Below are 72089 nucleotides of genomic sequence, written 5' to 3'. Positions count from 1 at the left end.
TTATGAGAACCTTTTAAAGCATGATTGTGTGTGAGAAGCATGAAAAATTGTGTTTGGATGATTGAAGAAGAAACCCTAAACTCGAAATCTTGAAACCTGAAATCTGTGGTGTTCGGACAGTGATTTCCAACGTGTGTTTGAATGACCAAAAGACCTTATGTTGATGTGAAAATTTTACTGACTAATTTCAAGGTGTTTTCTGTGTCTCGTGTGAATTTCAGCCCTTTTTGTCGAAAAATGGATTTTTAATAAATGTTTGAAGTTGACTGCGCAATTCTGCCAGAAACTTGTGTTCTCGCCCAGAAAGTTTCATATTCTGTTTGACCAACCAAATGACCTCCGTTTGATGTGATTCTTGAACTAAATGAACATTTAAAGTGTCTTCTGAGTCGTGTAAATATTTCAGCCTCATTAAACGTTGGATGAATTTATGGTGAAATTTTCAAATGAACTGCGCAATACTGCCAGAATTTTTATGTCCCGACCAGAGAGTTTAATTATTGATTTGACTGACTAAACGACGTGATTTCAGTGTGAAAATTTGTCTGGATGAACTTGAATGTGTCTTCCGTGTTGTGACCAAAATTTAGCTTAATATGAGGTCGGGTGAACTTTTAGTGTTTTTTACAACAATGTCGCGCAGTTCTGCCAGTTTTCTGCCTTGATAAAATGACACTTATTTCCAAGTTTAAAAGTATTATATGATGCATGTAAGTCCAAGAAACGTTTTTAACGATGTGATCACGTGTGGTACGTTGAATTATATTATGGTGTTTTTTTCCACCTTTGGATGAATGTTGGGTTGGGTAAATTGAGAATAACGATGAGAGAGAAACGATAGGACATGCATAGTAATATGATTTTGTGGAAGGCTAACTTGTGTTGTCGTTGACAAGGGTGATTGTGTTTTCGTGAACTTGAGGAACGAGAGTTACCATAAGTTGTGTTGTGAATTGTTAAGCGAACGAGGTGGGCTTTCTTTTTCAAACCTCTTTATTTTCCGAAAATAGTATGTGGTGTTATAAGGGTGGTTTAACTGTTATGTCATGCCATGTTTTTGTTTGTGAGAATGTTGCCTGATGCCTAGTTCATCTGAGCTTGCTCCGTTAGGCTATAGGGCTGTGTTGTGAAACGAATTCGGGTCTGAGTAGGGCCGTAAACCCTATCAGGCTGTGTACACAGGTGGGATCGTGAGTCGTCCTTGCTAGTCGGCCGGTCTCGTGGGCGAATAGTGTGGCCACACTTTCGTCGCACTGTGACATGATGATTGTGATTGATGGAATGATGTGAAAAGTGGGGAGATAAATTGTCTGGCCAGACATGAAATGTTTTTGTGCTCTCAAGATATTTCTTTACATATAAAACTCGAGATCACTGGTATGGATGACATAACTAATATAAACTGTTTTCGGCATAAGCCCATTGAGTACAACAAGTACTCAGCCCTGCATATTATTTTTCTTATGTGCAGGTTGAGCAGGATGTTGCGGAGGATGTTGAGTTGGCCTAAGAACCTAGGATGCGTTGTGTCTTCATACATAGGCGTTATCCTTGACTCTCTTTAAACCTTTTTCTGCTGCTATATTATTAACTATGTCTCAAGACTTTAAATCATTTTCGTATTGTGTTTGAACATGTATAGTTTTGTTAGGTTTTAACCAAGTAATTACGTTGTCTTTGAAAATGGTGTTTTCCGTGAATTAAATTAAATATTTTACTTTAGAAGTTAATTGGGTTTCTTAAAGTTTATTTTCTCCGCTGCTTCTTTTAAAAGTATTTATCATGAGTCATTTCTAATTAATAGTGCAATATTAACCTTAATTTTTTTTAAACAAAAATGTTTTTTTTTTCTGCCTTTAAGTTAATTAAGTTTTCTTTCAAAAACATTGTCCATGCATGTTGGTCATGATCGCCGCGTTTGTAGTAACCCTAGTATGGGCGGTCGTGACAGAGTGGTATCAGAGCTTCGTTCTCTCGCTCTGGTCCGAGAGTCTTCTTTTACTTTAAGTCTAACTAGTTATGAAGGCTCAACATCCACAGCATCACGCTCAACCAAGGAAAGTGAGGTATGTTTTAAGTTATTGATGAAATGAGGGAACGATGAATAAAGTTGAGAATGATATGATGAGGATGTTTTGGGCAAAAGTATGCATGAGCATGTAACTACGTGATGATGTGACGTTATTATCATGTTGAAATTTGAGTATAAATGATGTGAGGACATAAATAAGTTAAATATGAGCATGATTGCCATGATAACTTAAGCATGTAGTATGTGCATAAATACGATGTTGTAATAGCATGATTGCGTGGAATACGAGTATGACTGGCGTGATAATTAAGACATGTGTTGTATATACGAAAGTGATATTGATATAGTATGATTACGTGTGAGCATGAATTTTGTGATGTTGTGAATGTGTATCACGTGCGAAAATACTACGACGTTAGCATGTGAATGTATGAAGCCTTAAGATAATATTAAACTTGAAAATACGTGACGAGCTTAGGAACCATCACAAACAGCAATGAGATAAAAGATGTTTTGAGAAAATTTTGAGAATGAAAGAGGAGAAAAATGTTTATACGAGCAATGAAGTAAAATCTTTCCATGAGGGATTGTTTTCAAATTGAGAAGTATTTTCTGATGTTTGTAAAGTGAGCAAGTTGTGAAGAGGAATGATAGAGTGTTTTACATGAAAGATGAAAAATTGATGAGGTGCTTGAGATGTAGAAAATTTTTGAGAGAAAAAGGATGGGTCATCTGAAAATGATTGTTTCAAACATAGATGTGAAGTGCATGGTGTCTGAGTATGTGGGAAAAAAAACTTTGAGGTTGATGTTTTACAATGGTAAGGACTAGTTGTTCATAGTGGAATTTCATTGACAAAACTATAACATGTTATGGAAAATTGTTGAAAAATTCGGAAAATCTTTGAACCTTGAACGAAAGCAAGTTAGTTCGTTTCTTTTGGGAAAATTTAGTTCTGGAAGTGAATGAGTAATATGACGTAGTTATGCATGGTGATATACGTTTATGCATGTTGAATCTTTTGGTATGTGAATCATGTTTTAAGTGATGAATTATGAACGTAAAAGTGTGAGGTACTTTATGAAAGTGTTGATAGAAGAAAGTATGATGCTCTGAACTTTGTTGCAAACATAGAATGCCCAAGATGTCTGTTTGATCGAACGATATCGAACTTAGTTGTTACAACTACAATATCACTTTTCTGAGGGATAAGATAAATGGAAATATGTAGTGCGAATTCAAACTCCATTAGATAATTACAAATTCACCATCGTTTTCATGAACGATAAGAATAAAGAGAATACGAAGAGACATTACGTACAAAAAGAACTTCAATAGGAGATGCTAAATGATTTAATCCTACAACGGGTAGAGCTCATACTTGTGATCTAATATGTAAACTCATTCTTGCGTCAAAAGTGGTGATGCGACGAGGACGACTGTTATAGCATATTGGGAGCGCGAGTATAATTACGATGTTTTAAGAGAATGGTTTTTATGAGGTGCAAAGAATATTATGAAGATATGGATTCCGACTATAATTATTAATGGCAATGATACGAAGAATCTCAGCGTGGAATCCACAGTTCCTAGAACGATGTTACCAATTTTGGCTCGCGAAGGATGAATGAGGAGGTGGGACTTTAATAGCTAGAACAAACTATTCTAATCAACAGCTCTTACTTGGATTCTAAGAAGTTATCTTAATCAATATAATCACGTTTCACAGACATATTTTCTATGGGATATTCTTCTTTGAACTTTTGTTCAGCTTTTCATTTTGTCACCCTGTCTGTGTCATTCTTTCTTACAGAGTGATATTCTTTTTTATTCAGTTCCACTATATGTATCCTTTCCATAATAGAACCTTTCTTTCTACAAAACGAAGTTAAGGCCTATATTTTGTACCTTGCCTTAACAAACTTAATCCACTTGATTTTTTTTTTGTTCAAAAGCCCCTTTGACTTTGGTTACCTTTCACAAACCTATGAACCCACTGATGTGATTCTATCATTCCATATTATGATTTTTGTTGAACCATGATCAGTACCGCTTTGTGACAACTGCCTACATTCCTCAATCCTCATGCAACTGACCATTTTTTTTCCTCAACTCTTTAAGTCATTATCCATTGATGTGTTGACCTTTCAAATTTGGTCAAACAACTGAATTATCTTGTTTGGTAGCCTACTATGAGAATTGACATTAATTCGATTCCATCCCATATTCATGACTTATCTTATGTTCTTTCAAGCTCCATGGGGATGATCATAGCCAATTGTTACAATTCGAAATCGGTTCATATCCAAGTTAAGACTGTTTGATTAAAGTTTGCGTTCTTGATACATATTCTGAGTTCTTGATGCAACATTGCAAGGAGAGGCAAATTTTTTCTTTTCGAGCCTCTAGCAAAGAGTCGAGTAGCTTGTATGGGATTTCCATGAACCGAGGAACCTCCATAATCTCTGCTGTACAAGCAACCACGATGATAAGAAAAGGGTGTCTGGCGTATCTTGTGTACTTGAACGGAGAGGAAAAGAAGGACTTGAAAGTGGAAGACGTGGCAGTAGTACGAGACTTTCCCGATGTGTTCCCTGAAACTTTGCTTGGACCGCCGCCCGACAGACAAGTGGAGTTTACAATCGATTCGGAACCAGGGTCTGCGCCAGTATCGAAGGCGCCATACCGAATGGCCCCTAAAGAGTTGGCAGAGTTGAAGATTCAGTTGCAAGAACTGTTAGACTTGGGTTTTATTCGGCCTAGTGTGTCACCGTGGGGAGCGCATGTATTATTCGTAAAGAAAAAGGATGGAACGATGAGGATGTGCATCGACTATCGTGAGCTCAACAAGATGACCTTGAAGAATAAGTACCCACTGCCGAGGATTGATGATTTGTTTGACCAACTTCGAGGAGCGGGCGTATTTTCGAAAATGGACTTGAGGTCGGGATATCATCAACTAAAGGTCCGACGAGAGGATGTGCCTAAGACTGCTTTTCGCACTCGTTATGGCCATTATGAATTCGTCGTGATGCCATTTGGGCTGACCAACGCCCCGACTGTCTTCATGGACTTGATGAACCGAGTCTTCCACGAGTATCTCGACAAGTTTGTGTTGGTCTTCATCGACGATGTTTATACTCGAAGAATGAGGAGGAACATGGATGGCATCTACAAACAGTGTTGGAAACGTTGCGAAAGGAGAAGCTTTATGCCAAGTTTAGTAAGTGCGAGTTTTGGTTTACTCGAGTGAACTTTCTTGGTCATACAGTGACGGCAAATGGAATTCAAGTAGACCCAGCAAAGGTCGAGGCCGTGCAGAATTGGAAATCGTCGAAAATGCCGAGTGAAATTCACCGTTTCTTGGGATTGGCAGGATACTATCGACGTTTCATTGAAGGATTCTCTAAAAATTGCGAGACCCATGACACAACTGCTAAAGAAGGGAATCAAAGTGGTTTGGACGCCGGAGTGCGAGGCGAGTTTCTAACTGTTGAAGGAGAAGTTGACGACAACACCGGTTCTAGCCGTGCCGGCAACCGACAAAGACTTCGCCGTCTATACTGATGCATCAAAAGTAGGACTTGGATGCGTGTTGATGCAAGATGGGAAAGTGATAGCATACGCTTCCCGACAGTTGAGACCGAATGAATTGAATTTTCCGACTCATGATTTGGAGTTAGCAGCAGTGGTGCATGCACTGAATATTTGGAGACACCATCTCTATGGAGTGAGATGTGAGATATATACGGATCACAAGAGTCTCAAATACTTCTTCGAGCAGAAGGAGCTAAACATGCGACAGCGACGTTGGTTAGAGATCGTGAAAGATTATGACTGTGGCATTCACTATCATCCGGGCAAGGCGAACGTAGTAGCCGATGCTTTGAGTAGGAAGAACCAACCGCAATTGGCTTATGTCCTAACGCAAGAGGAAGCTTTGATTCACAAATTTGACAGAATGAGATTGGAAATAGTGAAAGCACCCGAGACGGTAGAAGCAAGATTGGCGACACTAGTGATTGAGCCTGATTTGAGAACCAAGCTCATAGAAGCCCAGCGACGTGATGAGAAGTTGGAAGAATTACGTGCGAAGGTGAGAGCCGAGAAGCTTGATCATTTCTGTGAGGAGGCGGAAAATGCCTTGACGTACGATGGATGTTTGTGTGTGCCGAGCGATGAGACGCTAAAGGATGGGATTTTGAGTGAAGCGCACGATACGCCTTACACTGCACACCCCGGAAGCACGAAGATGTATCGGGATTTGAAGCAACGTTTTTGGTGGAATGGAATGAAGGGGGACGTAGCGTCATATGTGGAACGATGTCTAGCATGCCAACAAGTGAAGGCCTTACACCAACGGCCATATGGGAAGTTGCAACCACTCAAAATTCCCGAATGGAAGTGGGAGCATCTAGCTATGGATTTCATGACAGGTTTGCCAAAGTCACAGAAAGGCAACACTGCGATTTGGGTGATCATCGATCGACTAACTAAAAGCGCGCACTTTTTACCAATTCGAATTACTTATGGCGCGGACAAATTAGCAAAACTCTACGTGAATGAGATTGTGCATTGGCATGGGGTGCCAAAGACCATTGTGTCCGACCGCGATACGAAGTTCACATCAAAGTTTTGAATGAGTTTGCAACGAGAATTGGGCACGCAATTGAACTTCAGCATTGCTTATCACCCGTAATCGGACGGGCAGTCAGAGAGGACGATTCAAACTCTTGAGGATGTGCTTCGAGACGTTGTCTTAGATCGAGAGGAAAGTTGGGAAACTGTTGTACCGTTGGTTGAGTTCGCCTATAACAATAGCTACCAAGTGACGATCGATATGGCTCCGTATGAAGCCTTGTATGGCAGGAAGTGTCAATCCCCACTTTATTGGGATGAAACTGGCAAGAGGAAGATGTTAGGACCCGACGCTATAAAGGAAATGACCGAAATTGTGCATCAAATCCGCGCAAGGATCAATGAAGCTCAAGATAGGCAGAAGTCGTATGCTGATGTGCGCCGAAAGGAGATCAAATTCGATGTTGGTGACAAAGTGTTCTTGAAAGTATCCCCGACTATAGGAGTTGTGAGGTTTGGAGTGAAGGGTAAGCTGAAACCGCGTTTTGTAGGACCGTACGAGATTATCGATGAAGTAGGTCCTGTAGCGTATCGTTTGGCGTTACCTCCCAGTTTTGGGAACGTGCACAACGTGTTCCATGTGTCGTAGTTGCGCAAGTACGTGTTCGACCCCAAGCATGTGATTCATCAAGAGGAAGTAGGTGACTAGGCCTACAGATATGAAATGTGACAGTTGAAAAGTAAAGAAAAGTAAAAGACAAAAGCAAAAGTAGCTAAAAAGTAAAAGTGATCCCAAATTTGGATGTGGACATTGTCTTCTCCAAATCAAACAACTCAGATTCCATGAACGAGAAATGCAGAATAACAACTTCACAAGAACATATCTAATAATTAAAACTCCAAATCAAAAGATTAGACTAACGAAACTGAAATTACGCTTACTGGTTGACATGCAAGGTGGCAGAAATCACGTAAACTAGTCTTTCACACTTAACCGTTTCAGATCTAAAATCTAGCAACTATCTAGACTTGCAAACTCAGACAGATTAACTACAGAAATGAAACCATGCGACTGGAAATTACCGTAACTACTGGATTTAAGCTATCTAGGCAGAAAAGAACGAGATCAACAAGAACCGATGCACAAAAACAACTTCATATCATAAAAACATTTGGATCACAACTAAGACTGCAAAGTAAGCAAATATTGAAAGTGCAACAAACCTAACGTAAGAAAACAAAGTGCGATTAACTAAGAAAGTAAATAAAGATTGTTTGCCACTCCGGACGATGAAACTGTTAACACTACGAAACACGCTGACTGGAACGAAAGAATGTGGAACTCCGGCGAACTGATGAGCTTCAGGTGACCATGGCTGTCGGCGAGGAACGAGAATATGAATGATAATGCTGAAGGATTGATCTACCGAAGAGAGATTGCTAACTAAGTGTAGGAGTGGATGAACTAATTGATCATGATTCTCTCTCCAAGTGGCTTCTTTTTATAGGGAGGCCTCCCTTGCTTTTTAGGGTAGACTTCAAACATGAAATGACTCTTTTCCCCCCTTGCTTGCGGCTGATCTTCCCAGCTATCCTCCTTCTCCATCTCGAGCCTTTTTGGCATGCATACTGGTCAGGATAGCAACATCCTGACGCCCTTCTCACCTGAATTCTCCTAACATTCCCATACTAGCTAGAACACTTCCCTGCACACTTTAGCAACTGTTTTGCAGATATATTCCAATTATGCACATTATACTGACCAGTAACCAAGGCCTAAAATACGACTTATCATGGGTTAATAACATCGATAGCATGCAAATTTTTTACATCAAGAGGCTTCTTCATTGCTTCATCGATGCTAAAGGTATATTTTTCCCCATTTAGTCAAGGCATATAGTTCCATCAAAAACATCAATTATGGTCTTAGCGGTACAGAGAAAAGGTCTTCCTAAGATGTAACATCCCAAATTTTTGCGACTTTTATTTTAATATGTCGATTGGAAATTTCATTTATGGAATTAAATTGTTGCTACGGGTTTGAGTTTGATTATGTGGAATAAATTGTCATGGATGAATTGGAATGAAGTACTAATTTTTTTTTAATGTGGGGAATCAATTTAAATAAAATCATGCATCTTGTTCTAGCCAAATAAAGTGGCTACTGTCGGCCACTCCAATTATTGGAAATTATATTCTTTTCTTGGATTTGATAAATTGTTTTGGGATATTTATCCAAATTTAGTCCAAAACGAACTATTCCAAAATTGTGCTTCATGAAAATTCGAACTCTTGCCTATAAATTTTTATGAGTTTCGGATATCTCCTATTTTAATTAGGAGGATGAATTGGTTCTTTGATTTAATTGGCACCTTGTTGGTTCCATTGAGCTATTTTAAGTCCAATTAAATCTTGCCACTTTTTATTTCTCATCCTAAATAAATGGAGAGTTGAATTATTTTCCTTGTGGCTAATTAAGCCAATTTTCGCCCCCCTCCCTAATTGTAGAGGAGAATATATTGTTTCTTATTTTGTGGAATTCCTTTTGTTCAATACCAAATTAATACCTAAGTTAAATCAATTGGAGATGTGAATATTTCCTTGTGTTGCACGCCCCTTTTTGGTTAATTTCCTTGTGGAAATTTATCTAATTGTTGCCTATTTTATGGGAGTCTTTTCCTATAAAGAAATTACCAAACTTAAATCCTATTCTATTTAATTGAGGATTTAAATAATCTCCTTATGCATTTCCTATGGAAATTTTCGGCCCTCTCTCTTATTTTCCTACTTGGAGATTTAATCTATTTGTTCTCTTGTTCATGGAATATTCATTGTTTTGTTTCCTAAGTTATGAATATATTCTCTCGAAGTAGATACCAAATAAATTCCTTGTTAATCCTACATGGAATTTTCGAAAGTTCTTTCCTCCCCTATTTTATTCTTTTAATTGTGGGATTTATTCAATTTTATTTTTCCCCACAATTAATTAATTAATTAATTAATTTCTAAACCTAACCCTAACCTTATTTAAACACCTAAACTAAACCCTAGCCTCCATTCTCCCTCAAAAAAATCGGCCCCCTCCTCTCCTCCCTCAACCTCACGCCTCTCCCTCTCCCTCCCTCTCCATCCTCTCCAAAAACATCTCCCACCATTGTTTCTTGCATCAATTGGAGTGGATTTTCAAGAGTTCCCGACAAATCATGCCAACGCTTGTTTCTACCATTCGTTTTTCTTGATTCAAGAAGGTATAACTAAGATTTTCTCCTCATCTCCTTCATTGAAACCTTATTCTTGATCCATTCATGCATATAGTGAGTGTAGGAATTATAGATCGCGAATTTAATCAGTGAGAATTTGTGTTTTGTATGAGATGAGTTATGAATATGCGTTTGTGAATGAATATGTGTAAAGTTGAATAATTGGTTGGTGAATGATGTGTGATATTATGAGAACATGTTTATGAGAACCTTTTAAAGCATGATTGTGTGTGAGAAGCATGAAAAATTGTGTATGGATGATTGAAGAAGAAACCCTAAACTCGAAATCTTGAAACCTGAAATCTGTGGTGTTCGGACAATGATTTCCAACGTGTGTTTGAATGATCAAACGACCTTATGTTGATGTGAAACTTTTACTGAGTAAATTTCAAGGTGTTTTCTCTGTCTCGTGTGAATTTCAGCTCTTTTTGTCGAAAAATGGATTTTTAATAAATGTTTGAAGTTGACTGCGCAATTCTAGTAGAACTTGTGTTCTCGCCCAGAAAGTTTCGTATTCTGTTTGACCGACCAAATGACCTCCGTTTGATGTGATTCTTGAACTAAATGAACATTTAAAGTGTCTTCTGAGTCTTGTAAATATTTGAGCATCATTGGACATCGGATGAATTTATGGTGAATTTTTCAAATGAACTGCACAATACTACCAGAATTTTTATGTCCCGACCAGAGAGTTTAATTATTGATTTGACTGACTAAACGACGTGATTTCAGTGTGAAAATTTGTCTGGATGAACTTGAATGTGTCTTCCGTGTTGTGACCAAAATTTAGCTTCATATGAGGTCGGGTGAGCTTTTAGTGTTTTTTACAACAATGTCGCGCAGTTCTGCCAGTTTTCTGCCTTGATAAAATGACACTTATTTCCAAGTTTAAAAGTATTATATGATGCATGTAAGTCCAAGGAACGTGTTTAACGATGTGATCACGTGTGATACGTTGAATTATATTATCGTGTTTTTTTCCAGCTTTGGACGAATGTTGGGTTGGGTAAATTGAGAATAACGATGAGAGAGAAACGATAGGACATGCATAGTAATATGATTTTGTGGAAGGCTAACTTGTGTTGTCGTTAACAAGGGTGATTGTGTTTTCGTGAACTCGGGGAACGAGAGTTGCCATAAGTTGGGTTGTGAATTGTTAAGCGAACGAGGTGGGCTTTCTTTTTCAAACCTCTTTATTTTCCAAAAATACTATGTGGTGTTATAAGGGTGGTTTAACTGTTATGTCATGCCATGTTTTTATTTGTGAGAATGTTGCCTGATGCCTAGTTCGTCTAAGATTGCTCTGTTAGGCTATAGGGCTGTGTTGTGAAACGAATTCAGGTCTGAGTAGGGCTGCAAACCCTATCAGGCTGTGTACACAGGTGGGATCATGAGCCGTCCTTGCTAGTCGGCCGGTCTCGTGGGCGAATAGTGTGGCCAATTGAATTACCACTTTTGTATCGACCATCCCTACTCCTACCAGCTTCTTGTAAATGGAAAGCGGTAAAACATTTATCGATGTCCCTAAATCACACATGGCATGCTCAATTCTGACATCACCGATTGAAATAGGCAAGGTAAACATACCCGGGTCAGTGCATTTTGATGGCATCCTTCGCTTCTGAATCACTGCTGATACATTTTCTCCAATCAGAATCTTCCCGTTGGGCCTCGTCTTTCCAGCTATAAACTCCTTAATGAATTAGCTGAAGACCGGCAACTTCAAGGCTTGTAGAAACGGTAAATTAATCTCCAACTTCCCGAAAATGTCCATGAAGTCTACCGGTTCTTCGTTCTTTTTCTTAGCTTCCCCTCGACTCGGGAATGGTTTCAGTAGTTTCCCTGCTCCAGTAGATCCTCCAGCTGAGGGCTCACCAGTTCCTTTTCTTACCTCCTCATTCTTTACTTCCGGCTCTGGATCTATGAAAAATGGCTCAGCTTCTTTAGGTAATGGCTTCTCCAAATCTCCTGCCCTAAGGTCATCTGGTCTAACGGGACTGCTTCCCTTTAAGTTCCTAGGTCTAGAGGTTGTACCCTTTTCGTCCCTGCTTCCTGTGGGGTTTGTCTCCTCATTCGTCCTCATCTCTGGACCTTCATACCTCTTTCCGGATCTTAAAGTGATCAGACTGATGTTAGCTCTATCTGGCAACCTTACTGAGGCAGGGATCTTCCTTTCGTTCCCTCGCATTTCGCTCAAGGAAGTTGCTATCTGAGACAGTTGCTTCGCCAACATATCCATTGCCGCCTTTTGCTCCTGCTGAGCATCCTGAAGCTTGTGGACTACGTCATTGTTCGATTGCAAGTTTTTCTGCATATGCTGTTGAGAACTGACGAGGTCATGCGCCATTTCATTCAGATTCCTTGGTGTTTTTGAATTTGGCTGACTGGGCCCTGGGCCTGCACTTGGATTCGAACCACTCGCTTGATTCTGGCGAAGGTTTCCTTGACCTCCTGAACTATTGTTGTACTGATTTCCTGGCCCTTGGTAGTTGGTTTGGAAATTCCTTTGGTACGGTGGTACATAAGAGTTCCCTTGATGGTTTTGGTTCCTGTTCCCCCAATTCGGATGATCTCCCTGGTTTCAATTATTCCAGTTGCCCTGCCCCTCTTGACTCCTTCCAGACCAGTTACCCTGCCTCTCGGGCTGAGGTGCAAACTGGATACTCTGTTGTGGTACTGGCTGGCTCTGTTCGTTGTCCGACCATCTAAAATTGGGATGGTTCCTCCAGGGTGCGTCTCTTTGTCTCCCTGGATTCCAACTTCCATCGGGATTCCAACTTCCCATCGCATTAGCTTGGGCCTGGTACTCTCCTTCCTGAGGTCCATAATATTGCTGAAGTTGACTATCTCCTAGACCCGGAGGTTTTTCCTTCGCTTGTGAGGTTGGTAGTTTGGTCTTCTCGATTGCGTTCAACAGTGCTTTCTCAAGCCTGTCGATCCTTGCCTCTACCTTCTCATCATCTTGCTCCCTCATCGCATTCACTGATCCTCTCTTCACAAAATTCCTTGGGTTATCGTATGCCTTCTTGGCATCTATCAATTTCCCCTGGATCTCTCTTGCTTCACTTCCCTTCTTCCTTGTAAAATTTCCCCCGCTCGAGGAGTTCATTAAATCCTTTGACTCAGGGTTTGCTCCTTCATAGAATAGATAATAGGTCTCTGCCACTATCATCCTATGATTTGGGCACGCATCCAACAACCCTTTGAACCTCGACCAATATTGACTCAACGACCCGTCGTAGTCCTGCTTGCACTCCACTATTTCTTTCTTCAGAGCATTTGTTTTGTTGGAAGGAAAAAAAGTAATCAAGGAACTCCAGTTTGAAATCCATCCATGTGCGGATAGAATCAGGGGGTAACCTTAATAACCACGTGTTGGCTTCCTCCTTCAAGTCAAAAGGAACCGCACGCAGGCGATAGTTCTCCTCTGTTGAATGATTTAGCGTCTTCTGAATGCTACATAATTTGCTGAATTCATTCAAGAACTCGTACGGGCACTCATTCCTACGTCCAGAGAATGTGGGTAGTATACCGAGCACGTTCGTCTTGATCTCAATGGACCTCTGTCGCGGATTCATCACTATGGCTTGAGCTGGCTCTCCATCTAGATGAGCAGTGAGCGAACCGATCTCTGGATCTAGATCGATTATGTTCGCCATGTCCCCTATTTCTTCCTCCTCTGTACTTGTTTCCGAAGACGATATAGGATCCTCCATTCCTGACGAGTTCCAATCCTCTTCACATTCCGAACCAAACGGAAATGGATCTCCCGTAGATAATCCCGATCTGGTGGTGACCGTAGATGCTGTGTCCTTGACCTGCCAAATAAACTGATCATTCCTCCACTCAGATGAGTCACCACAGTGTCCAAACCGCGAGCCTCTGCTCATAAACTGAAAAATTAAGAAAAAAGAAAGAGAAATTAATACTATGTATGCCAAAATCCTCTAAACAGAATCACAAATTACGCCATCCATCCCCGACAACGGCGCCATTTGAAACGGGTGCTTGTCGTGTGAGTGTATGTGTAATAAACTTTTAGGTCGAGCTACCAAGTCCAATGAATCCACTAAACACTAGGTCTAGGAACCCAAGGTGACACGGAAGACTCTGTCTATGGACACACAAACTCTTGTTTTTCAAAGATCCCCAACCCGTTATACTATAGATTAGTATAGAGAAGCAGGGGTCGATCCCACGAAGATGGACGCGTAAGAAAGCATCTAGAGACTTTGGTTTAGAAAGCAATTGCTGCCACGCAAATTTGGGTTGAGGTATAACTACGGCTAGACCTAGGCACAAAATCGAGCACTAGACCTAGGAAACTGTAAACGTCATGCTGAGATCGAACATCCTTAGAACTATGTAATTTTAAACTAACTTCCTAGACAGAGCAACAATTACCAACTATAGCTAAACAGAACGCAAATAAAAGTGGGGACCAACTTCTAGAAATATCAAGTACGGAAGAAAAGCTGCAACTAACAAACTAAGAATTTAACTAACAATGACATGTATAACTTCAACTTAATCAAACACGAAGATGAAGAAAACAAAGCACATACCGAGATTCAAACAAAATGTAAAAATTTGGACGACGGAAACTCGCAACCAACCGAAAATAAAACAGATCTACGTATACTAGACGGAATGAAATGAAAACACGAAAACTAGGCATAAATCCTGATCACTCTGTCGCAGATCTAAACGTCGGAAGCTTCATCCACTCCGGATCCAAGCAATCCGAACCCAACAACAACCAAACTCAACTCCATAACTTCTGATTCAACAAATCTACTCTGATCAACACCAGATCCCAACGATTATACTCTAATAAACAACCAGCACGGAAACCAAACATCCAATTCAGTAACCAACAAGCTCAAAGTAAACGACATCCATAATCAAAACTCAACAGCAGCTCAAATACGGAAAACAGAGATTTCATAAACTACGAACGCTTCAAACGAGAATAGGGCCGAGCTTCAAGCAGCGAAGCTCGGTGAAATCAACAACAGTAACTAAAATAAAAGCAAGTAATTGTTTCTTCGTCCTCTGCAAGGACGGTGTTACACCACAATTTTTTGGAAATCAGAAAACAACCGTGGACCCGAATGTGCCCCCTTTCAAAACAGAAAAATCCCTAAGTGTGCAGAAGTGTGTGAGCTAAGAACCAGAGGCCTCCGTGCCAAAAAAAGTCCGTCCCCGAGCATTGCATGCTCTCTTCCTTATATAGATACGGTAGGATCTTCTAGAAACCTTCGCAGAAATCTCCATTCTGCCCTTCAGCTTCACGATCCCTCCGCCTAGTCATTTTCCTCCGAATTTGCTCACTTATTCGCCTCAATTGCATGGTCCTTGTAATTCACCTTCTTTGTTCCTCGACCTGGCGAATTCTTCTGCACACCTGACTTAAGACATGTGTTAGACCCTATAATTGTATGAATTCAACCCCTAGACCTATGCATGAAATTAGCCTTATCAGTTAGTTACAACTAATTTGTTGTAAATTGACCTTAATACCCTTATTGGCGTTTTTTGTTGATCGTATTGACGTTTTTTGTTGCTGATGATTTAATCCCTTGATTTGAATATCCAAGGACTATAATTTAATTATAGTTAGCAATTAAGTATTGAGTTAGCAATATAACACTCCCCTATACATACATATATATATATATATATATATATATATATATATATATATATAGTTTTGATCATATGATAACCCCCAATTTATGTGATAACCATATAACCAAATCTGGACCACACATATTTTCTAATCTTGTGGCTGAGATTCAAACTTAGATTTACTTCATAAAAAAGGCGCAGAGGGTAAATATGTCATTTCCCTCATTTAATTTCTAAATTTTGCTCCATTCTTTCACTCTCTCTCATTTCGATTCTCTGAGTTGATAAAATGATAGTTTTGCCGGATAGAATGATACTCTGAGTTGATAAAATAATAGTTTTGCCGGATAGAATGATACTCTGAGTTGATATAATGATAGTTTTATTGATTTGTAGGTATGTACATTTCTGCATACAATAATAGTTTTGCCGGATAGAATGATACTCTGAGTTGATAAAATGATAGTTTTGCCGGATAGAATGATACTCTGAGTTGATAAAATGATAGTTTTGCCGGATAGAATGATACTCTGAGTTGATAAAATGATATCCCTAGTATCATTTTATCATTTGAAACTATCATTTTATCCTCTGAAACTATCATTTTATCAACTCAGAGTATCATTCTATCCGGCAAAACTATCATTTTATCATTTGAATGCAGCGTTTGATTCACGTTTTCTTCTTACCCGCCCAATTTTATAATGAAATGACAATTTTGCCCTTAATATATCCGAAATATGATAGTTTTATTTGATAAAATGATAGTTTTGTTAGATTAAATCCAGACCACATATTTTAAAAATGTGTGGTGGAGATTTAGTTATAGGGTTATCACACAAATTGGAGTTATCATTATAACGCGCCCATATATATATATATATATATATAGGAAAATGATCAATACAAAACTTGATCTCAATACAAAATCCAGACCAAATCCTGGCCATGAGATTTGACAATCCAATGGTCAATAATTAAACAAAAACAAGGAGGGTCATTGTAAAGCAGTTTTAGTTCATATTATAAACTTTGGGTTTGAGGTCATGTTAAGATCATTTCATGTCATCCTTACTATAATGACGTAAAAATAAGCTTACAACGACCTAAAAATGACTTTTGTATGCTTGGTTCTGCATTTTTGTATTAAGAATGGTTTTGCATGGATCAAAACCCTATATATATATATATATATATATATGGAGAACATTAAGGTCCTATTGCCCCCTAAGGGTTAAGTTCCTACTTAATTTCAACCATTAGATTGATGGAATGGACGGACTAGATTAAGAGGGGATATGTGATCCCGTGTTGCATTATTAGTTCAATTTTGTACATTATAAGGGTATAACTGTAAACAAACAGAGGATTCCACACATTTCAAAATGGAAGACGCGATAATTCAGCGAGATATTCATTGAAACTGATTGACCTTCCATCCAATCACTCTCTCTCTCACACACAATACGTCTCTCATCCCTGAACCCACGATTAAAACCCTTTCACTCCCATTTCTAAACCCTAGCCGCTGCAAAATCGGAGAAACTTCACTGAAAAAGTCGATTTCTGCTGGATTAACGCCCTTCGTTCGACGCAACAACGTTTTAATCGGTGGAAGATTTGCAATCGACAACAAGGTAAGGTTTCAAAGTTTCAATTTTCGGTAATAGAGCAGTCCCGGAGTCGATTTTAGCCGTAAAAATACCATAAAGTTGATGATTCAGAGGTTTCTACTAAACGTGGTCACTATTTTGGCAAACATTTGGTCAATTTGATTGGTAAATCATAACAGCTTGTTCATTTGTTGTAGGTTTCTCTTCATTATTTACCCATTTTAGTTCATTATTGTTTTAGATGTGTGTATTGGTATATTTTAGTTATCCGACACACTCTTACGATTTTTTAAGATATGATGTCGATTTTTCTGTAAAGTATAAAATCGTGTGCACTTTTGCTAGGGTTTTGTCCATTATTGAAGTTTAGGTAATTAATAGTTGACAATTGTGTATTTGGCGATTTGGTAGAGAAAATTGTCACGACCGCACTTCCTAAGGATAGAAAGTACGGTGGGTCGCGACTAATGAGAGAATTAAGAAGCGGGGAAGAAAGGGGAAACAATCAAGGGGTTCAACACATAGATCCAAAAGATGAAACTTTATTACAAATCATAGTCTGCAAACACGAAAGCAACAAAGTTTGTACGAAAATAGTCCAACAGATTACGGAAACATAAGAGCTTTTAAAACTTAGAGTAGCGGAAGCAATCGAGAGTTAGCTACTACTATGTACGAAGACACAATAGCAACCAGAACATTTATTGAATATTGTCTTTGTCCAAATGCTCAACATCCTCCGTTCCCCATCCACGCTCAACCTGCACATAGGGAAAACATATGCAGGGGCTGAGTACTTGATGCACTCAGTGAACTCATGCCCAAAATACATTTTATCAATAAAGTTATGTCAAGCCCTCGTTGAGTGAAACTCGGGTTTTACTTTAAAATGCCGAGAAACACTAAAATCATTTCCATAAATAAAATGGTGTCCGCGCGGACAAATATCATCGTCATCCTCCATCATGTACTATATATGAACCATCATGTGAAACGAGAATGTGGCCACAAACTCGATCACTGGACCGGCCGACCTAAAGGACGCCTCGCTATCTCCATCAGTGCACTAGCCTAAGTAGGGCTTAGACTCTAGTTAGACCCAAATTCGTTAACCATCAAAGTCTAGTAGAATATTATTCTAGTAGACAATCAGATAGGCAATTCAAAAACATAAAATACGGCATGACATAACATTTAAACCACCCTTATCTCACCGTAAACATATCATTGCAAATAAAAGAGTTTAAGTAATAGAGCCCACCTCAAAAGCTTAGTAATTTCCTTAAACAACTTCTCGATCTGTCTTTAACGAGCGTGCGAACCACCTTCTCAAAAAAAAAATAATTAAAGTACACATCAATCTCAATAACGACAACATTTAGAATGCATGCACTCTAATTAAAGTCTTTTATCTCGTTTCTCAGTTTTCGTGCATTTTCGATTATTCGGCGGCCGGCCAAGGCGTCGCGTGCGACGCCTGTCACGACCACAACTTCCTAGTCAAAGAAAGCGCAGCTATTTCGCGACTAACAATACTAAACTGTCTCAACACATCATCCTAGTTACTGAAATTAAGGAAATACTGTCTAAAAGTCATCAAGATAGCAAGTCATTACATCAGAGTGAAATGTGGGACATTGTCTTTACTGAGACAAAGCTAGGTCTATGCAGCGGAAGAGTTCCAAGACAAGTATAACATGTATGGAGACATACTACACTAGCTACCCTTCTTTTATTTTATCTTCAGTCCCAACACCTCCTCTGCCTCGATCGATCAACCTGCACATTAAGGAAAACAATATGCAGGGCTGAGTACTTGATATACTCAGTGGCTTATGCCGAAAACTGTTTTTCTTTTAATTGTCTGCCAAGCTGAGTGAACGCGGGGTTTTTTTTCTGAAAACAAGTCCCGGTCACTAAAATCTGTTATTTCTTTCTGAAATAGACTGCAGTCTTTTAACTTTCTGATGATATACCATGTCAAGCTGTGTGAATCGGGAATGTGGCCACATTCCACGATCACTGGGTCGGCCAACCTGGCGCTAGCTCACGACCCCTAGACCGGCCAACCTTGCGCTAGCTCACGGTCCGTAAGTGTACACTAGTCCGAGTAGGATTTACTGACCTACTGGGACCCGAATTCGTTTTAACCATGAATGGCAATCACAAAATAAAACATGGCATGACAACTCATTCAAAAGTTCACACTTATTCTCATAGAGTTCTGTAAATAAAAAGGAAAGAAGCCCACACATAATGTAGGATAGAAAAGCCCACCTCGTTTGCTTAACCCTTTCAAACGGGTACTGTCTGACTTGAGATTTACTCGTCGAGCGACGACGTCCCTTTTCAAAAAAAATAATGTACTTAAATTAGGCTTTGAGTAATCATTCAATCTTGCATGAATGCATGCCTAAGCGTGTGCTTATTGTTTTAATTTCTGCCCTTCTAAAATTAGAAGTCTTAAATCTTTAATTAAAACGGTGATTTAATTTGTTCTGTAACCGGCTGACCCGTTCGGTATTAGAATTCTCGGATTATCTTAAGTATTTTAAGAAATACTTTCTGCGACTATTAAAGTTCCCATCTATTTATTTAATGTGTACTACTTCATCACGGCTTAATAATTCTTTTCTTCCGTGGATTAGGGAAATTAAATTCCATAGATTGAATTTGTTCATGGGCAGTGGCCTAGTAATTAAATCCTAGGTCCGACTAATTAAATCCTAGGCCCAAATTGAGAAAAACCCAGCGGCACCTCTTCTTCTTCGCCAAAAATCTCTTCTCTCCTGGCGAGTCGCCGTTTACTTGGCTCGCCGGAGATTCACCGGCTTCATTCCCTCCATCTCCTCCGATCCTTCTTCTTCTCTTTCGCTACACCAAATTCCCAAGTCAATTTCTTGGTTAGAGGGAACAGCAGCGGCGCTCCAATCCTCTTCCTCGTGGCCTCTCCGGCGGAAACGCCGTCTCGATGGAACCGTCGTTGGTGAGCGGCGCTGCTGCATGCGCCGCCGTCTTCGTCTCCGGCCAAACAGCCGCCGCTGCCTGCTCCCTTTTTCCACCGCGTTAAGGCAGCAAACGCTCCTGCCCGCCATCACCGTCGATCGGCCTCCGTCGGACGGTCCCATCCCCTCCGCCGAGTCCTCCGTTGAGCAGCTTTCCCATAAAGCTAAGTCCTCTTTCTTAGTTCATTTTAATTAGCCCTTTTGAAGGATAGAAGTTTCAGAGGATTCTACTTTATTGTTGGGAGTGTAATCGAAAACGGTGGAGGAACCCGTTCCTTGTGTTCAAGTAAAATTTGATAGCTAGCATCCTATGATTTTTTTTCAAATACGGCAGTAGCTATGTTCAAAGCTCTATGGTTCTAAGTTCTCGTGCTAGCTATGATTTCTTATCATGATGCAGAGGTTGGTTTAGTGAGGATTACCTCTAAAATTGACCGCTGCCTTGATTCCTGCTCCTTGAGCTCCAAATCCCACACTCCTAACTCACTATGTTGCTGAATTTTTGATGTGGTGTAAGGGAAGGTTGAGGGTGGTAAGGAGGGGTCTTTATAGGTGATTTGGTAACTGCAAAATCTGCAACTCTTGATCCTCTTGCAGGGACATTTTTGTTGGTTGTGAGAGTGTACTCGTATACTCAGGTCTGGGCTGCCTTATTCTTGTTTTATCTTGCTGCCATTCTAACTGCATTTGGCTGTATGTGGAGCTTAGTGCTTTAGCTAATAAATGGCTTGGTTGCTGTGGCAGGTACTCAAGAAAGGGGCAGAGATTGTTACTGCAGATTGTCGCAGCTGGAAGGCAGACATTGCAGGCTCATTTGCCCCTTTGCAGCCTGCGGTTAAGGCTGGGAAAGGGCAGGGATGGTACCCCTCTTATCCTTTCTTGGCTTATTGCTAATTTTGAACATTTCACATGCTTTGTTTGGTTGTATTATTTTGCAGGAATAAGGACCCATCATGTCCGGCTGCTACCTTGATGTTCTGATCTCAACGGGCTGTCGAAGCTAGGCCGAAATTCGGGCCTAAGGCAGAGCCCGAGACTTAGCATTTCTACTTGTAATAGAATAGAGTCTTCCCTCTTGTTCTTTTTCAAGCTTTCTCTCATTTCAAACAAAAAGTATAGAATTACTTCTCAAATTTAGTGCGTATCATTTTTTTTCTATTTTCATCATCAAGCATCTTGTAAACTTATACTTAGCTTGGAAAATCAAAATACTATGTTTTGATTACACAAGAACATAAACAAATGCTCTTTCATTTTTTTTTATCAACATCTGTAAATTCAAGGCTTAGCTGGATATACTAACTGTTGTGTTCTGTATGCTCAAAGCTCTGAACACTCTTTCTTTTCTCTTTATAAATTTCTAGTATTTATTTCAAAATTCTCGAAAATCTAGGTCTTGGATATTACATTCTACCTTCCTTGACAAAAAATTTCGTCCCGAAATTTTGGTCTAGGTTAGGCAAAAAGCTGCAGGTATTTCTCTTTCATTCGGTCCTCGAGCTCCCACGTCACCTTCTCATGGCCGTGTTGCTTCCATAGGACTTTCACTGTTACAAAAGTTTTATTTCTCAACTCTTTTACTTTTCCGTCCAGAATTTCTTCTGGCTTTTCTTCATAGCTCAAATCTGGTTCTTACGCCATTTCTTCTTGGTGTACTATGCGTTTGAGGTCGAACACATATTTCCTCAACTGTGATACCTGAAACACATTGTGAACTTCCTCGAAGCTTGGCGGGAGCACTAATCTGTACGCCCCAGGGCCGACCGTTTCTAGGATCTCGTAAGGTCTGATAAAAAGCGGTTTCAACTTGCACTTGACGCCAAATCTGGTTATCCCTTTTTGATGGGGATACTTTCAGAAAGATCTAGTCTCCCGCTTTGAACTGTAAATCCGTTCTGCGAGCATCTGCATAGGATTCCTGTCTATCTTGAGTTTCTTTGATTCTCTCTCGGATCTGTCAGACAATTTCTATCATTTCCTCCACAAAGTCTGGTCCGAGAATTCTCCTCTCACCTACTTCATCCCAGTAAAGCGGTGATCTACATTTCTTCCCATAGAGTGCTTCATATGGGGCCATATTGATGGTTGTCTGGTAACTATTGTTGTGGGCGAACTCTATAAGTGGAAGTACGGGCTCCCAGCTTACTCCACGGTCGAGCACTACGGTCCTCAACATTTCCTCTAGAGTCTGAATTGTCCTTTCGGACTGTCCGTTCGTCTGTGGGTGGAATGTTGTGCTGAAAAATTCAGCTGAGTGCCTAACTCTCGTTGTAGGCTTATCCAAAATCTAGAAGTAAATTTTAAATCTCGATCTGAAGTAATCGTTACTTGTATGCCATGTAAGCGTATGATCTCTTGCACATAGATCTGGCCAACTTGTCGGATCCATATGTGATTCGGATTGGTATAAAATGAGCACTTTTGGTGAGGCGATCTATAATCACCCGGATGACAGTATTACCCCACTGAGATTTTGGAAATCCTGTCACAAAATTCGTTGCAATGTGCTCCCATTTCCACTCTGGAATCTCGAGAGGTTGCAGTTTCCACTCTGGATGTTGATGTACGGCTTTCACTTTCTAGCACGCAATACATCTTTCTACAAACGATGTTATGCTTCTCTTCATGCCATCCCACCAAAATTACTTCTTTAAGTCCTGATACATCTTCGTACTACCAGGACGGGCAGCGTAGGGTGTCTCATGAGCTTCACTCATGATCTCGTTCCTAAGTGCATCCTCGTTGGGTACGCATAGTCTTCATTCGAAAGTGAGAGCGTTATCCGCTTCATCGCGGTAACTGTCTCCATTTCCGGTCCTCACTCTGAGACGGATCTTTTCTAACGCCTCGTCGCATCTCTGGGCGTCGATGATTCTGGCTCTTAAGTCTGGTTCTATGACCAAGGTGAAAATTTTGCTGTCCACCGTTTCCGGGGTTCTTACTACCTCCAGTCGCATCATGGCGAATTCAAGGAGGAGCTCTTCCTCTTGTGTGAGGAAAGTAGCCTCTTGGGGCGCAGTCTTTCTGCTCAAAGCATCTGCTACCAAGTTGGCTTTGCCTGGGTGGTAATTTACACCACAGTCATAGTCTTTGACTAATTCTAGCCATCTGCGCTGCCTCATGCTCAAATCCTTCTGTTCACAGAAGTATTTGAGACTCTTATGATCTGTGAAGATCTCACATCGAACTCCATAGAGATGACGTCTCCAAATCTTCAGAGCGTATACCACTGCCTCTAAGTCGTGCGTCGGGTGGTTCAACTCGTGTGACCTTAACTGGCGTGACGCATATGCGATCACCTTGCCCTTCTGCATCAGCACGCACCCGAGTCCGACCTTCGATGCACCTGTATACACACATAGTCAACTCCCGCTTCCAGCACGGCTACAACTGGTCTTGTGATCAACTTTTCCTTTAGCAGTTGGAAGCTTGCTTCTCATTCTGGGGTCCAATCGACTTTAACTCCTTTCTTGAGCTGTTGAGTCATTGGCCTTGCTATCTTAGAAAAATCCTTCCATGAATCGTCGGTAGTATCCTGCCAGTGCTAAAAAACTCCGAATTTCATTGGGCGTCGCTGGTGACTGCCAACGTTGCACGACTTCAACTTTAGCAGGGTCTACTCGGATCCCTTCTGCTGTCACTATGTGTCCAAGGAAATTCACTTCGTTAAGCCAGAACTCACACTTGCTGAACTTAGCATAGAGTTTCTCGGCTCTTAACGTTTCTAAAATGGCTCTCAAATGTCCCTCGTTTTAGATTTCATCGTCAGATACTAAGTTCTCAAATGCTTGTATCGATCGTAATCGTAGTCCTTGAGCTGGCTTAATGACCTCGTAACCTCTCGCTCAGTTGAGGTAGTCTACTTTCATCGTTTTCAAGATGCTTTTGTGTTTACGGCGATCCTTTGTCATGATTTAGCACAGACTTTATTCTACTCGCGTTAAACCTTGAATACTGGATTAGTGCATGTGGAGGTGTTGGCTTCTTTCTCCCAACGCTACTGTCTCCATGCCCTTTTGGTTCAACTGAGCGATTCATGGTAAAATAATCTCGCATGACTTTCCAAAGTGATCCAGATCTCGCGTCTAGATTAACACAAAACTCTATCGACAGCTCCTTGGTGAGCCGCTTAATTGAGGTGTGGCATATAGTAGAATACTTCTTCGCATTTTAATGCTAACGTTTGCCCTTGCTCTGTATTATAGGGCTCTAGATCGGTTCTTCTGCGATAACTCTTTAAAGAAGAATTTCGATTCTTCCTTTCATAGTAGGGATGGTGAGGGTAGCGATGCTATCACGCGTTCCTCTTTCCGAATGTCTCTCCAGCTTTAGCTTTTCCTGGCCACCTCTCAGACAAATCCCTCTTGCTGATGGGATTTGCTTCGTCAAACTTAAGCTACGAAAGTACTTGCATTTTCTCTAACGCTTTCATTACATAACCAAGATTGAGTCTTTGTTCTTGTGGCTTACTTATCCTACTCGCAATAAGCATTTCGTTCGGTCACGCAGTTATATAGGTCTTTCCCGTCATCTGATGTCAGTCAATCCACATATATTCCTTGATATTTCTTTACTCAAGGCTAGTTACTTCTCTACGTAACATAATATTCGATCTTCTACCAGCTTGTTACAAGCGGTACGTAAACGAAAATATTTAACGCTTTGTGCCGCCGGTTATGCGACGCTCCTGGCTGGTGCCTCATATTCTGCACGTGTCTCAATAGAGGCATATTTGTCCTGCGTGTCTGAAAGAAACTGAGACCATGCCTTATCTGATAGTCTCGTATCAATAACTCGATGATTAATCTAATAGTCTTAACTTGGATTATTATTTACACAGGAGAATATGACTGAAAATTTGAAGGGCTCCTGAATACCCAACTGGACAAGAATAACATTTCTTGTTCAACTCATTTCGTCGATAATCGACCTTGAAGGAAAGTACTGAGTTCAATGGGGCTTATCTTGTCCATTCAAAGAACTACGGGCCCAACTGGTTTCAAATGAGCTCATAGAAGTTGAGGCTCACCCTTGATGGGAGCTAGAAATAATCATGAGATAGGTCATGAAAACTGGATGGAAATGAACTAACTGTAATTTCCATAGTAAGTTGTCAAATAGGACAGTACAATTGTCCAATTGAATTGAAAGGATCTGAGCATCAAGGATAGTGGTTCAAACATGTCACCGCCTAAGATGATCAATCGCGAAAAATTTAGAAACGTAGGCGATTGCAATGAAGGGACATTGTTCATGTTTCAAAGGCATCTTGATATGGAATAACAAAATCACATCAATGCTTTCATAGGTTCATTAAAGGCAATCACTGAAATGAACTATTTCGAAAAACAAAATCAGTTAGATCAAACCCGTTAGGGAAAAGTGCAATATGCTTGCCTTAACTTCAAGCTGCAGAAATGAAAATTTTCGAAACTAGGAATAATACATGTACTGGAACTGAGATAGAAAAATTTCACCTCTGTAAGAAAGATATCGCCACAACATGGTTACAAAATAGGGAGGTGGACAAAAGTTCCAGCACAACATGAAATTCCCTGAGGAAAATGTTTAGGTGGCGTGATCATTCTGGAGATCACAAATGTAAGCATCGTAAGAATGAAATTTCATTGCATGGGTCGAAGAAATCGGGGTACAAATCCCCTATATTGTGGCTCACATGAGAGAACAACAAATAACGATGCTTGAAACATAGAAGTATCCCAAATTTGGGAACTGGAACTGAAACTGAATCACTGCTTTTGTGAAAAATGGCAGTGGCGTATTACTAGCAAAAATTGTGAATCAATCACAAGTCTTAAATAGACGACAGGACATCGTTGTCTAGGAGGTTCAAAGAATGTCTGAAGAATAAGCTTATTCTGAAGGTCATAGATATGAACAACTGTAGAATTTAAGGTTTATGACTGGAGCTCACACAGTCAAAACATTACTCTTTATTATCGATGAGTCAAAGGACTGAAGTCCATAAACTGGAAGTGAGTCAAACCTTGCATAGAAAAATGAATACTGACATGTTACTTGGGAGTCAACTAAAGTCTGAACAGACGGGGTACCGTCCTTTGGGAGGACTCTTAGAAAGAATTTCATTGGGATCCAAGTAAGTACTATTGATTATAATCATCGGTTCTAGTTATGTGACACTCCCTTGTTTTTCTTGTGGAGCTCGCACATGATAAACGCGTTCTGGGAAACCACACATTCCAAGATGGGGTTCCTCGTGCTGTTAAACTGATAACTGCAGCTGGAGGTCATACTTTCATATCGTTCTCGATAACTTAGAACGCTGATTCTGGTAAAACATTACATTCTCCATCGTGCTTCGTAGCACGCTATAAGTATCGCTTCTGGATCACGTAGCCACTTGGGCTTGTTACGCCACATTAGATCACTTTACTAGATCGCGGGTACGATCTCTTTCCGTGTAGGGATGCATCTCCCGAACAGGCTTGAAAGTAAACTATTTTCGTTATAACTTGGTCTTTACAAAGACATTGGGAACTTCTTGGTTCATCGTCTAGTATACATATATATATGTATACTATCTGTGTGCTTAAAAGAATGGACTTCCTTTAATTGCTGTCTATAAGTAGTACAATAGTACTTTTTGGCTCGTCTTTTCTTTCTCATAATTCCTTGGAATTTGAAGCTTGCCCAAACTGATGGGTTTTAGTTGGTCTCGTCGCCCTGGAAGGCGGTAACAAATTCTTATTCTGCTAGTACTTGATCCTGAAAGTCTCACCTAAGGTACTTTTCTAAAGCACTCTAGGTTCACATAGTCCCCATGACATCTATACATTCATGTCAAGCTCATAAATCACAGATACATTAAGCATATCTCATGCAAAGTATCAGCTAGCACGTTGCGTCTTGCAAACTTTTCAAATAAACATTTTCGTTCCCATTAGGGCTGTGAAAATTATTTTCTTTTTCGGAGAAAAAAAAAAAAAAACTTAGAAAATTTCATTTTCTTTCTCAAAATGGAAAAATATTTTCTTTCTTCAAAATTCTCTTTTCTGGACGAGCGGGCGTCGACCCCTGTTTCTGCTGCGGTTGATCATGTCGAGCTGAGGTGTTGGGATCTTGTACTTAACATTCTGTTCATCTTCTAGCCTAATACTATCTTTTCTGGACTGAGGCTTAGAAGGAAGGTTCTTGGGTCAGAGCGAAAGAAAAGTGCTCTGATACCACTCTGTCACGACCACAACTTCCTAGTCAAAGAAAGCGCAGCTATTTCGCGACTAACAATACTAAACTGTCTCAACACATCATCCTAGTTACTGAAATTAAGGAAATACTGTCTAAAAGTCATCAAGATAGCAAGTCATTACATCAGAGTGAAATGTGGGACATTGTCTTTACTGAGACAAAGCTAGGTCTATGCAGCGGAAGAGTTCCAAGACAAGTATAACATGTATGGAGACATACTACACTAGCTACCCTTCTTTTATTTTATCTTCAGTCCCAACACCTCCTCTGCCTCGATCGATCAACCTGCACATTAAGGAAAACAATATGCAGAGCTGAGTACTTGATATACTCAGTGGCTTATGCCGAAAACTGTTTTTCTTTTAATTGTCTGCCAAGCTGAGTGAACGCGGGGTTTTTTTTCTGAAAACAAGTCCCGGTCACTAAAATCTGTTATTTCTTTCTGAAATAGACTGCAGTCTTTTAACTTTCTGATGATATACCATGTCAAGCTGTGTGAATCGGGAATGTGGCCACATTCCACGATCACTGGGTCGGCCAACCTGGCGCTAGCTCACGACCCCTAGACCGGCCAACCTTGCGCTAGCTCACGGTCCGTAAGTGTACACTAGTCCGAGTAGGATTTACTGACCTACTGGGACCCGAATTCGTTTTAACCATGAATGGCAATCACAAAATAAAACATGGCATGACAACTCATTCAAAAGTTCACACTTATTCTCATAGAGTTCTGTAAATAAAAAGGAAAGAAGCCCACACATAATGTAGGATAGAAAAGCCCACCTCGTTTGCTTAACCCTTTCAAACGGGTACTGTCTGACTTGAGATTTACTCGTCGAGCGACGACGTCCCTTTTCAAAAAAATAATGTACTTAAATTAGGCTTTGAGTAATCATTCAATCTTGCATGAATGCATGCCTAAGCGTGTGCTTATTGTTTTAATTTCTGTCCTTCTAAAATTAGAAGTCTTAAATCTTTAATTAAAACGGTGATTTAATTTGTTCTGTAACCGGCTGACCCGTTCGGTATTAGAATTCTCGGATTATCTTAAGTATTTTAAGAAATACTTTCTGCGACTATTAAAGTTCCCATCTATTTATTTAATGTGTACTACTTCATCACGGCTTAATAATTCTTTTCTTCCGTGGATTAGGGAAATTAAATTCCATAGATTGAATTTGTTCATGGGCAGTGGCCTAGTAATTAAATCCTAGGTCCGACTAATTAAATCCTAGGCCCAAATTGAGAAAAACCCAGCGGCACCTCTTCTTCTTCGCCAAAAATCTCTTCTCTCCTGGCGAGTCGCCGTTTACTTGGCTCGCCGGAGATTCACCGGCTTCATTCCCTCCATCTCCTCCGATCCTTCTTCTTCTCTTTCGCTACACCAAATTCCCAAGTCAATTTCTTGGTTAGAGGGAACAGCAGCGGCGCTCCAATCCTCTTCCTCGTGGCCTCTCCGGCGGAAACGCCGTCTCGATGGAACCGTCGTTGGTGAGCGGCGCTGCTGCATGCGCCGCCGTCTTCGTCTCCGGCCAAACAGCCGTCGCTGCCTGCTCCCTTTTTCCACCGCGTTAAGGCAGCAAACGCTCCTGCCCGCCATCACCGTCGATCGGCCTCCGTCGGACGGTCCCATCCCCTCCGCCGAGTCCTCCGTTGAGCAGCTTATTCCCATAAAGCTAAGTCCTCTTTCTTAGTTCATTTTAATTAGCCCTTTTGAAGGATAGAAGTTTCAGAGGATTCTACTTTATTGTTGGGAGTGTAATCGAAAACGGTGGAGGAACCCGTTCCTTGTGTTCAAGTAAAATTTGATAGCTAGCATCCTATGATTTTTTTTCAAATACGGCAGTAGCTATGTTCAAAGCTCTATGGTTCTAAGTTCTCGTGCTAGCTATGATTTCTTATCATGATGCAGAGGTTGGTTTAGTGAGGATTACCTCTAAAATTGACCGTTGCCTTGATTCCTGCTCCTTGAGCTCCAAATCCCACACTCCTAACTCACTATGTTGCTGAATTTTTGATGTGGTGTAAGGGAAGGTTGAGGGTGGTAAGGAGGGGTCTTTATAGGTGATTTGGTAACTGCAAAATCTGCAACTCTTGATCCTCTTGCAGGGACATTTTTGTTGGTTGTGAGAGTGTACTCGTATACTCAGGTCTGGGCTGCCTTATTCTTGTTTTATCTTGCTGCCATTCTAACTGCATTTGGCTGTATGTGGAGCTTAGTGCTTTAGCTAATAAATGGCTTGGTTGCTGTGGCAGGTACTCAAGAAAGGGGCAGAGATTGTTACTGCAGATTGTCGCAGCTGGAAGGCAGACATTGCAGGCTCATTTGCCCCTTTGCAGCCTGCGGTTAAGGCTGGGAAAGGGCAGGGATGGTACCCCTCTTATCCTTTCTTGGCTTATTGCTAATTTTGAACATTTCACATGCTTTGTTTGGTTGTATTATTTTGCAGGAATAAGGACCCATCATGTCCGGCTGCTACCTTGATGTTCTGATCTCAACGGGCTGTCGAAGCTAGGCCGAAATTCGGGCCTAAGGCAGAGCCCGAGACTTAGCATTTCTACTTGTAATAGAATAGAGTCTTCCCTCTTGTTCTTTTTCAAGCTTTCTCTCATTTCAAACAAAAAGTATAGAATTACTTCTCAAATTTAGTGCGTATCATTTTTTTTCTATTTTCATCATCAAGCATCTTGTAAACTTATACTTAGCTTGGAAAATCAAAATACTATGTTTTGATTACACAAGAACATAAACAAATGCTCTTTCATTTTTTTTTATCAACATCTGTAAATTCAAGGCTTAGCTGGATATACTAACTGTTGTGTTCTGTATGCTCAAAGCTCTGAACACTCTTTCTTTTCTCTTTATAAATTTCTAGTATTTATTTCAAAATTCTCGAAAATCTAGGTCTTGGATATTACAACGCCGGTCGGCCGCTTACGCCCATAATTCCTCCGTTAGCTCCTCGTATTTTCCACCACGATGTCGAATTCATTTCGAAAATTATATAAGCGCATAATTAAATTACAGCACATTTTCCCGTCGTAAATTATATTTATTTCATACTTAGGATAAAATTATTCATCCTTCAAAATATTTCGGAATTAACTAAATACTTCGCCACTATTAAATTATCGGCCCAAAGATTTATTTAAAAGGCCCAAAACTTAATTATTTCCCCACCTTATATCTCCAATTTAATTAAGAAGGCCCCAAACAATAATTAAAAGGGAGGCCCAACTCATATTTTATTTGTAGCCCAAAAAGGAGTCCAACAAGGATTTACCTACTCCCTTCTCCTCACTATCGGCCATCCCTCTCTCCCTCTTCACTATTTCCAACAAAATCCCCAAATAACACAAAATCCCTAATTCCCGTCGCTCATCTCCAACACTCCGCCAGCCACCACCGCCGTTGTCTTCTTCGCGAAATTCGTCGCTGCTGTCACCGGGAGGACGCTGCTGCTGTCGCCGATTCGCCCAGCCGCTGCCTCCGGCAGATGCCGCTTCTCCGTCGCTGCCTCGTTCTTCGGTATTGCTCGCCGTCGACTGCACCAATCGACCCGTTCGAGCAGCAGATGTAGTTGTTTCCGAATCTGACGCTGCCACTGTTATCTCCATCGCGAACAGCCGCTGCTGTCAGCACTGCACTCCGTGCCGCCGTCTCGCCGTTGGCTGCTGCTCGAGCAGTTATGAGTTGCTGGTCGGTAGCTCCTCCGTCGCCCGACGCCGCTTGACTGTCGTACTACCCTGAACCCACCCGAAACATCCCGTAACCAACCTGAACAGCCCCGCACAACCCCGAAACAACCCGCAAGATAAGTTCTCATTCAAAGTTATATTCTTTTTGGCGTTTGGATTTAAGGTGTTAGATTATGTTGTTTGATCGGATTACTTGTGGGATTAATGTGTGATGATATGCTATGAACGATGCTAAAAGTTCATGATTCGGGAAAGGGAAAGAAATTATACCTCACGATGTAAACTTGGGTGTTGAATTGAGGATAAGGCAGCCCTTTGAATCTCTCAGCCCTCTCTCTCGGCTCTCTCTCGGCTCTCTCTCTCTGAATTTGTTTGAAAAAGTTGATGCGAAAAGGGAAAGAGAGGAGATTAATTAACAAGGAAATTCTATTAATTATGTGACTTTTGATTTGCAGAATTGATTGTGGAAGATGGAAGGTGGCAGGTTATGAACGATGTCTGATGATATACTATGAACGATGCTAAAAGTTCATGATTCGGGAAAGGGAAAGAAATTATACCTCGCGATGTAAACTTGGGTGTTGAATTGAGGATAAGGCAGCCCTTTGAATCTCAGGGCCCTCTCTCTCGGCTCTCTCTCTCTGAATTTGTTTGAAAAAGTTGATGCGAAAAGGGAAAGAGAGGAGATTAATTAACAAGGAAATTCTATTAATTATGTGAGCTTTGATTTGCAGAATTGATTGTGGAAGATGGAAAGTGGAAGGTTATTTGATAATGGAGAGTCTCCATGGAGTGGAGAAGTTGGCGTAGGAGAAGAGAGGAAAGGGTTTTGGGCTTGTACAAAATTTTCTATGAATAAATTGGGCCCAAAGACATCTCTCACAACTTTAATTAAATTGTTTGGGCTCATTTAGTTGCAGAGCACAAATTTGTATAATTATTTATTTATTGGACTTTTTCGCTTGTCATGGCCCAAAGCCATTTTTATAAACACATTTGGACTCCAATTTTATTTGAGAAGACCAAGTGTAAATACTTTACATTCTCGCATTCCTTTCTATTAATTAAAGTTCACGGAAAACTTTAATTAATTTCGTCGTCTCGTTTCCAACAAAGATTAAAATCGTCCAACGCAACAATTAATATTTGGTGTTGTTCCAAATATTAATTCCTCAACCGATCCTTGATTTAAACGCGCCAAGTACTATAAAATCCATCTCAACCATCTCATTCAATCATGCCAAGTATAGTAACATCAACGTCATTACTTCAACGAGACTTTCAAACACGTCTCCTAGTAACCTCCATCATTTAAATAAAAAGACGTCTCATTTCATACCAATCACATAAATACTATACTCCATTATAAAGAAAATAACGAGAAGCATAGCATGACGACAGAAATTCCTTTTAACTAATTCACAACATATTTTAAATTAGTACTTAAAAAGTACGGGCGTTACAAAAATCTTATCCGGTTTCTATTTTTGGTTCGTCTCACAGATCCAGAATGACGAAAAGAGGCCGACCTTTCAAAAGCCAACCCACCCAAACTGCAGGTGAGCAATCTCTTGTGTCTGCCTTTTGAATTCTTGGAGTATTTGTACATTATTGTAGGGAGTGGTATACATTATGTTTTTTGTTTGAAGTTACATCAATCGGTTTCATAAAATGCTTGTAATTGAGTGAATGCTATATTCATTTGTGCATTATTTGCTGCCATTTGTACATTATTGTAGGGAGTGGTGTACATTATGGTTTTTTTAAGTTACATCAATTGGTTTCGTAAAAGGTCAATGGTTGATATAATGTTATATCCATTCGTGCATTATTTGCTTCCTTTTGTACATTATACAGTTAGTAGTGTGCATTATATAATATTAATGCGATACATTATTGATTTTTGGACAGCAGTGAAGCAGCCTAGGTTAGACATTGATGAAGCGGTGGATGATATTCTTCCAATTGCGATTGCGCAAAAGTTCAGGGAGAGATTGGCTGAGCAAAGGGCCGAGACGAGTACCTCTCATGAAGAGGCATAGAAAAGGAAGGCGAGGGGGAAGAAAGTCGACCATCTCTACTGTCGACGGACCCCAACCGAGTTCCTGAACTGTTTAAAAAGCCTAACTCCACGGCAAAAGGAAGTCGTTCATGAACTGGGTTTCGGAGCTATCCTCCATTTCAACATAAAGGAGATTCCGTGATACATAGCCGACTTGTGGTGGATAATGTTTTTGATAACTCATGTTGGAAGGAAAAATAGCCGACTTGTGGCTTGGTCTGTTTTGAACAATATCTAGTGTGCTGAACTTCTTGCAAACAGAATCATATTTTGGTACTAGTGTATGATATCATTAACACAAAACATATAATGGATGTAAAGTACCGAATAATGTCACGTTACTGCTTAATAATGCAAAAAAGGAAGAAAATAATGTAGAACAAGTTAACTGGATTTTAATATTAATGTACAACAAAATGAATAGAAATTGTATAATGGATGTAATTAACCGAATAATGTACAGAATGTGCTTATTAATGAACTGTACTGGAATAATAATGTACAGTAAGTGAAGTCCTTGTGAACAATAATGAACAACTTCATGAATAATAATGTACGTTAACAGTTTAATAATGCAATGTTATTATGTATAATGTACAGAATGTGTCTAATAATGAACTAAACTCGAATCATTGTGTATAGTAAGTTAAGTGGTTGTAAACAATAATGTACAACTTCATTAATAATAATGTGCATTAACAGATTAAAAATGTAAAATTATTATGCATAAAATGTTGACAGTGGTAGGACTAATAAGACTAAGATAACGAATTGAATAATAAGACTAAACCGAAAACTAAAATACATCAACATTTCCTTCAACACCTTAAAGGTAAGTGTGAGGCCTATATTAGCCTTGGAACAATCAAGAATGAATTTGTGATGTACATCATCCAACTTTCGATTAAGTGCCATAAAATGCTGATGCTCTGACTCAACCATATAATGGTTATGAACCTCGTTGAACTCCTGAATAATATAACCTGGAAGTCCTCATTTGGAGAAGAACTTGAACAATATACTCGCTTTACAACCACAACGCTTGGATAACCGTCTGCGTTTCATAGAAAAACCAGAACGTGAATTCAATTCGTCATCCTCGTTCGACTTCTTGCTGCCTTCCCTATTGCATACAACATGATACCAAGTAGTAACACCGTCCGTCTTCCTCATTCCTTGTTTACGCGTATCAAAACCAACAGTACGGGCATATACATCGTAAAACGCGAAAGCAAAATCTAGTGATTGGAACTTCTGACCAACGGCGGGCTACAATTCTGGAGAACATTTAGGTACAACCACCACTGTATAAAATCACAAAAAAAACGGCTCAGCAAACATATACATTACAGATCAGAAATCGTCCATTAAAGAGTCAATAAAAACCATTACACAGTAATATATGTACATTATGTTTATCAGTTAAAACTACTCCCTAGCCGAGATGATATCTAAACCCTAGAGGAATGACTGAGCTCCAAGGATTGTTAAAACCTTGGGGAATAAATGAAACGTGCACAAAATAATAAAAAACTGCCAAACAATATTAATAGTAAACTCTAATAGTAATTTTATTGCTTGTGACACACAAGTACATGTACATTTGCTCGTGTGTCACCATACACCATCTTCAAACAATATTGCACATGTTTCATCTTTTGTCTGGGATCGAACATTGCAGCAATGTAAAGAATTTTGTTCATATTTGGATTAAGCTCATATTCCTCTAACCAATACTTACCAAGTTTTTCCATCATCTTCTTGGCCATGTATCTAATATCAGCATCTTCACGATCATCCTCCAAACTTTTAATGATAGTGAATATGTCACACATCTCCATAAAAAATGAATGTGATGTGACATACGTGGTGCCAGAGACGAGACGAGTCAGATCATAAAACTTTTGGAGGAAACCACACCTCCTCTTTACTTCAATCCAATCTTCTTCTCCGGGTACGCCAATTGTGAGGTCTTTGTGTTTCAGTTGTCTCAAATCACTACCAAACTGGGGAGTGACACTGTTGAACAGCTTCATAGCCGGCTCATATGGCAATGCCGCCTCGAGCATTAGGTAAGTCGAGTTCCACCTAGTTGGCACATCTTGACAAAAGAATTTTTTGGTATCAACCTTACATACCTTGGCTATATCCTTGAAGGACTTAGACCTAGCTGATGAACCCTTTATCCATTTCACAGCTTCTCTAACTCGTACCACGGCCATGCCTATTTGTTTCAATCCGTCATCCACAACCAAGTTAATTATGTGTGCAACACACCTCTGATGAAAATATTGCCCATTGGCAACAAGCATGTTTCTCGCATTGAAGGTGGACTTCATTTGCCTGATTGCTACATCATTAGATCTAGCGTTGTCCATGGTGCAACAAAAAAGTCTTTGTATGCCCCAGTTCGTAAGAGCCTTTATCAATACCTCGGCAAGATCATCCCCCTTATGACTAGAAATGTCAAAGAAGCTGATTATTTTCTTATGCAGCCTCCATTCCTTGTCGATGCAATGTGCTGTAACACAAATAAAGTTTGTGTTATTGACTCCAGTCCAACAATCGGTGGTAATTGATACTCTCCCCATGCATTTTCTGGAGAAAACACTTTCAATTGTTCCCTCTCCTCTAGAAACAACTTCACACAATCGGATCTTATCGTGTATCTGCTCGGGATCTTAAATTTTGGTTGCAATTCATGGCACAATAAACGGAGTCCCTCTCGTTCCACGCATCTAAATGGCTGTTCATCAAGAATAATCATCTTGCATAAAGCGAGTCTGGCCCTTTCTTGGGAGAATTGCTTACTTAATAAAGCTCCCGAGTCATCTTGGCTGAGCGTTGTTTGATTCTTTCCCGCTTCATGTTTCTTCAAACACGAAGCATGATGCTTCCACATCGCGGATGTGCCATTTAACTTCGGATCCGCTGCTATCAACGAATCACACCTTTTACATTTTCCTTTTTGAACCGAATCAACAATCACTTTATCAAATTCAGCCCACACATCCGACCTCTCTACATGTTTACGCTTTTTTGATGAATTCCCATTTTTTGACGCCATTCCCTTTCCTTCTCCCTTTTCCCCTAGCCCTAGTTCTTCAATTTCAATATCTTCAAGAATATCGAGGTCTGGCCGGTTGCTACCTACGTCTTGGGTGAGAGATTCTGAAGTTTCCATCTTCAACAGACAACAAATAAAGAATCAATGGAAGATGATTGAGATAGACTACACAATTGAGCACAATAAATAATTTAAAACCAACATTCAAACTTGAATATACCTATTTCTTATTCAAATCAGAACCACTCATATTAATTATATCAAATTTATTAATACATTTCTTACTTTAATTTAACACATGTATCTACATATATGTGTAGATACATTTCTTACTTTAATTTAACACATGTATCCAAGAATGATCATTGACAATGAAGATCAACATCAAAATTAAATAAAAAGCATAAATTTAACACATGTATCTACATATATGTATGTAACCAAGAACATTCTACTCATATTTAAAACTAAAAGCATTGTTTCATCTCTACTGACATTAGAGTCAATCAACAGCATAACTATTTATATACTCCTATATACTAGTATTTCTCCAATCACCTTTTAAATGGAATAAGAATCAATCAAAATTAGCTCAAAACTCCAATCCTCGCAAGGATGCATTCATCGCAATTCATTCAAGCATTTCATCAAACAGTTTTCTGGCACTAGCATTCATATTTTTTCCAATCTATAATTCTGACAGAGCATAAGTTGTGGCTGTGCGACTTACCTGATGTGGCTTTGTTGGCGGCTACGGCAGTCGGAGACGCGGCGGCGAGACTGGCGGTGCGGCGGAAAGAGACACACAGCTGCGGGTGGGTGTCGCCGGCGGAAAGAGTCGCGGGCGGGTGGGTGTCGCCGGCGTGTGGGAGGGGCGGAGTGAGTCGTGTGACTGTGGTTCAGACGCTGGGAGTGGGAGAAAGGGTTTGTATTTGTTTTATCAAGTTTGGGCTCATGTAACTTGGGCTCAAAATTAAAATGAGTCTTTGGGCCATTTTTAAATAATTAAATTAAATCAGCTAAGCCCAATCGGTTCTTTACGGTTATAACCGATCGGTTCTTTACGGTTATAACCGATCGGTTCTCGGTTATAACCGAGAACCGATCGTGACCTTCACACGGGAACCGACACCCAACCGATAACCGATTTTTTCGGTTATCGGTTAACCGAGAACCGATATTTTCGGTTCGGTTATCGGTTAACCGACTAACCGATGACCGAATTCTCAGCCCTACATCAGCTCCTTTCTAATTCAATAAGAAATTGACATAGTATATACATAAATTATGACTAGCTGAAGTTATGACTTTCGACAGTGGGAAAAGTAAATAAGTGAATTGTATACAAAAACAAATAACTCTATTTGTCCACGAAATCATGTCCCATAACAAATTAAAATACTAATTATCTTTTTTCCTATTTTGAATAAATGGATCAACATTTCATTAAATTATTATATTTATATTTTATTATAAAATTAATATATAAAAGTAAGATTCACATTTTACTAATTTTTTCTGTGATACTTTTAAAAATCTGTATTGAATGAAAGTTTGATTTTAAATCATATTGGAGTGCTATATTTTTGGTAATTAGTAATAAATACAAAGAAAAAGGGCATAATAGTTTTATAAAAAGTAATATCCAATAAATAAAACCAATGACGATGATTTTAGATAATGGACGCACCATGTATTCATATTCATCTTACAAAAAGGTTAACTCATTTAATAATGCTATCCGTCGTTATAATAAGGAAAACAACTCAGAGCCATCGAAACAAAAATTAATTCAAATGATGGTTAAATGGACTTGGTTTGTAAGAGGCAATTTCTGATTTATAGTATAATTATGAAGATACTCAATACTAAGATGGCAGCGAACTTAAAAAATATAAATATAATTTTTAAACTTCAGATAATTTAAGCATATTTTCAGAGTTGTAATTTTAATATGAATTCAGTCAATTAATTGTGGTATGAATTCTTCAATTTATATCAAGAGTGACAGTATTTTAGAAACTAGACAGGTAAACTGAATCGATGAAGCTATTGGTCAATTAATCGATGAAGCTATTCGAACCGAAACATTGTAGCAAATATATATATTACTCCGTCCCATAACAAATGTCATACTTGTTCAATGACAATATGATTTTTAGAAATGTTGTTTTATGTGTTAGGTGAAGAGATAAAGTAATACTATGTGCACTCTCCGTTTCTGTCTGTTCCATAAAAATATGGACATTTCCATTTGTGGAAAATTATCCCCAACTCGGAACCCATATATATCAATTTATTTACAACTAAGTTATACCACTATAGCCCACCGTTAGAGCATCTATAGTGGATGCCCGATCTCACGCCAGATCGCCCGAGATCGGGCTCGGGCGTCCTCGGGCATCCACTGCAGGCGCCCGTGCCCGAGCCGCGTGACCGAAAGATCGGTCGTCCCGATCTCGCGCCCGATCCATCAGGCGCCCGATCGGGCATCCATTGCAGCCCCGAGCATGATCTCTTCGGTTTTTGCTTTTTTAATTTTTAGTTTTTTTAATTCTTTAAACCCTAATTAAACCACTATAAATACCCAACCCTCATTTAGTAATTTAGTTTAGTAATTTTTTTTTTCTAAGTATGATGTAGTTTTTTTAAAATTTTAAGTAATGTAGTTGTTTTTTTAAATTTGTAGTATTTAATATAATATATTTTGATATTTTAGTAATTAAAAAAATAATAATAATATTAATAATTAAAAGTAAATTGAGTTTAATTGATAGGGCACCCACTAGGGCTCCACCATTGCAGAAAGAAGGGGCATGCTGATGTGGCAATCACTAGGGCTCCCACTAGGGCTTCCACTAGGGCATCCATTGTGGATGCTCTTACAACTCATTTACAGTATAATAATGTGGGTCACACTATCCCTAACACTACTTTAACTACTCTTCTCCTCAGCCCTCTTACTTTACCAATTGTGTATTGATTTTCGTAAGATTTCAATTGCATATATTTTTATGGGACGGATGGAGCATATTTATACTATTAATATAAGAGAGAAATTTTTTCAAAAAATGAAATGTGACATTTTTTTTAAAACAAACTAAAATAATGTAACATCTATTTTGCGACGAAGGGTATTAAATATATATTATACAAAAATATTAAAATATAATGAGCGATAAAATATATTAACAAAGAATATTAAACCTTGTATAATTAATTTAGATATATAATATATTTATATAAATTATACTGAGTATAAAATATTTATCATTTAGGTATTAATAAAACATAACTATAATTTTGTAAGTGACAAATATAATTAAATACGAATAAAAATAGATAAATATTAGTATTTAATTCACATTTTAAAAATAATAATATATTGGCTTATAATTTTAATGTTATAATTAATTGATTATTGATAAGAATATATAATTAAATACAAATTATTAGTTTGTGTAGAGAAAAGTTTGATGTTTTATACTCCTATAATAATAATATTATTATTATAGGTAGTTCAAATTTAATGAATAATAGTACTACTATAATTTAGTGAATTATAATTAATACAATAAAATTATTTATTTATAACAATACATAAATAAACACAAATCATTAGTTTTTTTTTGTAATTGGAATTCATTCACTTATTAATAGAATTCATGTTGATTAGGAGTTGTGCAGCTAGTTTTTCAGTTAAGATAGTAATTTTAATCAGTTTCAGATTTTAATCCAGTCATAATCTAGTTAACCAAATAACAATACAAACTACAGTTAATTTAATCTTAAATGTTTTTACAATTTCTTCATATTTCATATTTTAATCAAATAGTATAACATGCTATACTATTTTAGTTACAATCACAAGGAATGACCTTTGCACATGCTGTACAGTAGCAGGTTTTGATCTTGATCAATGATTTCATTTGCTGACTGATTTCTTCTAAAGGTAAAGTAAAGCAGTGATCAAAGAGATATCCAGTTTTCTCAAAGTAATTGGAAAAAATAATTTATTTAGGACAACACAGGAACTCATAAGCTCTGAGTAAGTATTAGTAGAATACTATTAATAAGAATGATAGAGATATTATTGACATCAAAATATCAAAACAAAGGTCCTAAGGGAAACGAAATCAAAGTAGAGTATCGCTTGCTACCTGAAAGAGGTCTATTGTATATGATCCTGCTCTAGACTACGAAATGCATTGAAAGATGTTACTAATGTGAATGGCAGATTAAAGAAATCAGACTCTTTGAAGAAGCAAAGAACTGGAGGCCCTTTGAAGAATCGAAGAACCCCTTAGAGGATGCATGAGCCCGTAAGAACCTACAAAGCTGATCTGCAAAAAATGAAGAAAGAACAGGTATTAAAACTAGTACTGCTTAAGTGAGGGTAGCCACATGGCAGGGAATAGGTAGGTTAATCAGATCTGCATCTTCGCTGTCCGATACCAAAAGAGAAACCAATGGCATAACACCTGAGCCTAAGGCCTCCATGTCTCAGATAAGAAGGTTATCAGAGCCCCAAACAATCACCAATTCTCCTGTAATCACAATGAAAGCTCCAAGTGCTGAAGCAGTATTAAAGCGAAAATTGCCAGAACTAAGTATCATCTTCTATTATCAACCTTGATAGAAGTAAGGCTGCAACTCTACCTGAATTGAAGATCAAAACAGGGATGTTGCCTGTGAATGTTAATGAGACCTATCAAGAGTGAAGTGCGGACAGAAGGTAAGGCCTTCCATAGATCCAGAAAAGGCTGAACTAAATGTAGATGAGAACCCTATTGATGAGAAGGCTGCTGTGGTCCTTGAATCTAAGAAGCCGCCTTCTGCTCCAACACCAAAACCATCAGAAAGAAAGCAAGGGGTGCGGAGCCAGAAGATAGGAGGTAGAACCATAAAAGCAATCGCACTATAATGAGGTTTGATAGAGTAAACTGAGATTTACTGTGTATTATTAACTGGAAATAAATTATTATGCGGTTATCTCTTTACCATTTTCCTAGTGTATTGCTTATGCCGTATCTAATACAATACTGCATTGATTCAGTCTGGATTTTGTGAGAAATACATGGTAAACAATGAGATGCATGTCCCCACGCTAGATCAAAATAGACCTAATGCATAGGTTGCTATGGCCAAGTTTTCATACTTTGCACATCAATCTGATAAAGCAAGTTATGTTCTGATGCTCTCTCCCAGGTGATGAGTTCCTACAAGAAGGATCCTCCATCATGTAGTCAGTCACATTACTTCTATAGCTCCATCATTCCAGCATGATCTCATTCCTTTGACTAAGTACTGATTGTTCATGGTATGTTTAGTATTCATGATCAGGTTGGAAGTCGATATCCATGCTGTTGGAACACTCTTCCTCTCATACTCCTGTGGCAAATTGTTTGAAGAACAGCCCCAGTTCCTGAAACCTACTATTCACAAAGTATCCAAGCTCAAGACAAATTCTGAACGACAACGAATGTGTTTTTCCTTTTATGTATGAGCACAAGATCCAGTCTCCTAGCCTGGGAAAGACTGATGAAGGAAGGTTTGGTGCAGATTTAAACAGTCATTATTTATTCAATTTCTTGAGTATTTTTTCATGCATTTTAATTTTAGTCAAAGTAAGATGCCATTATTTAGAGATGTTATAAGCATCCCCCTTAAATCCAGCTTCATCGTAGTCACAATTCATTTTTTTATCTGCTATGTCTGCCAGTTTATTTCAACCACAACTCAATTTTTCTATTTCAACATTATTTATATTATTCTCTAATATTTATTTAAATTAGATATTTAAAATCTTAAAATAAATAACTAAGAATATCATAATTTGAATTCTTAAACATAATTCCTAAACGAGTTCTTCTCTACTTCAAGAATGAATAATAAGCTTAGATTTCCTTCTCACATTCCTTGTATTAGAAGAGCTCTCTTTTACTGAGAGTTAGCTTTGGAGGTTTTTTTTGTCATGTTATTGTAAAATTCAACATTCTTGAGTTTCAATGCAAGGAATCCAAAGAAAGGGAAAGAAGATGGCAAAAGATGGCAAGTGTATCTGCTTAAGAAGAAAAAACCCTGCTTTTGCAGCCATAGTCAAATGCTTGATGCACCAGGAGTACATAAACTGTGCATACATACTCATTTTGCGCAGTTAATTTCACTATCTAGGCTTACAACATGTAATTCACAAAGCATATACTAGAACCTAGTGCCTTTTCTTACAGTAATGAATGGTGTGGAGCTCAAATGTGGAGCTAGATCTGGTGAAAAACATTCACCAACCTTCTTTGTCAGATGAGATATAGGAGTTTGCTTGTTTTCCAGAGGGCTGAAGGGCTGGCGCGCAGGCCACTAAACTGCCTTCACTGGGCGTAAACAAGCCAAATGACCACGTAGCTGGTTCTTACAAAGAGGGAGATTGCTCGTCTGTGTAGTCGCCTCTTTATCCTTTGCCACAGGAGCACCAGAAGGATCCTATTCATTCATAAGTAATTGTAAATAAGTTAGGACTATACCAATGATGAAAGCGAGAGATGATGATGATGAGAGGACATACCCCAAGAGCAAGAAATGTAAAAGACTGTTGTTGGTCTCCACCAAGTTGCTTTTCTATCAACTTCCTCAAGTCAGCAAGGGTGGAGTCTTTCAAAACCTTCATTGTAGTGATGAACTTCCCGGGATTCTCCTTTGACGCCTCCCACTTCACGTATACTTCAATGTGATCCTCCTCCAATTTCTCTGCAGCTAGCTCACCGGAGCCCCTTAATTTCCCAAGATACTCTTCTCCCACGCCAAGAAGATCTTTCGAGATACTCTTCTTTAGATGGGAGATTTCATTGATCATGGTCTTTGATGGATCAGTGTTCTCTGAATTCGCTCTAGCTGCTGTAGGAGTGTTACCGTGCTGTGAAAGTTCTCTATAATTTCCACACAGAGTGAAAATATTTTGAATCCTCAGCTGGCGAGAGGTGGCTGCTTCTTCGATGTTTTCAGAGTCATCGTATAATCCGAGTCCCTCGTGCTCTGATGCATCACCAAAACGCGACTTCCCTTGGTCCCGGATAGCAACATCTGGTGTCACTATCATCTGTTTCTCCTCAATCACCTCCTTCTGCACTTCATCATCACAATGACTGCTCTTATCTTCATCCTCATTATCACATTCTTCCTCCTCATACACAGTGGTCAAGCAGCTTTTGTTTGGGAAACTGTACATTCCTTCATTAGGGTACGAGTAGCCCGAAACAGCACTAGCAATGCCATTTACATTTCCGTTGTAAATCACTTTCGTTTCCAAGTCGAGTGACTTGTCCAAATCCATGGACTTAACCATGTCTGAATCTTCACTGCTGGCCTGCAACAGTTTCTTCATGAAGCTTCCACCTTCCATATCCACAGACATACCACCCCTTGAGAGACGCGAAGTTCGTGTTCAATCTCCTCAAGACGCTGTCGCAGCATCTCAACCTCCTGTTGGTGTTGGAGAATCTTTTCTTCCATCTTTCGCCTCTCCATTTCAACGAGTTCATTGGCCATCTTCTCACATTCTTGTATCTTCCTCTCCTACTCGCTCTTCATCCACTGCGTACGTTCATTTACTTTCGAATTTATCTCCTCTTCACTTGCCTCAACTCCTCTTTGTTCTGCTAGAGCAAGCTTTCTCTTCAGCAAAGACACTTCTTCTTCTCTCCTTGCTAGCGCCTTTTGGGCCTGATTTCGCTCTTTTTCCCGAGTTTTGTTCTCAATCTGTAACTTGCAGATGAACTGGTCCAGAGCTGCTAGCCTCGACCCCATGATAACAGCAGACGATGAATCTTCCGCGCCTTTAACCGGTGTATGAGGACCTCGAACTATGCACTTTGCCTTTGCCCCATATTCTAAGGTGGCAATAGTTTTATGCAACTCCCTTGGTTCAGGGCTGGCACATAGTATCATCAAAATCTTCGATTTATCATCCTCAAAAGAATCCTGCTCAAAAAAATCTAGTCAATTCACAAATCAATGAATGATTCATAACATAATTGATCTTACAGATCACAAACAAACCTGCAGAAGCATTGTTAACTTGATATCACGAAACGGAACATGAGAGTCACCATTTGCAATCGATTCAACCACTCTCTTCAGTGCTATGTTGCCTTTGTTGATCTTTGCTGTCTGCATATATATGCAAAGAATTTTATTTCACAATCATTCCACACAGCTTTTGAAGAGAGAGTATAACTATATCTCTATGTACCTGCATCTTCGCTTCCAATCCGGTCTGACCGGCTTGTTCTATATTCTCGGAGCCCGCCATATCCACAAGCATGAGGCGTCCTTCAACAGTCGGAACATCAACAATTATCTGCCACGTGCGAAGAAAACAATTCTCGATTAATTTTACACATCATGTGGCCCTTCAAACCATCAAAGTTTCCAAGAAAAGTACTCACCATGCAATGGCTTCTAGAGCTTCTCTCATTGCAAAGAGTGCTCTTCACTATCCTTGTCACGACCGCCCTTTAGGGTTAATAAATACGGGCGATCATGATTAAAAGAACTTAATAAACAGACGAAGGAAACTAGGGTTTCAATAAAGAGTTTGACCAATAATTAATATTTAATAAAAAAAAGGCCAATAGGTTGACTTTGTCCAAATAATTAGGTTCAAAGCTAAATGAATGATGAGTAAAAACAATGTCTCAGCGGAAGCGTTCAAGAGAAAGAGTAACGTCATGTGTGGAGACACAACGACACTCGTAGTTCACAACTAACCAAACCATGCTTCAATTTTCAATTGCTCAACACCACCAATTGCTCGTCGCCGCTCAACCTGCACATAGGGAAAACACATGCAGGGCTGAGTACAATAAAAATATACTCAGTGGGCTCTTACCGAAAATATTTTCAATAAAAATATTATTCATCACGCCATACATAAGTAACCATCGGGGTTTAGCTTTAGAAAGGCCCGAGGCACTCAAAATCATTTCCCATTGTAAAAGTCGACTGATCAGTCATTTTCCCATAGACGTTTACCATATCTGCCAATACATGACTTGGAATGTGGCCACAAACCAAGCCACTAGACCGGTCAGCCCGTACGCTAGCACACGATCTACCATAGGTGTACACTAGTCCAAGTAGGGTTTGCGGCCCTACGAGGACCCGAATTCGATTTATATAACAATGGCTCATAGCCATATCAGATAGGCACGTTAAAAAAATCAAATCACGGCATGATAAATACAGTTTCATTTCCATCGATAAAAATATTTAGGACGTTGTCCTTATTTAAAAGAAAGCCCACCTCGAGTGCTTAATCCGAAATTACGTTCTTTCCCTTGCGATCACGATTTCCTTGCGAGGTATCACCTTAGAATTAAAATAACACATAAATCAACACACTTTCAAATTAAATAAATAAGATGCATGCATCCTAAGCGAAGTTATTTATCTCGTTTTATCTCGGTTTTTGATTATTCGGCGGCCGCTTACGCCCCTAATTCCTCCGTTGGCTCCTCGTATTTTTCCTCAACGATATCGAAATAAAATCCCCAAAATTATAAAAGTGCATAATAAAATTATCGCAAGTACTCCCCTCGCAATTACATTTATTTCGAAACTCGGGGTAAATTAATTGTACATCGAATTATTCCGAGAATTAACTAAATAATTCCCCACAATTAATTTAATTATTAATTCAAAGATTTATTTAATTATTGGCCCAACTAAAATACAACCATCCTTAGTTTTTCCTTAACCAGGATAAAAAGGCCCAACTCTTTTTTTAAAACCAAGGCCCAACTCTCTCATTTTTTTAAAAAAAACAAAAACAAAATGGCCCAAAGATTTTACTCCCCACCCCACGTCTATCTATCTCTTCTTATCTCCCTCTTCTCTCTCTTCGACCAAATCGAGGATTGCAGCAAATTCTCCCAATTCCCGTTGTCTTCTCCGATTTAGACCGCAACGGACCTAGCCGTGCGTCGCCGTCGCAGTGGTGCCGCCGATCCGCCGGGAAGTGCTGCTGTCTCGCCGGTCAGCCTCCGCCAGGCTCCGTCGCACGCCGCTGCTGTCGCGTACCCGCCGTCGCGCCGCTGAACCGACGCCAGCCCAGGCTTCGCTTCCTCCGTCCGCTGCCTTCGTCGCCGGGAAAAGCTGCTGCTGCCATCGCTGCTGTCGTCATTCGTCCAGCCGGGAGATGCCACCGCCAGTGGTCGTGCAGCCGTCGCCAGGAGGCGCTGCCTCCGATTCCGCCCCGATTTGCCCCGGAACTAACCCGTTCAGCCCCGCAAGACCCCGATTTCAACCGAACAGACCGGTTCTCATCCAAGTATGCTTCTTTCGCTTCGTTTTAAATTTTCGATTAAATACGAAGTGTTTAACTGTGGTGCGGTGTTTGATCGGTGATGGTTCGGATAATGGTGTTACGTGTGGGAAGGGTGGATGATGATATGCTGTGAAAGCGATTGATAACGAAAATTTCATGCTTTAGGATCGAGTAAAAAGAATTATACCTCCTTGAGTAGGACTTGGTTGTGGAGTTCACAAAGCTGAAGTGAGAGGCTCTTTGAAGCTGAGAATTTCGATTTCTGTTATTAGAAATTGTTGATGTTAGATTTTGAAACCAAAGCAATTTAGGTATAAGTCGATAGAGAAATTGTTTACCACAGTTAGGACTGAATTGAGAATTCGGCACTCTTCGAATTCTGCCGTGGATTTCAAAAGGAGAAATTTCCCTGAATTCTTGTTGCAGAGATGTGGCTCGGTTGCAGAGTTGTGAGAATAGGGGAAATCTGATTTAGGAAAAGTATATAATAGGGGGAAGGTGGCTGATGGGTAGCTTAATTTAAGGGAGAGATTCATGGGGGCGGTTTTTAATCGTGGGAAAAATAGGAGTGGGATTCGAATCCCTTCCTCTTTTTTTTGGATTAATTTGGATTTGTTAGCATTTATTTGCATATCACGGAGAAGGAAAAAAAAATCTTTGCACTTGTTGTCCAAGTCAACAGGAAGAGGATTTAGTTTGATTTGTTTAATTCACAGTCGTTTGTATTTTATTAAATTATACAGGCCACAATTTATTTATTACGGACTGGATTTTTATATTATTTATTCAATTTATTCGATCCAACTCACGGATTGAGTCCAATATATATTCATCACGGAAATGAATTATTTTAATTCACATTATGATTTACTTCACAAATTTCTATCTCTCATAACAATTTATCAATTACTGAAAAACATTTAATTTCACTCCACATCAATTATTCAAAGCAGCCACGTCACATATTCAACAAAGTTGACCCAGTCAAAAAAATCCAACTCCAAATTAGGTCACGAAAAGTATCCAACAACAATTCTACTCGACAATTAATTCACGGACTTCGCAATATTAATAGCATTAAAAGCAAGTACTTTAGGGTTTGAAAATTAGGGTTCAAAAAGTGGGGCGTTACATCCCACCAACCTTAATAGAAATTTCATCCCGAAATTTTGTTACCCTCAACTAAAGAGTTCTGGGTACAATTTCATAATTTTATCCTCATTCTCCCACGTGGCTTTTTCATGCCCATGATTTTCCCATAGTACTTTCACACAAGCAACAGGTTTATTTCTCACAGTTTGGATCTTCTGGTCCAAAATGGATTGGGGTCTCTCTTCGTAGTTCAAATCTGGATTCAACGCGACTTCCTCAAAACGAATCACGTGCTTCGGTTCGAACACGTATTTTCGTAACTGCGACACATGAAAAACGTTGTGCACCTTACCAAGGTTTGGTGGTAGCGCCAATCGATATGCAACGGGGCCCACTCTTTCAAGAATTTCATAAGGCCCAATAAATCGCGGCTTCAATTTGCCCTTGACTCCGAATCGTGTTATCCCTTTTGACGGGGATACTTTCAGGAAAACTTTGTCGCCAGCTTGGAATTGTAAATCAGTTCGTCGGACATCCGCGTATGATTTCTGTCTGTCTTGAGCTTCTTTTATCCTCTCAGGAATTTGTCGAACGATTCCCACCATCTCTTCAACTGCATCAGGTCCGAGTATTCTTCTCGCCAACTTCATCCCAGTAGAGCGGCGATCTACACTTTCTTCCGTATAATTCCTCGTACGGTGCCATGTTTATTGTTGCCTGAAAACTGTTGTTGTAGGCGAACTCGATCAGTGGTAGTGTTGCCTCCCAACTTCCTCCTCGGTCGAGTACCACGGCTCTTAACATATCCTCGAGAGTTTGGATTATTCTTTCGGACTGTCCATCGGTTTGCGGGTGAAAAGCTGTACTGAAATTCAATTTGGTTCCAAGCTTCTTCTGTAGACTTACCCAAAATCTTGAGGTGAATTTCGGGTTACGGTCGGACGTGATAGTCACTGGGACTCCATGCAATCGAACTATCTCCCTTATGTAGATTTGAGCCAGTTTGTTGGACTCATAGCTTATGAGAATCGGTATGAAGTGCACACTCTTGGTAAATCGATCTATAATTACCTAAATAGTGGTGTTCCCTCTCAGAGTCCTCGAAAATCCTGTCACGAAATCCATGGCGATGTGCTCCCATTTCCACTCAGGGATCTGTAGTGGTTGTAACTTTCCATACGGTCGTTGACGTAGAGTCTTTACTTGCTGGCAGACTAAACACCTTTTGACGAATGACGCTATGTCCCTCTTCATACCATTCCACCAAAAGGACTTCTTTAGGTCTTAATATACATTTTCGTACTTCCTGGGTGGCGGTGTAAGGAGTCTCATGTGTTTCACTCATAACTTCATTTTTTAGTTCCTCGTTATTCGGTATGCATAGTCTTCCTCATTTTTGAGTTCGCACTTCCACGTGAATTTCCTCCAATTTCGCATCCATCCGTTGTGCTTCAATAATCCTCGACCTTAGATCAGGTTCAACAGCTAAAGTGGCGATTCGTGCTTCCACTCTTTCAGGTGCCCTCACCACTTCCAAACGCGTCTTGCTAAATTCGCGTATCAGGCTTTCTTCTTTGGTGAGAAAAGTAGCCAGTTGGGAATGGTCCTTCCGGCTCAAAATGTATGCTACTACATTTGCTTTTCCGGGATGGTAGTTTATGCCGCAATCATAGTCCTTCACCAATTCGGGCCATCTTCATTGCCGCATGTTCAAATCTTTTTGCTCGAAAAAAAATACTTAAGGCTTTTGTGATCCATAAAGATCTCATATCGAACTCCGTAGAGATGATGTCTCCAAATCTTTAAGGCGTGTGCTACCGCTGCTAACTCCAAGTCGTGGGTTGGATAGTTCAACTCGTGTGGCCTCAATTGTCGTGATGCATAAGCAATCACTTTGTTGTTCTGCATCAACAAACATCCAAGTCCCACCTTCGAAGCGTCAGTGTATACCACATAGTTCACTCCAGGCTCTGGCACAGCTAGAATCGGTGCACTAGTTAGCTTCTCCTTTAACAGTTGGAAACTTGTCTCACACTCTGGGGTCTAATTGACTTTTACCCCCTTCTTGAGTTGTTGGGTCATGAGTCTCGCTATCTTGGATAATCCCTCTATAAACCTTCGGTAGTATCCTGCCAAGCCTAGGAAACTCCGAATCTCGTTTGGTGTTGAAGGTGCTTTCCACTGTGGTACCGCCTCAACCTTGGTGGGGTCCACTCGAATTCCCTCTGCTGACGCAATGTGACCAAGGAAGTTCACTTCCTTAAGATAAAACTCGCACTTGCTGAATTTGGCATACAGTTTCTCACTCCTCAACGTCTCCAAAGTGATTCGCTGGTGCTCCTCGTGTTCCTTCTCATTCCTCGAGTAGACTAGTACATCATCTATGAATACAAAGACGAATTTATCCAAGTATGGGTGGAATACTCGGTTCATCAAATCCATGAATATTGCAGGTGGATTCGTCAATCCAAACGGCATCACCACAAACTCATAGTGACCATATCTCGTGCGAAAAGCAGTCTTCGGTATGTCTCCTCGTCGGACTCTCAACTGATAGTATCCGGACCTTAAATCCATCTTTGAGAACACACCAGCTCCTCGAAGTTGATCGAATAGGTCATCTATTCTCGGCAGTAGATATTTGTTCTTGAGAGTCATCTTATTCAACTCTCTATAATCGATGCACATTCTCATCGATCCATCCTTCTTTTTAACAAAAAGCATGGGCGCGCCCCACGGTGAAACACTGGGTCTAATGAAACCCAAGTCCATAAGCCCTTGTAGTTGTATCTTGAGTTCTTCCAACTCTTTTGGCGCCATTCGATATGGGGCCTTGGACACCGGTGCCAACCCTGGCTCTAGGTCGATTGTGACGATCTGGCGGTGGACCCGATAACGCTTCAGGAAAGACATCTGGAAATTCTCGCATCACAGCGACATCCTCCACTTTCCTTTCCTCCTTCTCATCTCCTTGTAGATAGACCAGTTAGGCAGGACGCCCTTTTCTCGACATCGTAGTGGCTTGAAGTGCATAGATGATAGACGTTTTTTGTTCATCGCGATTCCGTGATACACTATTGGTTCCTTTCCAGGGGCTTGTAATGATATTTGTCTCTCCTTACATCGAATCCTAGCTAATATTTGCAGTCAACCAATCCATTCCCAAGATTACATCGACATCCTTCATGGCCATAACTTGTAAGTCGTGCGCGACTAGCTTAAGTTCCCCTATAAAAATTTCTACATTCGAGCATGTTTGAGAGATCTCTATTGTCCCTCCCACTGGTGAGGTCACCATCATCTTATGTTCTGATTCATTAACAGGCAAACTTAATGTGTCCACACAAAGTTCTGATATGAAAGAATGCGATGCGCCCATATCAAACAACACGACAATAGGTGTATCGAGAAGTTCACACATACCTGCCAAGTTTCCGTTCTCGTGACTCCCTTGTTCAGTCTTGGTTTGTTTATAACTCAGCGCATATGCTCTAGCCTGGGAGGGAAGTCTTGGACGGTGAGGTTGTTGTCGCGGAGGTTGATCATGATTCGTCCTTGGTTCAGCCGGTGGTGCCCTCGACTGCTAACGGAATCCTTGATGGTTCTGCCTTGTCCCCATCCCCACATTCTTGCTCGGGCACTCTCTAGAGAAGTGGTCATTTTCCCCATAGTTAAAGCACTTGGTAGTGTTCTGCATTCTACACTCTCCAAAATGGTACTTGGGCACACATTGCATTGTGGTGGTTTGGGTCGGAAGTCACCCCTCTGGTTAGAGAAATTTTGACTACCCCCCATACTGTGGTCGATTTTGGGTGGGCTGGTACCTCTTGTTTTCATAGTGGGTCATGTTCCCATCCCACTTCTTCTTCTCCCGGGAATGATGTGGTGAAGGTAAAGCCAATGTAGTGTTTCACATCGCCCTCTCCTTGGGCATAGTTTCCTCCACGTCTAGTACGCGGGTCAATGATCCTGCGTATGTAAGTCTTCCAAGGTTGGCCAATGCTATCCTATCTCAAGCCTTAAGCCCGACAGAACTTCTCAGCCATCTTCTTATTGGTATCCCTTGTCCGGGTGCATGCCGAGCCATGTCGCAAGTGTGCGGCCATATTCTGTCACTACCATGCGCCCTTGTTCGAGGTTGTAAAACTCGGCCGCCTCCGCCTTTCGGTAACTTTTTGGATATACTCGTTGTATATTTCCGCCTTAATGTCCTCCCATGTCATTGTATCCACTTGCGTAGGGGTCAGGTCCCTTGCTTGGTCCCACTAAAAGTTAGTCGAATCCGTGAGTTGGTAGGTTACATAAACCAAATGCTCTTCCTCAGTGCACTTCAAGAATTCGAAGATCCTCTCCAATGCGCGTATCTAAGTCTCGGCCTTCGCTGGCTCTCCTATCCCATCGAAGATAGGAGGATTTTGCTATAGCAAAAACTATTCACTATGCCATTCTGGCTTAAGTGGAGGAGGTGATGGTAATGGTGCTTGCACGCGTTTCTCATTTCGATTGTTTCCCATTTTAGTTGATTCAATTTCGCCACTTGCTGGGCGATTTCTTCTCGTCGACGACCTTCCTTAGTATATCTTAATCTATCAGGGTGCTCGTATTTTCATTCCAATACTATCGTACAGCGATGATCTTATGCGACGACCTTAATACTCCGACTCTCTGTTGCTATCCGTATATCCCTTAATCAACCACTTACATAAATTCTGAGCCGCAAAACGTGATCATTTGATGTACACGGCTTCTCTCAACTTTCTATTTCTCAAGACCTCATATCTAGGTATGGCATAACGTTTGATTCTTCAGCCGCTTGCTACAACTAAGCATAGATGCAAAAATATTCAACTCCTCGTGTTGTTGGTGTATCATCTTTTGTATGTGTCTCTTGAAACTTATTCCTCATATGTGTTTGTAGAGATCGAGCCATTGTCTTTCTTGAGAGTCTTGTATCAAGAATTTGGAAATCTACTTAACAGTCTTACTTGGATCAGAACGGGTTTCAACATGAGGAGCACTATTGACATTGCCCTTGATTAGAATGGCTCCGAAAATGACTCAAGAGGAACAAGAATGAGTCACTACTTTCATTAAAAGAAACAGTAATGCATCACTTGCAAATTGCAGGTCAGTCAAAGGTTTTAAATGCACGAAAGAATACCATTGTCAAGGAGCTTCATAGAAAGAAATTTATGAGAATCCAAGTAAGTACTGTCAATTAAATTCATCAATTCTAGCTACAAAGGTGGCACTCCGTCATTTCTCGAAGATAATAGAAGCGTTCTCGAGTATTCTAGATTCTAAGTCAGGATTCTTGGTGTCGATACATCAATTAACTGTTCTTGAAGGTCACATCTTCATACTGTTTTTGGCACGCCATAGCGGTCATTCTTATTAGAACATGGTAATAACCCTCCTGGCCTTAACGTGTCATAAGTGTTGTCTTATTTGTAACGCGTCGTCGCATTAACATGTTATGCACGATTGCATTCACTTTATTTGATTGCAGGCACAATCTCTCATCGTTGTAAGGATACGTCACCTAACATTCCTTCTTGTCTTGATCCCGTTAGAAACTTCCTTTCGTTTTGTTCTTATCATCCAGGGAAAACAATAGGCAGCTATAATAGTCCGTCAAATTCGAAGTATATGTTTTCGTTTGTCCCATCACTCAGGAAAGTGATATTGTAGTTATCAATTTACAACCACGTTCGAGCACGTTCAGCCTAGCATACTTCTTAGGCACTCTATGTTTTCCAGGCATAGTTCATAGTCTCATACTTCAACGTATATTCGATCGTTGCTTAATTAGAGCTTCATTTGGATTCTACATTTGCAACTAAGTTCAAAATTCCGCATTTCACTTTCATAATAATTCTATACGATACCTCGTACTTCATCAATCATGAATTATCATTACATAAAACGTCATTTATATATTGCGCATTCAAACACGTTTATCCATATAAGTCATTTGGCATTCCATAGCATTTCATCCAGCGTGTATTAATATTTAAAATAGTAACTCAATCAATCCATCGTCCATGGAATCACATTTCGTAAATCATACAGTTCATGGACATCTTTATCACAATCACAAAATTTTAACTTTGCACTCATCATGCTTTGCATTCACAGTTTCGTAATCATGCAATTTCGACCACATAGGCATAAAAAAAAATTGCCGCTCAAGTAATCAACATGTATGTCCTTCAAGTTAAATTCGCAGCTCAAACATGTAATAACAAATCTCCGCCTCAAGCATGCGATTCAAATTCACACTTCAATATTTACCACATTCAACATCTTCAATCACATACTCCCATAGTGTCTCACGTCTCATATGACCACATCATTTTCCAAAAGCCATAGCATTTACTTTAAATTTCCAATAGGCCCAAACTTGCCATTTTCACAAGGAACCATTTTTCCATCGAATTTCAAAAATTTCGGTAATTCATTTCAAAAGTCGCCAAAATATTTTTTTACCTCTTCTTCCGTAGTTGGGCGTGACGAGTTGTGGTGTTGAGCCTTCGACGTTTAACACTTTAGTCTATCGATACAAGGGTAGACTACAACTCAAAAAGACTCTTGGGTCCAGAGCGGAAAGAAACTGAGGCTCTGATACCAAACTGTCACGACCGCCCTTTAGGGTTAATAAATACGGGCGATCGTGATTAAAAGAACTTAATAAACAGACGAAGGAAACTAGGGTTTCAATAAAGAGTTTGACCAATAATTAATATTTAATAAAAAAAAGGCCAATAGGTTGACTTTGTCCAAATAATTAGGTTCAAAGCTAAATGAATGATGAGTAAAAACAATGTCTCAGCGGAAGCGTTCAAGAGAAAGAGTGACGTCATGTGTGGAGACACAACGACACTCGTAGTTCACAACTAACCAAACCATGCTTCAATTTTCAATTGCTCAACACCACTAATTGCTCGTCGCCGCTCAACCTGCACATAGGGAAAACACATGCAGGGCTGAATACTATAAAAATATACTCAGTGGGCTCTTACCGAAAACATTTTCAATAAAAATATTATTCATCACGCCATACATAAGTAACCATCGGGGTTTAGCTTTAGAAAGGCCCGAGGCACTCAAAATCATTTCCCATTGTAAAAGTCGACTGATCAGTCATTTTCCCATAGACGTTTACCATATCTGCCAATACATGACTTGGAATGTGGCCACAAACCAAGCCACTAGACCGGCCAGCCCGTACGCTAGCACACGATCTACCATAGGTGTACACTAGTCCAAGTAGGGTTTGCGGCCCTACGAGGACCCGAATTCGATTTATATAACAATGGCTCATAGCCATATCAGATAGGCACGTTAAAAAAATCAAATCACGGCATGATAAATACAGTTTCATTTCCATCGATAAAAATATTTAGGACGTTGTCCTTATTTAAAAGAAAGCCCACCTCGAGTGCTTAATCCGAAATTACGTTCTTTCCCTTGCGATCACGATTTCCTTGCGAGGTATCACCTTAGAATTAAAATAACACATAAATCAACACACTTTCAAATTAAATAAATAAGATGCATGCATCCTAAGCGAAGTTATTTATCTCGTTTTATCTCGGTTTTTTATTATTCGGCGGCCGCTTACGCCCCTAATTCCTCCGTTGGCTCCTCGTATTTTTCCTCAACGATATCGAAATAAAATCCCCAAAATTATAAAAGTGCATAATAAAATTATCGCAAGTACTCCCCTCGCAATTACATTTATTTCGAAACTCGGGGTAAATTAATTGTACATCGAATTATTCCGAGAATTAACTAAATAATTCCCCACAATTAATTTAATTATTAATTCAAAGATTTATTTAATTATTGGCCCAACTAAAATACAACCATCCTTAGTTTTTCCTTAACCAGGATAAAAAGGCCCAACTCTTTTTTTAAAACCAAGGCCCAACTCTCTCATTTTTTTAAAAAAAACAAAAACAAAATGGCCCAAAGATTTTACTCCCCACCCCACGTCTATCTATCTCTTCTTATCTCCCTCTTCTCTCTCTTCGACCAAATCGAGGATTGCAGCAAATTCTCCCAATTCCCGTTGTCTTCTCCGATTTAGACCGCAACGGACCTAGCCGTGCGTCGCCGTCGCAGTGGTGCCGCCGATCCGCCGGGAAGTGCTGCTGTCTCGCCGGTCAGCCTCCGCCAGGCTCCGTCGCACGCCGCTGCTGTCGCGTACCCGCCGTCGCGCCGCTGAACCGACGCCAGCCCAGGCTTCGCTTCCTCCGTCCGCTGCCTTCGTCGCCGGGAGGAGCTGCTGCTGCCATCGCTGCTGTCGTCATTCGTCCAGCCGGGAGATGCCACCGCCAGTGGTCGTGCAGCCGTCGCCGGGAGGCGCTGCCTCCGATTCCGCCCCGATTTGCCCCGGAACTAACCCGTTCAGCCCCGCAAGACCCCGATTTCAACCGAACAGACCGGTTCTCATCCAAGTATGCTTCTTTCGCTTCGTTTTAAATTTTCGATTAAATACGGAGTGTTTAACTGTGGTGCGGTGTTTGATCGGTGATGGTTCGGATAATGGTGTTACGTGTGGGAAGGGTGGATGATGATATGCTGTGAAAGCGATTGCTAACGAAAATTTCATGCTTTAGGATCGAGTAAAAAGAATTATACCTCCTTGAGTAGGACTTGGTTGTGGAGTTCACAAAGCTGAAATGAGAGGCTCTTTGAAGCTGAGAATTTCGATTTCTGTTATTAGAAATTGTTGATGTTAGATTTTGAAACCAAAGCAATTTAGGTACAAGTCGATAGAGAAATTGTTTACCACAGTTAGGACTGAATTGAGAATTCGGCACTCTTCGAATTCTGCCGTGGATTTCAAAAGGAGAAATTTCCCTGAATTCTTGTTGCAGAGATGTGGCTCGGTTGCAGAGTTGTGAGAATAGGGGAAATCTGATTTAGGAAAAGTATATAATAGGGGGAAGGTGGCTGATGGGTAGCTTAATTTAAGGGAGAGATTCATGGGGGCGGTTTTTAATCGTGGGAAAAATAGGAGTGGGATTCGAATCCCTTCCTCTTTTTTTTTTGGATTAATTTGGATTTGTTAGCATTTATTTGCATATCACGGAGAAGGAAAAAAAAATCTTTGCACTTGTTGTCCAAGTCAACAGGAAGAGGATTTAGTTTGATTTGTTTAATTCACAGTCGTTTGTATTTTATTAAATTATACAGGCCACAATTTATTTATTACGGACTGGATTTTTATATTATTTATTCAATTTATTCGATCCAACTCAATGATTGAATCCAATATATATTCATCACGGAAATGAATTATTTTAATTCACATTATGATTTACTTCACAAATTTCTATCTCTCATAACAATTTATCAATTACTGAAAAACATTTAATTTCACTCCACATCTATTATTCAAAGCAGCCACGTCACATATTCAACAAAGTTGACCCAGTCAAAAAAATCCAACTCCAAATTAGGTCACGAAAAGTATCCAACAACAATTCTACTCGACAATTAATTCACGGACTTCGCAATATTAATAGCATTAAAAGCAAGTACTTTAGGGTTCGAAAATTAGGGTTCAAAAAGTGGGGCGTTACAATCCTTCTCTTCTCCACTTTCTGAATCTCCTTCAGTATCTTCCCAGCCTCGTTCCCCGAAATATACGTAGCGTTCTTCGCCTTCTTCCCCATCAGTTTCACCAGCTTAACATACACAATTAAGAAGCTGAATTTGCAGTTGCTATAAATTGTGCACTAAACCAATTCATCTAAAAAAACATGACCAAATCATCATACCAAATAAAGCAATGCTCAAAATTGATCAAACTAAAATCAATCACCTTAGAAGCAGAGCCAGCCTTTGAAAATCCCAAATTAAAGCCTCCACCATTAGTGTTTGAACACAAAAGGTCATAAATTTCTTCATTATAAATCTCCAAGACAGTGACCTGCACAAAAATTGGCAACCCTAATTTGCCATCTTCCTCCCCCAATATCCCCTTTAACGAATTGTACACGATCCCGGGCTGCCCCAGCACCCGAACATCGTGTAACTCTTGCCCGACCCGGTCGGGCCATACATGATGAATGTGCATTTCTGGCTCGTCTTCAAACCGTTGATCCTCGATTCCACAAATTTCTTGTAAAAGCCCTCGAGATCGTCCTCCTCCGACATCGAGACGCCGTCGAGGGTGAAGTCCCGATACCCGATTTCGGTCTTTACCCTCACGGATTTGGCGTCTCCGGTGATTTGAAGAGCATTGAGCTTGCTCTTGAGTTCCGGGTGGTCGCGGATTCGGCCTATCACCTCCACCGGGTGCTGTGGCGCCGTGAAATTGAGGCGCTGCTTTGATGTAGGGGTTTTGTTTGCTTTCGTTGACGGTGTCGAAAGATTTGATTTTGTTGAAGGTGTGGGAGCCATTTTTTCAGATAATTTTTCTTCCGATTTCCTGAATTTATGGAATCCTAGAACGAAGAGATGGATTCAAGATTTTCTGAGAAATGAGAAATTCTCAGAGAGAGAGAGAGAGAGAATCAAGAAAGGAAATGAAGAAGATTGACGGCGAAGGAGGAATAGGTTTTCTTAGAATTTTGAAATTAAAAAGTAGCCGTTATAACGTCACTCTCTTGCAAGCGCGCAATGGAAAGGAACTCGTGTTTGTATTTAACTTTCTCTAACTAAAATAAATATAGATGTAGTAGTTTCGATTGATTTATTCATTTGGAATTTGGATTTAGAAAATAGATCACTTCTCTTTTACTATTTCCTTTAAAAATATATTCCTTCCGTCCCATAAAAAAAGAATCACTCTACTTTTGTTTTTGTCGTAACCAAAATGACTCATTATTGAAAGTAAAAATCTATTATCTTTACTTTATTCTCTTCCTTACTTTAATCTCTTCACTCAAAACACAAAATTAATTTGCCCATAAATTATTGTGAATAAAAAATAATAAATAAATATTTATTAAATATGTTGATTATCTAATTTAATCTAATACAATAACACAAACACATTAAAAATATATAATTATTAACATATAAATTTCAATAGCGAAACAACGTCACTAGGGGTGTGCATTCGGGTTTCGGTTCAGTTTTTTGTCAAAACCGAACCAAAACTGAAAAACAGAATTTAGTTCAAATCCAAACCGAACCGAACCCGAAAAACCGAAAACAGAACTTAAAAAACCAGAAAACCCGAACAAAACCGAAAAAATAAGTATAATATTAATATATATATGTGTGTGTAATTTATTTTATTTTATATATACTAATAGAATATTTATATATAATATAAAATTAATAATACATATAATATATATAATATAGTAGAATTTATTAAAAGAATATACTATATATTATATATAATATAATATATTAAATTAATAGAATATATATATAATTCGGTTTTTCGGTTTTTCGGTTTTTTTCTTCGCCCGAACCGAACCGAACCGAAAAACTGAAATTTTTATATTTTCAAAACCAAACCGAAAAACCGAAATAACCGAACCGAATTTCAAAAATTCGGTTTGGTTCGGTTCGGATATTCGGTTTCCGGTTTTTTTGCTCACCCCTAAACGTCACCAATCAATTACAAAAATTAAAATAAACTTCGCATAAAAATTATAAAAATTAAAATAAACTTCACATGAAAACGATTTTTCCGGACCAAGAGCACTATCAGGGTGTATCTCGCCTTGGAGAAAGAGGTCTACTCGATTCGGCTTAAAAATACCGTTCTTTATTCTATTTAATAATTCAATTAGTAGTTTCATTACTCTCTACTTCTTTGATTTCCATTGGGTTGTGTTACGCACCACAATTAATTATTTTATCAGAATTTTCTTAACTATCGCAAAACGAGATAGAAACCGTCTTATGAAGTAGAAGACTTTTGGACTGACCTTAAATTGAATTTAATACTTTAGAAACCTTGCATGGAGATAGGGATGTGAGTGATGTTAGAAACCCGTTGAATGGACCAAATAGCTTGCTAAATTTGGAATTGGAAATTTCTTACCTAATACTCCCTTCGTCCCGGGCTACTCGCTCATTTCCTTTTCGGCTCGGAGATTAAGGAATGAGTGTATAGGAAAGTCAAAAATGACGGCTGTAGGTGAAATTTTTTACTAAAAATGGAAAGAGTGCAAGTAACTTGGGACGCCCAAAAAATGAAATAAGTGCGAGTAGTGCGGGACGGAGGGAGTAATATATTAGAACTTGATTAGCACACATCCCGAGCAGGGCTAACTCGGAACCCTGTAGGGTCCTGGTGGACTAGACCTAGGTGCGCTATTATCTATTCTTCTGTCTTATTCGATAACAGATTTGACACTTATAAAGGCAAAAAAAAAAACTGATCCTGACAAATAGAGATTTGGCGCAAAATTCGTTAAAAAAATTGGTAGAGAGTAAAGGATAAAATCTTTCAACCCCTATCTTTACGTGGACATCTACAAAAATGGATACAATTAAAACAAATCTTATTTACACATATCCTGTATATTTGATATAGATCTCAAATAGCCCTAACGCCAGTCCCCCTCTTAGCCATGTGAAATGTTTTCTTGAGAAAATGATTGGCAGCTCGGTCTTTCCTAGCACAGAGCACCCTCAATATGGTGTTGGCATCAGAGCGGCTCCAGTTTGCTGTGGTAGGCGGTATGGGGATCTTATGGCCTTCTCCACACGACTCGGTTGCAACGCTGTTGAAATCCTCGATCAATTGCTCCGTGGACTGCCCCATGAGCGCCAACACCCCTTGCACCACCTCAGACTCCCTCTCCACCATGTCGTCCGCGCTCAGGAACGTGCAGAATAACGACTTGAGGAGTTCGAAATCCTCCTCTATGGCAGGGTGATCTAGCTGGCAGAACATCCTGTTGTTTCCCCCGGCTAGAAGCACCCTCATAAACAACTCAAAGCATGCCCTCATCACTTCCTTGAGCGCCATGGGCTGGCCTCTCTCGCTGACTATGGCGCACAGGAGAGTGAGGTTCTGCTTTAGAACTCTCAGCGCCGAATTGATGCGCATGTTGCCCACGCCACCCACGTAGAGGTTGCCGTGCAGAACGGAGTTGGAGTCTATGAATATGAGGCGGTACGCAGCCACCTCAGAGACATGCTGGCAGGCGATTCGTAACATGGATAAACTAGGTTCCAAGTAGGAGGAGGGTTTTCTGTTGGTGGATCGGTGGACTTTGGGCGACATGGACACTGATTTGTCCAAGCTTTGCAATTGCGAGACTAGGTAGTGCAAGGTGTTAAGCCTTATGTACAGTCGTTGCGTTCCACGGCTTGTCGTCGGCCGGTGATGGCTTCTATCGCCCCCAGACAGAATCTGGTTCAGATCTTCCACTCCAACGCTACAAGCCGCCCTTTTCCAGAGCTTTGCGAACTTTGAGTCACGGCTGCAGCGTGTTAGTGGTGGAAGTGTAGGCATGCAGCCCTGCTTTGTTCCTGCAAAATTGATTCATGAAACCATAGATAGATACCATACGATGATATATCCATCTTACCGCATGAGGCAACAAAGGCAATGTATTCACGTAAGACGGTCTGCAAGGCATCGATGAGATAATGGAATGAGGTCTCGGTTATAGTGATGGAAATGTCGAAGAAATTCTCGAGGGCTTCCTTGGCAAAGGAGACCACCTCTACTGCTGAATAAGCGTGAGGTTCATGTTTCGACTTGGGATTCCATGTCTGCAACACCATCACCAACCATAAATTCATTACCATGCATATGAAATACTATTATGATGACTTAATAATAATTAATTACTTCAGTTTGCTTCGCTCTCAAGACATGCTCCTTCCCTTTGGACAGTCTGTCTTGAATCCATTGCTTCATCTGTTTATAAATGATGGTATCCACTTCATAAAGAACCATCTCTTTTACAATGGCCTTGCCACCGTCCTCGCACTCCACCGCATCCTCCACCACCAGCTGCACCAGGCTCTTCTCCAGCTTCCCGGCCCTCTGCATGACCATCACCGTCTCATTCAAGAGCGGCGATCTTCCTGTCAAATATTGCTTGAGCAAACCCCCGTAGCACGTGTGCAGCGTCACTGCAGCAACCCCAGCGGCGATCGGGTGCCATCTCTTCAGAAGAGGGCTGAAAGTGTCCTTCTCCTTCATGGCCAGCTCTTCTATTTTCCCTGCTAACTTCATTAGCAGCTCGCTTGCCTCCCGCGCTTCGCCGTTGCTCATCAACTCCGTTGCGTCTTCATTTTCTACCATCTTTTTTTTCCAATTTGATTAATTAGTTTTCATCTTAATCTATTTTGAGTGACAAGTAAGGGCGGACAGAGAGAGTATTTGTTTACAAACCTTGTCGAATGCGTTCTTCAGAGAAGATCGAATGTAATAATCAACTCGATTTCCAGTGAATTCGTTGGCGCCGGAAACAACGTAAGTTGGTACATCCTCTTCTAATATTTTGTTAAGGGAGAAAAGTAAAGGAAGCATATTCTCCATTAGGCCAATTGTTTCTCTGTTGAAATTGTCATGGTAATTAAGCAACCTGGATTCCATCCACATGTTCATGGAATTAAGAGCTTGGGCGAGCATTCTGAGATAGTAAGGATCTCGGTCTGATTTCTTAGCATCACTAGCAACCTCAGTCAACATGGCATAAGATGCAGCTAGGAGATCAGGTTCCACTTGACCAGTCGCGACAAATTGCTCGAAAAGAACCCAGGTGAAGCTGAGGTTGTGGACGTATCTGTTGATTCCCAAAGTGGACCATGTCTTCTTGATGAGCTCGATCAACTCATCGACTTCGTCTAGCACCATGGTCTCTTCCTTGGAGTCGAAGATGGAAGCGAGCAGTGATGTGTAGATGTGGACATTGAGAGGGTATCCGTCAGCCCAGTGGCAGACATCGGTGCTGCCTCCATTGGGGCTGCGCCAGGCCAGAGATACCACACAGTTGCAGAGAGCTCGCATGGTAACGGAGTTTTTTCCGGTGTCAATGGCCTTCTGGTCGGAGGAGTCTAGAATCTCTTTAAACTTGATGGCGAATGCATCCATTTTGTCTAGCGGGATGGATGGGTGGAGTACTAGTCCTGCCTCTAGTATTTTCAGCTGTCGCCTCTGCCACGTGTGGTACTCATCTGCGTCGCTGAACTCCGATGGCTTTAGGTGCCGGAGAAGCTCCAATGGGAGGATGATCGTCTCTGCACGCCGCCCCATCTAAACACCACCACCACCAACCACCTCCTATATAAATTAACATTATAGGTAATCTTAAATGCATAACTGCATAAATAAATTCTTGTTATGCAGTTATGCATTTATATAGGAGTACTTATTTGAAGATGCAAAACCTGGAATGAATACCTACTTGGCCAACAAGAGTTCTCATCAGAGTTTTCCGCAGCCTATTGTCGCTCTGCTCACTCACTTTCATCTGCTGCCGCATAATCTCCGCCGAAGTCAGCGGCCGCCTCGTCCTCGAAACAGGCCCGAACCTCGGGCTGGACGGATCGGGCGTGGACGAGCCAGGGGACGTGGGCATGGGCACTGCCCCGCATGAGTTTGTCCGCCGCGAAGCCGGCGAGCGTTTCAGCATCTTGAGCCCCAATGCTCTCTTCACGCGGCTGGTGACGGCCATTCCAACGCCGTTATGCTTCCCTGGGGAGCCGGGGCAGGCCCCGTACGGGTCGGCGGTGTCGATGGAGGAGTTGTAATAGGAGAGGGCGTTACGGCCTCCGAAGCCAGGAGAGGAGCGGCACGCCGTGAAGAACACCTCGTAGGCCGCCTCGCGGAGCTCATCGCGCTCGAGCCCTTCGATCCCGCTGAAGGGCGACGAGAGGTCGTGTGTGGGTGTGGACGAGCGGTGGCTGTTAGGAGTGCGCGGCGAGGAGGGGGCGCTCTGGTGGCTCACGGAAATGCGGAAATCACGACCCATTGCCGGTGGGGTCGAATTTCCGGCGAGTGAAATCTGCGTTGTGAAGAATCCGGCGGGAGAGATGCACTGATTCACATAATATTGCTAAGAAAATAGGAGGCAAGGGTCGAGAGAGAGAGGTGATCAATGTTGAGAAATAAGGTGGCTGGCTTACCAATCCAACATTAACTATTTAAGGAAAATTCTATTTTAAGTTTGCGATCCGAATTTTTTTAACAACTTCTAAATAAACTGTATCATACTTATATTACTCTATTATGATACTAATACGATTTAAAATATCACATCTCAGTTCATGATTAAGAATCAATAACATCCATCATATTTATTAATTTAATATATCATGCATGCAGGTTACAATACTTTATACTTTTTCCGTGCACCAATAAATGTCTTAATTTTAACCGGTACGAGTTTTAAAAAATTGTTTCACTTTAAGAAAGAAAGTGGGAAAAAAATTAGTAAAAGGTGGATTCTACTTTTATATATTAGGATTATAATTAATTTCAATCGAAAAATGTATGGTAATCCGTTAAAACTAAAGTAATTATATCATAAAATTATTTTGCATTTTCATAATTAAATGTGTACCTTTCTTGTGTTGATATGCCTAGGGTACTGACTACTGATCCCCTAACATCAGCCTTTAACATAAGAACCAATTAATGTGGAACATTAATTATATGTAACCACTTTTGTTCTAAGTAAGCCATTGGCAGCATTTATTCCTGCCTGTTACAACACAGGTTAAGCTTACAATCCATTATCAGCTCTTCTAATGAATTCAATTGAAAATGTTGCATTAATACATGAAAAGGATTCTAAATATTCTTACAGTAAGAGTAACACTATGATTGGCCACTTAAAATGTGTAATCTTAAATCTATGAACATAGCTGTGTACTTTAGTCGACACGTACCTTTAGTCCATCCTCGTGAAAGCCATAGCCTGAGAGAACAATACAAAGAAACAACATAAGTATATATTGGGAGTAGATGGCGTCGTGCATTAGTGAAAATGGCTTTTCCATGCACCTTGATATGCTCCACAGAACCAAATCCTTCTCTTCCCTTGTATGAGATCTAGCTGAGATGAAGCTTTAGACGCAGCAACTGACGGAATGGGGTGGCCAGTCGACCACTTCAGCAGTGTGTGTTGAGGTGTGGAAGGAGGGTTGAGCGTCACTAGATAAGGTAGCCTGTTACGGACCATGCAGCTCGGATTAGGGAGAGTGTTACCGAAGGGCTAGCGGACGAGGAGATCGTGGATACAAGGGAAACAAATCACAAAGAGCCAGAACGGAGCATCGCGAGGGACCGATCACGGAGACAGAGACGTCAACCGAACCGCTTGGCCGACTACGCCAAGCCTTGAGGCGGACTTCACCAAGCCGAGACAGAAGAGGATTATTTAGTTTAGTTATTTCCTTTTATTTCATTATTTTTATTGTTTAGGGATTTATTTTGTTATTTTAATTATTATTTTGCGTCGAGCGTATTATAAGCTCCTTTCCGGGTTTTTCTTCGTTGATTCTTGAGTTCTTTCTTTTTTTGTTAAAGCATGTTAATTGAATTCCATTTTAATGAAGAAGATTAGATTTATTCTGAATGGGGGAGTGACGCACAAGGGTTATGCGTCGTTCAATAACGCATAAGGGTTATGCGTCTTACTCTAATGATGCATAACCCTTGTGCGTCACACTGGTTAGTATTCCCGCCTATCACCCGGGTGACTCGGGTTCGATCCCCGGCAATGGCGCATTTTTTAAGTGGTTAGTATTTGATAAAAATGAGTTATTCTAAACATTTGTTTTTGGCAAATACATATTACTTTTTGCAATCATCAAATCAATATATATATATATATAGGGTAGTGATCAAGGTATAACTAATCTTAAGTGTATAACTAGAGAACAAATCTCAGCCACACATCTTAATGGAACAAATATTATTTATTTTAATAATACAAAATAGGCTAAGGGTATTTTTGGAAATTACAATATGAAAATATAAAATAGGATCATGAACATGCTTCTGTGAAAATTGTTGTTCCAGCGCGAATTGAAATCACCCAACGTAACGCCAAAACCCACTTGCTCTGCCTTCAGCTCGATACAAGTGTAAAAGGAGGTGGATCGAATGATCAGTCTACATTCACAATTACAATAGAGCTCGCTTCGCAATTGAGGATTTCGTCGTCAAGACTACTATCAACTACTTTCAACTGCTCCTCTCTCTTTCCAATTCTTTTATATATACGGATTATAATTGATGTTGATAAAATTGTAAACTTAGATTAATCCCACAACTTTAACATTATTTTGGCTTGTGTTTGAATTTTTTATCGTGTAAAAATTAATATTAAGCACGGTAGTTGAACATTTTGTCTCCATAGAAATTTAACTTTTTTCAAATTTAATATTATGAGATAATTAAAAAAATATTAAAATTATAAAATAATTAGCTATTTTTGTAAAAGGTTAGAATGATGAGAAATTGACTGTGACTTTTCTGCCAATTTATAATTTAATCAAGCAACCAAATTTTTTTTTTAATTATATAAGTAGTACAGTACCAACTTTCGTTTATATGTTTGGGTAAAGATCATGCTTCTGTGAAAACATGATTTTACTTCACTCTTGTGTACAAAACACATCACTTTTATTCTGATTTTACTTCACTCTTGTTCACAAAACACTTCACTCTTGTTCAGAAAACACTTCACTCTTGTTCACAAAACACTTCACTCTTGTTCAGAAAACACTTCACTCTTGTTCACAAAACACATCACTCTTATTCTGATTTTACTTCACTCTTGTTCACAAAACACATCACTCTTATTCTGATTTTACTTCACTCTTGTTCACAAAACACATCACTTTTACTCAGGTTTTACTTCACTCTTGTTCACAAAACACATCACTCTTACTCAGATTTTACTTCACTCTTGTTCACAAAACACATCACTCTTACTCAGGTTTTACTTCACTCTTGTTCACAAAACACATTACTCTTACTCAGATTTTACTTCACTCTTGTTCACAAAAACACATCACTCTTACTCAGATTTTACTTCACTCTTGTTCACAAAAACACATCACTCTTACTCAGATTTTACTTCACTCTTGTTCACAAAACACATCACTCTTACTCAGATTTTACTTCACTCTTGTTTACAAAACACATCACTCTTACTCAGATTTTACTTCACTCTTGTTCACAAAACACATCACTCTTACTCAGATTTTACTTCACTCTTGTTTACAAAACACATCACTTTTAGCATGATTTCACTTCACTCTTGTTTACAAAACACATCACTCTTAGCATGATTTTACTTCACTCTTCACTCTTAGCATGATTATTTTTGGGACAATTCAACATTGATATTATAATTAGATCAGAGCAAGACGAAACAGAAATGGGCTACATCTGAAATACATAGCTAAAATCTCACAAAATTCAAATACTACACTACATCCCATCATAAAAATTGCAACAATAGCTTATCACCTAATGTTAATTCCCTAATTAAAGGAAATCAAAACTAAGAAAAATAGAAGATAAATTGGGAAATGCAGGCTAAATCATATCATAGATCTGTGTGTTCCCGCTCGGGGTCAGATGCCACGATCATGTGCGACAAGATGTCGTAGAGCGGCCCGCCCTTGGCCATCGCCTCCTTCTTCTCCTTGATCACCGAGATGAGCTCCTTCCGGAGCGCCGCCGCCACCTTGTTGACGGTGGCGGTGTTGTTGGCCGCTGGAAGAGTGATGATTGGAGACACCGATGCAGATTCCTTCGTCGGGGAAAGAGAGTCACTTGAATCGCGAAAATATTGATAATTTCCAATCGAATTCCTCTTCAATCGGACGAATCGACGGTAGGAGAGCTGAGAACTATTTTGCAGAAGAAGGAAGAGGATGAGAAGAGAAGAAAGCGGTTTCTTTTTCAAATGTCAATGATGTAATCTAATTTTGGATGTGCAATGACCATTATACCCCCGCCTTATTATTGTGGAGTAAATTTGTGATTGAGGGAACTAATATCTCATTAAATTCAAAAATTAATACTAGCCCTTGATTTTTTTGATCTTGTGGCTATTATTTGTTCTCTAGTTATATGGTTAAGAGGTGTTTGCCATAGATCATGACCCTATATATATATATATATATATATATATATATATATATATATATAGGGTTGTGATCAAGATAGAACTATTCTTAAATGTAGAATCAATCTTAAATGTAGAACCAAGGCCAAATTTGGATTGAAAACATGATTAGTGGGGTGGTTATAACCGATGCATAGTGATTATGTATGAAATTTGATCTTGACTATCCTTTTTCCTCATCCAATGGATGAAATGTAGTTCTAGGTTATACACTTTAGATTGTTTTGTATATAAGACAACCCTATATATATATATATATATATATATATATATAGGGATGTATTCATTTCCTTTTCCTATATTTCCTCCTTTTTCCTTCTTAATATCAGCCATTAGATTAGAGAAATGGACGGTCAAGATCAACATTGGGTAATTAATCCCGTGTTGCATTATTTGTCATATTTTGTGCATTATGAGGGTACAATAGTAATCTAATAATGGCTGGAAACCCCTACGAATAATGCACTACATGGTCACGAGTAATGCATATAATTGACTATATAATGCACAATATGTTAACTGCAATGCATACGAATAAGATGTACCATGTTATGATGTTTGGACACACGTTTCTTGTTTCCCCTAAGGGTTTAATAAGCTTAGGGGCTAGGGTATAGTACGTAGACACGTATGTAATCTTCACATGGTAACGAGTAATGGATATAATTGGCTATATAATGCACAATTTGTGAACTGCAATGCATACGAACAAGATGTGATGTGTTATGATGTTTGACACACGTTTCTTGTTTCTCCTAAGGGTTTAATAAGCTTAGGGGCTAGGGTATAGTACGTACGCATTAATAACAAATTATAAAATGATACGAATAATTCACCAAATTGTCACGAGTAATGGATGTTATTAACTATATAATGCACAATATGTGAACTGCAATGCATACGAATAAGATGTACCATGTTATGATGTTTGACACACGTTTCTTGTTTCCCCTAAGGGTTTAATAAGCTTAGGGGCTAGGGTATAGTACGTAGACATTACTAAATGCACGTATGTAATCTTCAATCCGTTGATTAACCCATATACACAATACCTCTAATAATGCATAATATACTGAGATAATGACAATTAACAGCTACATAATGCACTACCTAAACCAAATAATGCACATACGTATACTCCAATAACAACAATTTGTTAGTAATGTCTACGTACTATACCCTAGCCCCTAAGCTTATTAAACCCTTAGGGGAAACAAGAAGCGTGTGTCAAACATCATAACATGGTACATCTTATTCGTATGCATTGCAGTTCACATATTGTGCGTTATATTGTTAATAACATCCATTACTCGTGACAATTTGGTGAATTATTCGTATCGTTTTATAATGTGTTATTAATGCGTACGTACTATACCCTAGCCCCTAAGCTTATTAAACCCTTAGGGGAAACAAGAAACGTGTGTCAAACATCATAACACAGCACATCTTGTTCGTATGCATTGCAGTTCACAAATTGTGCATTATATAGTCAATTATATCCATTACTCGTTACCATGTGAAGATTACATACGTGTCTACGTACTATACCCTAGCCCCTAAGCTTATTAAACCCTTAGGGGAAACAAGAAACGTGTGTCCAAACATCATAACATGGTACATCTTATTCGTATGCATTGCAGTTCACATATTGTGCATTTTATAGTCAATTATATGCATTACTCGTGACCATGTGGTGCATTATTCGCAGATACCAAAATGTGGCAGTTACTTTTCCGTCAAATGTCAATAATAACCCTGTAATGCATACAACCACCTTCTATAATGCAACACGGAACCAGTTTTATAGAATCAATCTGATCCGTTGATACCTTAGATCTAACGCGTAATATTAAGAAGGAAAAAGGATCTAAGATGTAAAAGGAGAATAACGCTCCCCTATATATATATATATATATATATATATATATATATATATATATATATATGGTAGTGTTAAACTCCTTTTCTCCTCTTAGATTTAAGTTCCTTCTTAATCTGAACCGTTAGATCTCATTCATCAACGGTCCAGATGATCTGCATTATTACACTATAATGGTGCATTATTAGTCGGTGTGCATTATTCAACTGAAAATCTGCATTATTACACTATAACGGTGCATTATTAGTCGGTGTGCATTATTTAACTGAAAATCTGCATTATTAAATGACACGTGGCATCAATCTAACCGTCGGATGACAAAATCGTGGGGCTGAGATCAAGAAGGAAATAGCAGAAAATATGGAAAAAGGATTTGAATACAATCCTCTATATATATATATATATATATATATATATATATATATATATATATATATATATAGGGAGATGATCAAAACAAGTATGTGTTTAAATCCAGAAATGCAGCCCAAATCTTGGCCCTAGGATTAGATGATCTAATGGTCAATAATTAACCAAAAACACGGAAGGTCATAATTAAGCAGTTTTAGGTCATATTATAATATTTGAGTTTAATGTCATGTTAAGATCATTTTAGGTCATGCTTTGTTAGTATGACCTAAACATAAACTAACAATGACCTAAACATGCCCTACGCATGATATTGTTCTGCGTTTCTGTATTTAAATCTAGTTTTGCATAGATTAAAACCCTATATATATATATATATATATATATATATATATATATACTATAACTTTTCTTGCTCAAATCAATATACTAACTTGTCTTGCTAGGCTAAGATTTTGACTTAGTAAATTTTGTACGTATTTTTTGGATTATAACTTGAGTCTAAGTCTACACACACAATCGTGAAATTACGTGAGAGAGGCAAAGAGAGAGAGGTGAATTATTGAGGGATGAGACTATAGAATATCATCGACAAAGTAAAGAAATTTGTCACTAAGTTAGAAACATCTATTGGTGGTATGTATACTTGTAATTATTAATTAATTACGTGATTATTAATTTATATTTTTCTACAACACGTCGTATTCCATAACTCGAGCATCGTGCTAATCAAAGTTCATACCAATCATGAATTGCTTTACTATATTTTACTTACTCTTTTTCTATGAAAAGATTCAAAACGGAAAGTCGCCAAATATGAATCTAAATATTTTATTTATAAATATGTGTTAATAAAAATTATGGAATTATAATGTTCCTATTAAAAGGGTGTTTATTATTAAAAGGGTGTTTATATATAGGTGGCTTTCATATTAAAATAAACATCCGATAAATTACGACAAGCATGCGATGCACACTTCATGATTGGCAATTTGAAAGTTCATATATTTAATATTTTTATTTTACTTTTACATTTTATAAATTGTGACAAGAAATACGATTGGTCTGCCAAATGATTTACAAAAACCAAACCTTTTCACCAAAGAAAAATGATAGATATACTCGTCGTTGTGCAAACAATATGCGTTCATATAAATATTTGTCAAATTGATTATCAATTATCATTGAACTATGCATGCAATTATACATATATGAAATGTTCAATTCAAATAAAAAGAGTGGAATTTTTTTAAAAAAAATAATAGGAACTCTCCTACTTTTATATTGTGGGCATTAATTTGATAGGGCTAAAGATAATTTTTAATTATATTTATAATATGGATTGATGCATTTATATTTTTATTGAATTTAATTTTTTAATGTTTGTGTTGATTTTAAAGTAATCGAGGGTGATAAACATAGACAATAAGAGTAATATGTATTTGTCAAAAACAAATGTTTAGAATAACTCATTTTTATCAAATACTAATCACTTAAAAAAATGCGCCATTGCCGGTGTGAAAGTGTGTCCATGCAAACTACTGGAGCTCGGCTTCTGAGCTCGGAAATGAAGCTCGGCTTTGAGTCCGGTTGTGATCGAGTGGTGGAGCCTCGGCAGCTCCGAGAAGAGATCAAGAAATAAAGCTCGGCTTTGAGCTAGCCGAGAAAGGCAGTTCGGTTGATAACCGAGAAAGGCAGTTCGGTTGATAGCCGAGAAATGCAGTTCGGTTGCTAACCAAGAATGGCAGTTCGGTTGATAGCCGAGAAATGCAGTTCGGTTGCTAACCAAGAATGGCAGTTCGGTTTTAGCCGAGCAGCGGTTATAACTAACTTTGGGAAATAGAGTTAGTTGGATTTTATTTCTTGATTGCATCTTGTATAAATAGCTCGATAGAGCTCAGTAGTGAGAGACGCAGAACACAGATTACACACACAATTAGAAGAGAATTCTTGCACTAGCTAGCGTTTGCTTAGAGTGATAGATTGTGAGTGTGAAGTTCTTGTATTGAGAGTTCCATCAATAAGATTCCGGTCATCTTCTCCGTGGACGTAGGTGGATTATCACCGAACCACGTTATATCGTTTGCGTGCTTTATTTCATCGTTCGTGCGTGTGTGAGATCGGCGGTATCACGACCCAACAAGTGGCGCCGTCTGTGGGAAGA

The 72089-nt window shown here is 39.5% G+C and overlaps 2 protein-coding genes and 2 long non-coding RNA genes across 4 annotated transcripts; 2 read left to right on the top strand and 2 right to left on the bottom strand.

Annotated features, from left to right (window-relative positions):
* Positions 1 to 20278: 20278 nt before the first annotated feature.
* LOC121773547 lies at positions 20279 to 21252 on the top strand. The gene is made up of 2 exons (XR_006044766.1): positions 20279 to 20979; positions 21058 to 21252. It is a non-coding gene; the product is annotated as an uncharacterized LOC121773547 (long non-coding RNA).
* A 7285-nt stretch (positions 21253 to 28537) lies between these two features.
* Positions 28538 to 29991, top strand: LOC121773689. Its single transcript, XR_006044830.1, has 2 exons — positions 28538 to 29718; positions 29797 to 29991. It is a non-coding gene; the product is annotated as an uncharacterized LOC121773689 (long non-coding RNA).
* A 13752-nt stretch (positions 29992 to 43743) lies between these two features.
* On the bottom strand, positions 43744 to 58003 carry LOC121774441 (kinesin-like protein KIN-10A). The gene is made up of 5 exons (XM_042171318.1): positions 57663 to 58003; positions 57181 to 57322; positions 44420 to 44527; positions 44227 to 44337; positions 43744 to 44148 (listed from the first exon to the last, which is right to left on the bottom strand). Exons 1-5 carry the CDS (start codon positions 58001 to 58003, stop codon positions 43744 to 43746), a joined length of 1107 nt encoding a protein of 368 aa, XP_042027252.1.
* Positions 58004 to 60037: 2034 nt separating this feature from the next.
* On the bottom strand, positions 60038 to 63588 carry LOC121773892 (protein unc-13 homolog). Its single transcript, XM_042170816.1, has 5 exons — positions 62935 to 63588; positions 61920 to 62783; positions 61371 to 61829; positions 61105 to 61291; positions 60038 to 61045 (listed from the first exon to the last, which is right to left on the bottom strand). The coding sequence occupies exons 1-5, from the start codon at positions 63499 to 63501 to the stop codon at positions 60105 to 60107; spliced, it is 3018 nt and encodes a 1005-aa protein (XP_042026750.1). The 5' UTR covers positions 63502 to 63588; the 3' UTR covers positions 60038 to 60104.
* Between the last annotated feature and the right edge of the window lie 8501 nt (positions 63589 to 72089).

Source organism: Salvia splendens, chromosome 17, assembly GCF_004379255.2.
Source record: "Salvia splendens isolate huo1 chromosome 17, SspV2, whole genome shotgun sequence".
Lineage (NCBI taxonomy): Eukaryota > Viridiplantae > Streptophyta > Magnoliopsida > Lamiales > Lamiaceae > Salvia > Salvia splendens.
Note: the sequence above shows the minus strand (reverse complement) of the source record. Positions and strands in the feature narration are given on the sequence as shown.

What these genes read in the sequence shown, in the direction of transcription:
- LOC121773892 (XM_042170816.1), bottom strand. Translation starts at nt 63,501, where the DNA reads ATGGGTCGTGATTTCCGCATTTCCGTGAGCCACCAGAGCGCCCCCTCC. An exon ending in TGAAGAACGCATTCGACAAG is followed by an intron (nt 61,830 to 61,919) that starts GTTTGTAAACAA and finishes TGGAAAAAAAAG; the next exon opens with ATGGTAGAAAATGAAGACGC. An exon ending in TGAGAGCGAAGCAAACTGAA is followed by an intron (nt 61,292 to 61,370) that starts GTAATTAATTAT and finishes ATGGTGTTGCAG; the next exon opens with ACATGGAATCCCAAGTCGAA.
- LOC121774441 (XM_042171318.1), bottom strand. Translation starts at nt 58,003, where the DNA reads ATGGCTCCCACACCTTCAACAAAATCAAATCTTTCGACACCGTCAACG. An exon ending in CAGAAATGCACATTCATCAT is followed by an intron (nt 57,323 to 57,662) that starts GTATGGCCCGAC and finishes CACAATTTATAG; the next exon opens with CAACTGCAAATTCAGCTTCT. An exon ending in GATTGGAAGCGAAGATGCAG is followed by an intron (nt 44,338 to 44,419) that starts GTACATAGAGAT and finishes ATATATATGCAG; the next exon opens with ACAGCAAAGATCAACAAAGG.